General features: G+C 37.5%; 1 protein-coding gene across 1 annotated transcript; it reads right to left on the bottom strand.

Moving 5' to 3' along the window:
* Positions 1–53421: 53421 nt before the first annotated feature.
* Positions 53422–58546, bottom strand: LOC143545397 (putative GTP-binding protein OBGC2). Its single transcript, XM_077037312.1, has 10 exons — positions 58409–58546; positions 57066–57541; positions 56251–56342; positions 55834–55917; positions 54836–54913; positions 54550–54750; positions 54378–54485; positions 53887–53961; positions 53627–53805; positions 53422–53522 (listed from the first exon to the last, which is right to left on the bottom strand). The coding sequence occupies exons 1-10, from the start codon at positions 58522–58524 to the stop codon at positions 53438–53440; spliced, it is 1494 nt and encodes a 497-aa protein (XP_076893427.1). The 5' UTR covers positions 58525–58546; the 3' UTR covers positions 53422–53437.
* Positions 58547–72089: the final 13543 nt, after the last annotated feature.

The following is a 72089-nucleotide window of genomic DNA, read 5'->3' as shown; positions in this document are numbered from 1 at the left end:
TATCATAAATAAGGTGAGGTTGGTAGTTAAAAGATTTAATCAGCAAGAAGGAATTGACTACAACGAGGTGTTTACATCAGTGGCACGCTTACGGTTGTTTCTATCATTTACGGCGTTCGGAGATTTCAAGGTCTTTCAACTGGATGTCAAGAGTGCATTCTTGAATAGTACAGTTGACGAATTGGTGTCTGTAGAGCAACCACCGGGGTATACTGATCCGAATTACCCAGATCATGTTTATCGTTTGAGTAAAGCCTTATATGATCTCCATCAGGTACCTCGGACAAGGTACGAAACACTATCAGAATATCTTCAGGAGAATGGGTTTGTCAGAGGGAAGATAGACAGCACACTATTCGTCAAATGGCACAAAAGAGAGTTTCTGTTGGTTTAGGTGAGATAACATCTTCGGGGCATCACGTGTAGAAATGTGTAAAGATTTCGAGTTGGTCATAAGGAAGAAATTTTAAATGAGCGCAATGGGGAAGCTTACTTTCTTTTTGGGTCTACAGGTTGATCAAAAGGAAAATGGAATGTTCATCCGTTAGACAAAGTATGTCCATGACATGCTAGAAAAATTCAACATGTAGGACAGTGCACCATATGACACTCCTATTTGCGTAAATCACAAACTAGGACCTGACACAGAAAGCACTTAAGATGTTGATCCAACTCTATGCCGCTTCATGATAGGTTCTTTAATGTATCTAACTGCTTCGAGACCTGGCATTATGTTTGCATTTTGTTTGTGTGCATGTTTTTAGGATAATCCAAAGGAGTCACACTTGAAAGCACTAAAGAGGATTTTGCAGTATTTGAAAGGGAAACCAAAGCTGGGACTTTGGTATCTAATGTGCTAAAAGTAGTTTAATAATTATTAACTAAATTAACAAAAAATAAACACTAAGTAAAACTCTAGACTCTCTAAAACTCGACTAAACTACTAACCGAGAAATGAACCGATCGACTCTAGTAAAGCTAAGTAAGTCTGGATATTGAACCCACAAGCCTCTCTAAATTACGTTTATTAGCAAATTAGACTCGACTACAAACACGACTTATTAATTTATATTTGTTTGGGGGGTTTTTATTTAAAATACTAATTTAATGCTATAATTAAAAACTAATTAAGAAAACAAGTAATTTAAACGAAAGCAAAAGTTTGTTTATTAAATAATATGATGATGAGAAAACTACCTAGGCTAGAATCCCCTAAATTTCTTGTTATGAATTAACCGGGAAAATATTTAGTTATGGACTGGGATCGTAAAATAGACATTTAAAAGAAAACCCGAGCAGGACCTCTGACCCTTCTCAAGACACACCTATGGGTTTCTAACAAGTTTTAACGCACACCAGTATTAAAAATCAAGTTCCCTTACGGTCACATAATTAATTATATGATCTAGTTCATTTATACAAAATCCTACCTTACAGCATAGAAATCAAAGGTAATTCAAAATATTTAATTGATTTAATAGACAATAATAAATAATCAACCCTAGACGGACTCCTTATGAAGAACTAAATCTAACAATATTAAATAATAAAGATCTATCAATAACCTAGCACTTTACAGATTTTAGGTTAGCAGCACAGTTAGGTTTATTTTACAATATTATTCCTATGATCTTATCATGACATTAATCATAAAATAATCAAAAACACAAAGTAATTGACCTAATAGCAATCCTATCATAAGATAAAAACTATGGAATAAAACTTATCAAACAATCCTAAGTATCCATATGCATCAATTAATTATAAATAAATCTTTTATTAAACCATAAAAACCATAACAATAAATAATCCCAAGTCCAATCAACACATCAAAGTAGGTTCATCATAAGCCTAGGCAGTCTAAGGGTTTAGCCAACAACCATACTCAAGAACAAAAGATAATAAATATGTTCAAATAATAAATTCATAATGAAAACAATAAATTCAAACCAAATAATAAGGATGCTTAGATGAGTAGGTGTTGAATCCGGATGCTATTTTGTTGAACCAAAGACTTTCCCTCTCTTTTTCTTGCCTTGCGCGACCCATGGTGTCGAACTCTCTTCACGGAAGTAGGGTTAATAATCCTCCTCCTTTACAAAGATGTGCTGCCTTTTATAACAATTCCCAACCGCCCACACATGCCTTCATTCGCACGGTTTATATTTCTAATTGGTTTTCATCGTATCTTTGTGGGCCTGTCATAGAAAACAAATTAAGTGGTCAAATAAAAAGCATGATTCAGCCCACATGATTAAATACAATTATATTAATGTGAAGTCAAGATTTAGCCTCAACAGTCAAAACAAATAATGATGTATGCCACAAATTTACGTTCTTCCATTCTCGTTTAATATGCACAACTAATTCTTTTAAATTGATTATTATTTATTGCAAAAATAATGTTGAATTATTCTCACTCTTGTATTTTTATTTCTTAGCACATTTTATTTAAAACTAGTTTCAATAACAGCATTTAATTTATAAAAACCCATATAGGCATTTAAAAATCATTTTGAACTGATAATTTTTTGACCAACAAAAATCCCAACGTGACTCATATTGACATAATATTCGATAAAATCTAATCCCAAAAACTATTTAAAATGTAGGATATATTTATGTATAACTTTGCCCGTATCAGTATCTTAAAGAAAGAGAATTGGATCCGGTAGCATAAACAGATTCTGATTATGGAGGATGTAATAAGAACAGAAAATCCACAATAGGCGTTTGTTAATTTTTAGGAGGAACATTGGTTTCGTGGCAATGCAAGAAACGTACTTCAGTTGCTATTTCCACATACGAGGCAGAGTACATTTCAGCCTCAAATTGCTGCTCATAGGTTTTATGGATACAACAATAGATGCGCGATTATGGTCTGAATTTCACTCATACTCCTATGTTAATTAATAATACTTCTGCAATCTCAATAACTAACAATCCCGTTCAACACAGTAAAACAACACATAATGAAATTCGTTATCATTTTACACGGGATTGTGATGAGAAAAAGTTAATAGTGTAGGAAAAAGTCGACACATTGGATAATTTAACTGATCTTTATACTAAAGCTTTCAATCGAACTCGTTTTTCAAAATTAATATAGCTAAATGGTATGGTAAAACTTGAGTAATTGGTTTTAATAATAATAAAAAAAAGAAAATTTTTTTTATTACTTTTCTTTTAAATTCTCAAAGGAGAATGACATGAATATTTGTGTGAATAGTAGGATCAACCCACGTAAGGTACTAAAGCAGAACGTATAGGCTCTTTAATTTATGTGTCGGTAGGCTTAGCCCTTGAGAATGAACGGTCGGTCTAATCATTCACTTGTTGGAAATTAATGAACTTGTTCTATGTGGGACACATCTTAGCGTCTTGTAAATTTAACTAAGTCTTGCGTAAGGACCGGAATGAAAAGTCGAGTCATGCTCAAGCCTCGTGCCATGTGATCACCACTTAAAACCCTACTTTTTGTATACGTACTATATATATATATATATATATATATATATATATATATATATATAGGGGTGAGATCTAGTGAAAACTTCTCTTAAAGAGAAAACTTAAAAACTCCTAAAAAACTATTTTTAAATTTTCTTTTGAAGTTTCTTTTTTTTTCCATTATTCTTATATGTTGTTATTGGTTCAAAAAAAAAATCTTGTCGGTAACCTCGTCAGTATATTGTGCATGTTTAATAGTGTGCATTGCATATATGCAAAAGTGTTTGTATTGCATAGAATACAACACTATTGCACATGTTTGATACACACTATTGTATATATATATATGCAATACACACATTTGTACGTATGTGTAACACAACATTAACGCACATGTGCACCACATCGACTTTTATTTTATTATTATTATTTTTCTATATAATATAACACTACTACACATATATAATACACAAATATTGAATATATGTAATAAAACACTATTAAACTCAAAAATACATAGTAATACACATGTGTAATACAACGGTATGGCACAGTAATACGTATGTTCATTACAACGGTTTTTTTATCTTTTTTTATTTTTTTTAGAGTGAAATATAAGAAAATATAAGAATAATGGCTAAAACAGAATTTTAAAAATATTTTTTTATTTTTAATTAAAAATAATTCTTTATGAGTTTTTAAGTTTTCTCTCTAAATGTGAGTTTTCTCTTGATCCTCTCCCTATATATATATATATATAGGTGATGGTTTAGGAGAGAAATGAGATTACTGCGAGAAATGAATATGAGTCACTAGTTTATTTTAGGTTTTAAATGCTTAAAGATAAATAAGTAAAGTATTAATGCATGCTCTACCTTCAATTATTATAACTAATAAATATAATAGTTATCTCTTCACTTAATATAACAAATCAAATTATTATAATTGGAAAATATTAAAAATTCATTTATTTTATAACTTATTTTTTCTCTCTTGAATTTTTATCCTACACAAGTACAATTTATTCATACATTAAAATTTCTTTCTATCCAAAATCAATTTATTCCAACTCAATACATTAATATCCATCAACACGTAGTTACATTGTGATGAATAGTACAACAAACTATCTTACACGTGTTTGCATTAAATATCAACAAAAAAGTACACAACTTACACAAAAACATATAACCTACACTTATTCTAAGAATAAGAAAACATATAACCTATACACGAAAAACATATGACCAACACACAAAAGTCAGCATCGATAAACTACACACGCACACGAAAATGTATAACGTACAAACGAAAAACATATAAGCTACACTCAAAAATTTTATCCTACACAAATTCAATTTATTCATACATTAAATTTTTTTTCTATCCAAAACCAATTTCTTCCAACTCAATATATCAATATCCATCAACACGTAGGTACATTGTGATGAATAATACAAAAATTATCTTACATATGTTAGCATTAAATGTCAATAAAAAATATACAACCTACACAAAAACATACAACATACACTTGTTCTAAGAATAAGAAAACATATTACATACACACGAAAAACATATAACCTACACACGTATAGATATGTGTATCTTTGTCTAGTATATAATTGTTGATGTCAAATTACATATGTAAGTTGTATACTTTTTTGTATGTTGTACGTTTTTATTGCTGAAAACAAGTGTAAGTTGTATAATTTTGTGTATGTTGTATATTTATTGTTTATATTTAATGGACACATTTGTATGATATTTTTTTATTATTATCACAATAATTTTTCTAAGTATATCAATTGAAAAAAATATTATGTTTTGATATTTATTAATTAGAGAGGGATTTATTATGGTTATATTAGTTGTATTAATTGAAGAGAGAGAATGCATTTATGGTTGCATTTACATTTTTTTCATTTATTTTTAAACATTTAAAACCTAAAATAAAACTGGTGGCTCATATTTATTTCTCGCATTTCCTGCAGTAATCTCATTTCTCTCCTGAACTTAAACATATATATATTATGTATATGTATTGTTACCCGCGAAGCTCCGTACCATGTTACGCGGTGCCTCAGACTAGAGTTTTGAAATAGTATGTATATTGTGTAACGTGGTGTATTTTTTTTTAAGACTCAAAGTATCAAAAGAAAAAAAGGGGCAAAAACCTCAAGTGTTAAATGCAAAATGCTCGATGAAATAAAAGCCAAAAGGCAAAAAGCAAATAGCACAAGCAAAAGTTAAGTAAAGTGTTTAGTTAAACCATAAAGGAAACTACTGTCAGTCAATCTTGCTTGCAAGGGCCACACTAGAATTAGTAGGGTGTATATTGAGTCAAAACTGATTTTGATCATGCGGCAAAAGGTTTAAGTCAAGGTCGGGTGACTTGGTCCGGTAAAACCGTAATGAAACTTGATGAAGTAGTTTCTAGTCTTTTGAGTGTCCTTCCCACTAGCTCATACGAACCTAAATTGTGTCTGGTCTTATCCCTCTAAGTAAGTATTATGGGCATGGGTTTAAGTGGACAGCAATACCGATAATGGACCAGATCTTACAAAGTATGTGTGTGCTAATAAGTCTTCCTTGGTTGAACCTAGAACTTTTGATCCCGATATGAGATATTAAGAATATTGCTTTTATCTATTCTTTTTCTTTGTTCTTATGTAACCTTGGGATTTAACAGTCCATAACTTGTTTTGTGAAAAAGTTGATTAATTTTAAAATTTGGTTTGGCTTGTTTTAACTTTGCCAAACAAGTGTGCGAAATTACTAGTAACTTCACCTCCAGGTCGATTAGCCATATAAATGAGTTCAAGGTCAAAATTTTCATTTCATATTCCATATTTTCCATGTGCGGCTTGATAGGAATGTCATCTGGGTCGATGCATTCACGTTAGATCATATGCATGTTTGCATGCACGTGACGACACCGGACCAAGCTTCATTCCAACCAAACCCTAACGTGAGCCGGTAGTTCTTTTAACATTTTTCGGTAAGTTATGGGTCAGTGTGGTCAGATAGGGTGATAGTAATGTGTAACTGACAATCCCATAAGCTTGTTGATGTTGGTTCGTGACTAGTTTTTGAGGTTTACTCTGGTATGCGTGTAATCCATTTTATTTAAAATGAAAGGTTTGATTTTATCTGGATAAGACAGCGATGGTTGTGTTGTCGAGTCTTAGGTTAATCTCCTTCAGAATTAAGCTATTCATAGACTCATTGTAGAGAATCAACTTCAAACAACTCTTCTCATTAAACAAAGTAAGATTATTGATGCTCTTAAGAAGTTCTTAGCATCTTAGAGGGAGAGAAGTTGTAGAGAGGATGTTTTTAGAAATATAAGACATTATGGCTGTGACGATGATCCCATTGCATCGAAAGGTGCAGGTGGTAAGATATTAAGCACTTCACAATTTCTTGGAACTCAAGCGACCACTCAAGGGGAGTCAAGTCAACAGGGAGTTGGTACTGGTGGTGTTGAGACTGTGGTTATTGATGAAGATGTTGATGCACTTAAAAGCTTAGATGATTATGGCGTGATGTTAGATGAAGGTGGAGAATTAGAAGATGTTGAGAGGGGAGTTAGGTCTAACGGGAGACCATGGATGATGGTAAAATGCAAACCCGTTAGATGCTTGAAAAAGGTGCAGATGAAGCCTATGCCTCAAGATGTGTTGAATAATATGAAGTTATGGGGTGTTGATAGTGAGACGGAAGAGGCGGTGACAGAAGATGAGGACGATCAAGAATTGTTGAGAGTGCATGATTCGATGCACTTGGTTAATCTTTCAAGGTCGGATTTGCAAGTACTCTATAATATCAAGATCTTTTATACTGATGCATGGAAGTCAGAGGGTGGTCTCGGTTTGTATGAGACATGGAGCGCATGCTGGATCTTTTGCTTGAATGAAGATGGTGTGATTTTTTAGTGCAGATTGAAGAAAAACAAGAAAAGAAATGAGCTATTATCAAGGGGGAGTCTGTTGGTGCATTTTGGTGTGTCAGTAGTCCATAGGTTTAATGCTTGTCTTGTTTCTAATAAACAATAGTTTATGTTTGTGTTTGTGTTTTACAGGTTAGGAATGAGCGAAGTTGTGGGATAAGCGAAGTTATCACACCTTCACCTATTATGTAACAGGCGAAGATTTGTAGTATATAAACATATCTTCGGCCTAGGGTTTTAGGTTGTTCATGTCAGCCATAGAACTTGTGAAGTTCCATTGTCGTGTATTGAAATATATAGTGTTATTATTCAATACAAGCAATCGTTTGGTTTAATCGTTTTCTCTTGTTCTAGTTTGCATTAAGACTCATAATCAATCACTAAGGGGATTCCACACCCTTAGAGTTTGTGATATCCCCTTTAGCGATCCATTCCAGAGAATTACATAGTCATTAAGCCTTAAAAAGATAATGAATGAAAAATATGGCAACTTCACCCTCTGCCTTTATAACTATTATGCATTAGCTCTTTCTCCTAAATCATCATTTTCGCATCGTTCTTTCTCCTAAACCATCCAAAGAAAAAATAAAACAGCTTCAATTTCGCCAACCACCACCACTGCCTGACAACCATAACCACAACTATCTAACTACCACCACATTACAAATTTTTTTTATCTTGGTAAGATTTCTTTCTTTTGAGGCGGGGATATTTTTGTCATTTGTATTTCGTTATTTTGTCTTTCTATGCCTCCCATACAACATAAAGTATTCATTTTTCACTCATAGATTAACCAAAAAATACAACGAAATAGTAATGATCCATGTCATTTTCTTATTCATTATATTCCCTCTTTCATTCTAATACCTTATAACAAACAGACCCTAGGTGTAATACGTTTTGATATGGCATGGAGATATAAAACATAAATCAAGAAAAATAAAAACTAATTTATTAATATTTAATATAAATTTTATGGTAATTAAATGGCATTTAATAATAATGATGTCAGTATATGAAAGAGGTCATAAATATAAATGTTTGTTAACAAACTAAAGAAAATATTATCATTTAACGACGAATGAATCTTGACTACACATTTTTGGGGGTGTTTGGTGGCCTCTTAAAGTTTTCATTAAGAGGGTTACCTCTGAATTACTCAAAGTTAAGGGTGTTTGGTTCATTGTAATGACACATCTTAATAACTTAATATGCCTCTTAATCATTAAGCTTTGAAAGATAATGAATGAAAATTAGGACACATTTACCCTCAGCCTTAATAAACTATTATGCATTCAATCTTTCTCCTAAATCATCATTGTTGCATCGTTCTTTCTCCTAAATCATTCGATGAGTCACAGCCTTTCACACCGCCGCGTCTCACCACTAGACACATCGCATCTCGCTGTCACTTCTGGATTCGTTTCCTAGAGTGGTTGTTGCAAGTATTTTTTTTATTGATCGTCCTTTACTAATTGTTCTCATCAAAGGATTATTATAGGAGACCGATGACAATATAAGTTATTATATGTTTTTGTTTGGATGTAATAAAGTAATTGTTGTAAGCCTGGAAAACCGCTTAAAAGAATGATATAGGCTTGTCTTTATGTAAGGCACCGAGCCCGGGTGACCTACATTGGCGTTAGATTTACTCATAAACAGAGTTCTAAATATCAGAGTTAATTAAAACTTTCACGGAAGAATTAAGAATTTAACCATCATTACATAATCTTAACTTAAACAAACATTCCAAACATGTCTTAAATTCAAAACTAAAATAAAACAAGATATAGCTCTTCCTTCTTTCGATGCCAGTCTTCATTCTTCGGTGCCAAGTGTGCTCCTCAAGTTAGCTACCTCATTCTATTTGCCTGCGAGCATACTCAAAGGCAGCTACGCTAAGTGAGTTCTAGTTTAAGAAGTCACAGGTTAGTCTTACACATTTAACATACATTTTCGTATCCGAAGTTACTATTCTTACGTTAAATCTGCACTTACTTTCTCACTTCTCTTGCATGTTCATACATCTATTCTTACATTATCATAAATTTACTTTTACTTCTTACATATTCATAAATTTATTCTTACATATTCATTCATTTATGTGACATCCCACATCGGTTGGGAGGAAAACGAAGTCTTCTATATAAGGAGATGGATACATTTCCCATCATAACGCGTTTTAGGCGCTTAATGGTAGTGGATGAGAGGAGAATTCCACAGTTAAGTGTGCTCAGGTGGGAGTAGTATCAGGATGGGTGACATCCTGGGAAGTTTTCAACTTGTCAACCAAAAGCAAATCCGTGAGTTGATGGTGGTACGTCCCGGCCAAAGCAGACAATATTATGACACAGGGATAGCTGGGCTGTTACAGATAGTATCAGATTCAGGGCCAGACCAGTGATGCCTGGTCCTGCGAGGATGCTGGACCCCTAAGGGGGTGGATTGTGACATCCCACTTCGGTTACGGAGGAGAACGAAGTCTTCTGTATAAGGAGATGGATACTTTTCTCATCATAATTCGTTTTGGGCGCTTAATGGTGGTGGATGAGAGGAAAACTCCATAGTTAAGCATGCTCAGGTGGGAGTAGTATCAGGATGGGTAACCTCCTGGGAAGTCTCCACCTGGGCAACCAAAAGCAAATCGGTGAAGCGATTGTGGTACGTCCCGGCCAAAGGGGACAATATTATGGTGCGGCGGTAACGGGGCTTTTACAATTTACTCTTACATTCTTTCACATAAATTATTAGGATCTGCCACCGTAACTCTTGCACCGACTTACTATGTAACAATCATAACTATTAATCAACTACGTCTAACCAGGTCATACATTCTAAACTAGTTAACTACTTTTAACTTAGTTAATGGGTTACCGTTCAGAATTGAATCGCATGAAATCTGAGTCGCATTTGTATGATAACCGGATCGCATTGCATTAAAAACGAATCGCAACACGTTTTAAGCAAACAAATCTCACCCGATAACTCTTTTATAGCCAAGCTTATGGTTTTCCTACACGTTAGGGTCCGATTTACTATCCTACGAAGTTTTATGCAAAACCGACTTCGTTTGCTCGTCCTTTTCACAAACCGAACACTACTCATTTTACCCGAACCGAACCAACTAACCCATACTCACAAGTTCATTACTTTATCAACAATTGTGACACGATCTTTCATCCTACTAAGTTTCATGCAATTTCGTACACGAAAAGTAAACCTTTTTAACAAAATCGTACCCTTGAGGTTTGTTTATGTTCGAAAACACCCGAATAGCCCAAAACTATATCAAATGAACTTTGATTTAGGCTATTTAAGCGGCCACGGAACCGTCTCTCCAATATATACGAGCCCCTATGCTCGCCGTTTTCGGAGAGCACGCTATAGTCACCGGAAAGCCTGAGAAGAATCTAGAAAACTTCATTTTTCACTGTTATGGTTCTCTTGATAAATACTAAACTTTCGGACATCTGATCGAAGATCCGATTAATGGAAATATTCTTTTATATTCTAAAAACACTATGTTAAAATTTGAGATTAATCCGATGGTTAGATCTCCAGTAATCGACAGATCCTTTTTGGTTGCTCACTCAAAAACGGTATTTGGGTGAAAAATATGAAGAAATGGAGGATCGTGTGTGTTTTCTTTAGTTGTAGGTGAAAGATGGATGAAACAAGATCTAGGGTTTATGAAGGGGTTTATATTCTCCCTAGCTTATGGGCTAAGCCCATTTTAATCTATGTCCATATTTATTACAAGTCCATAATTTATTAAAGCTCACTCTCAACTTTAGCAAACTCATACCAAGCCCATGTCTTTTACTCTTATTCAACTAAATAAGAATTCCGTAATATTTAATAATAAATCTTTTATTTTTTACTTATCAAACTATAGGATGTTATACTTTAAAATAAATACGTGGTATTAAAGTATCTGTATATGTGTTTGTCTTCATCATAAAAGTTGAAGAACTCTTGAATTTTACTATCAGCTTTTGATTTATTGATGTCAAAGGAGTAAAGGAGTCATTCTTCATAGTTATTCAAAGGTCCAACCAAACAACACTTACTGGCTCAGAGTCTCTTACCGAGTTAGACCTCTTACTATTTCAGCACTTACTGGCATAGAGGAGGCCAAATAGCGCCTTAAACTTAGATGTCTGGAAACTTAAAAGACTTATATATGTGGTTGAACTAAGCTTATAGCATCCACAACTCGGTACACCTATAAAATCACCAAACTACTAAAAAATTGGCCTAAAGCAACCTTTATTTTACAAAAAAAAAAAAGTTGCATTAGGTAAAGTTGCATTAAACCTAATGCAACCTTTTGGTTAGATAACGCAACTATTATTTCAAATGAAACACCCTCAACCCACACAAAGTCTTGAAAGTTGAACTTACGCATGCGTTATATCTCTTAAACTTTGAATTAACACAACATAAGACAATGGAAAACCATTACAAATTGTCTTAACCAAAACATACTCAACATGTCAAATATCATAACATAACAAAACTAAACTCATCACTAATGGATGCCAATCTTCAAGCTTAGATAACCCGTCCAAGCACCAACTGTTCCTTTCTCATGCCTACTAACCTGATGGGCATATAAACGTCATCCTCACGTTGAGTAAGTTCAAGCTTAGTATTACATAATATTTATTACCAGAATACAATAAGATCATACATACCGAATCATAAAACATAACATAACATAACATTTCCTTTAACATGTCCAAATAAAATCAATCTAATCTCGTCAATTCTACAAACCTTCTAGCCATGACATCACTGATGTTATCTGCATAAATAACTACAATTACCAACACACGCCACAAAAGTGTATCCTAACATACGCCCATACAAGGGCCTGACATACCATATATAAGGGCTTGACTCATAGACTAATTGGTTTGACATATAAACATACATACTTTACCTTTATGCATAACACTTAAACGTATGCATAAAAGCCCCAAAACAATTAAAGAGAAGGGGTCTAGAACTCAGTAGATCTGCTTATCGCTTCCTAATCCAAAATCCACCTCACATATCGAACACTATGGTATAAAGTTGTATTTAGCAATTAATTGGTCAACTTGTTTTACATTTTCAAAATCTAACTTACCTACTTTTACCTTTCATGAACCTAAGACATTTCTGTTTGCATAATTCCCAAAAGAAACAGCTCAAGATCCAAGATTTTTGAATTCTAAGAGAAGTGATTTGTTCCCTGTCAGGTACCTGAAGCCTCCACTATCAACATACCATAAACTCTCAAGGCATGTGAAATCTCTCTTTAAAAAAATTGAATTAGTTAAAAGGATTAATGTGACATTTGAGCCAAAACAAGGTACACCTCAGTACGTATTTACCGATTAAGCAAATAAACGCCTTTTGCGTAACAAACGAACGATTAACCGAACGGGTCGGGTTATGACCCAGATATCTCGGGGGGCCATTCATAAGTGATATACGATCTATACAAGCTAAAATATTAGAAATATGGTCTTAGTTTGATAGCAAACAAGTTAAACGAAAACATGCTCGTTTAACCACCCGCTATAGATTTAAACACGAAAGATAGTTACAAACCAAGCATTGTATCATCCGTTAAGCCGAAAAAGACTTACCAAACACTTATTTGAAATGTTGTAAGCGATCCGTGAAAATATTTTTGATTTTTACAAACATATAGTATGCTTTTATAATTTTACACAAAACTAGCCGAAAAACACTCATTTTCGCGTTGTTTAACGCACCCGATAAGTTTTTCGCGCCAAAAACCGAACCCGAACTAAATTTGGACTGGGCTTTTCGTATTTGGGCTTGAAAAACCTGACCATTGGGCCAAAACAGCCCATCATGGGCCATAAGGGGGTTCCGATCGGTAGCCCACCCCCACCCCCATTTTTTTTATATAACTTGTTAAGTAAGCTTGTTATTCATTTCATTTGATAAAAATTGAAGTCCAAGCAGCTGCAAGTCAGTTTTTCCAGAAAACTTCCAAAACCCTAAGGTAACAACTAAAATAAGTAGCTTTTATGCTTGTTTAAGCTTGTTTAATACCATAAAAACATGTCTTGATTACTAAAAATCATTCATAACCGTGTAAAAATCCTAAAAATGGTCCATAAAAATTTTTTGATCATACACATGGTAAGGAACCTGTTTTGATAGTTTTTTTGGCCATAAACACGGATTAAAGGGTTGAAACGACGTTTTTACGGTTCAAAAGTTCGTTTTTGTGCACTAGCCGAAACCCTAACTTAAGGGCTGTTATGTTGATGAAATATTTCTTGGTTTGTGATATAGGACTTGTACCTAGCTTTATTAGAAGCACAAGAACCTGAAAACTTGATTAAAAGGTCGGAAACGAGCCAAACCCGCTAAGGTAATGCCGAAACACTCGCTTACGGGCTATTTAGGTTAAGGTTATGATGTGCATATTTTTAGGACTTGAAATTTTTCAGGGACATCAGGGACCATGTCAAAGAGCCCCTGTTTAAATTTGGTAATTTTTCGACAATCCGAGAATATTTGGCGAATTTATTACCGAATTAGGACGTTTATTTGGGAAAAATATCTAAAATACTTTAAAAATTATGAAATTTTTCTGAGAACCCAGATTTGATGTATTTTGATCACATATGAATTTTGGGATCATTTGGAGGAGTTTAAAGGTGTTTTGTTTATTTGCGTTCGTGTGAATTTTTACAGCAGAATTTGGGCCGAAAAGAATATCGCACAAGCTTTTTACATTCTGTAATTGATACAGGTTGTTTTGGGACATGATTTGAGTATTCAGGAATTTTTGTGGAATTTTTGGAAAATGTTTGGGGTAAACGGACGATTTTCAGGCGAAATATAGCTGATAAAATGAATTTTTATAAATTAATAAATCAGTAAATAAATTCCAGAAATATTTTTATAAACATCTACATATTTTAATTGATAAGTGGTTAAATTTTCATAAGTTAATGATTAACGGTTAATTAATTATGCTAATCTGAATATTAAACAAATTCAGTTTTTATAACAACCGGCAAGTTCGCGTCTAGTGAACCTGCGGGAAAATCAAAACACCAAGAGTGATCAAAAATCATATTTTTGGACTAATTAAGTAAAAACGAACTTTTCTATGAAAAACCTGGACCGGATGGATTGTGCGCGTTTCTTCTTAAATCAAACTGTATAAACGGAAACGGGCCCCGTGGCTAATCCGGGACCCCAGTATGTGATCCTTCTTTATAATTTAATCATTTTATTAACCAATACATTTACTCAAGCTTATTTTCCCATAAGTGTTTTCTGAACGCGTAAACGAGCAACTTGGCCCAGCTGGGAAATCGGGAGTCTGAGCCAAGTTCGGTTTTAAGTATTAGACATTGAACAACATCCCAACCTAAGCCTATTGCCACTTTCTGGGCGTTCCAGCTACACCCAGATTAGTTATACAGCCCAGTTTAGTATTGAGATTATAATAATATTAAAATACTAATATTATTATAATATTGATTATAAGAACTACTGATAGCGGACCGAACAAACCACGAGCTGATACAGTACTGAATATCTACTAAACCGTGAGTTTCATGACCCCACTTTTAAACTGTTTTACGAACTTTTGGGGTGAAAAACATGTTTGATTACATATACATACCTGAAACATGTACTGATGTGAATTATCTAAGTGCTAACACACGAAAGTCCCCACGATCACAGTGATTAACTTCGAGCCGGTGGCTTGTGAATAGTACTATTGGTTTGACAAACCCAAACGGAATCGGCCTGGTTTCCGTGTCACATAGCGCCGTTTGCAAAAGACCATATTTATACAAACAGGCTATCTAGTGTTAGACATAGCTACCGAGGCATGTTGTGGGCGGAAAGGGGCCACAGTGGTTGATGGAGCGTGGGAAATGGAAGCACGCAGCACATACAGTCAAGGCTTCACTGTAGCTTAGCATAATTACATCACATACATCATTTACATACATACATACTTATTTCATGATTACAAGTGTTAACTTGTGAATACTCATTACTGTTTTCTTGAGACTCGTGAAACTCACCAACTCTAGTAGTTGACCCGTTTTAAACTGCTTTTCAGGTGTACCTAAATCGGAGTAATTTGGTGACCTGTTACTTACCTGAAGTGTGTGGTTGATGCTACGTGAATAGAAGCAAGGGAGATAGTAGTAAGAATGTATAGTTAACGAACTAGTTTTGTTTGTATCGCCTAGACTGTAAAACAATGATAGAACGAAGAAATGTAATATATTGTAAATTAGTTTGTAATGTTTCTTTATAAACAAGGTATTGATATCAGAGGTGTCTGTTACATTCCCGTTTTACGCTTCCGCATTGTGTTAGTCGGGGTGTGACAATTAACCAAGCATTATTGGTCTTGGGTTGTTCTTTTGAAAGAAAAATGTCATTTTTTTAGGTTAAATATTTTGAACAAGATGCATAAATTGTTTTTGACTTTCTATCAGTATTTTGATCACAACATTTTGTGAAAATAGTTGTTTGTGTTTCAGGGACAGTTTTTTGCTTAAACCACAAATTTGGTGGAGCATAAGTTTCTTGGACAATTCTTGAGTGTGGACTACTATTTAAAAGCCATAGTAACTAGTCTTTTAATACTTTAAAATTGAACTTTCTTTTTAGATGTTAATTTTTGTGGTTGATATCTTGTAAACACTACTTGTGTACCAAAACCTTTTTATGCTCAATTGCTAACTTGCAATTTTCTGTCAGATGATAGTTTCTATGACGAACATCGCATGGTATTGAAGCAATTGTTATTTTTTATGGAACAGTTGTTTTGTTTTAGACTTTTTGAATAAATTTTGTTTTTTCTAGGCTATTTGTAAGAAATGTTTCATTTTCTACATCATTAGTTACACCTTCTTCTTTGTAACCACTGATCTTAGAACAAACGCTGACGAAGGAATCATAACAGTTGTTTCTAGTTTTGAAGCATAGGTTGTTTTGAGAACTGCTAGTGTTTTTATCACATCATTTTTTTTTAACTTTTCACTGAATTCTGTGACAGCTTATTAGTTTTTGAAACAACTGATATCATTAGTTGGTTTTGTTCCAGCAAGTTGAGTGAATGAAATTGGTTTGAATCCAGCAAAAACATTTGTGGTTTGTGTCCGATTAGCATTTTTATCTTGCTTAGTAAAACCATCTGAAGTTGAACATTGTAAATAAGCATTTTGAGCTTGTTTTAAGAAAACACTTTCTTTTCAAGTTCATCAAGACAATTGTATGGAGTGATTGGAGTATAATCCTGAGGTAGCTTAGTTTGATTATATCTGACTCCAAACTTTACATTGTTGTTTGCTTGTTTGTTTAGAAGCATTTGAAAACTTTACTTGATTAAATCCCTTTTTTTGTAGTTTACCTGATTGTTTACCAAAGTTTTTTTTTTACATTCATTGTATTTGTTTGTAAGGCCCCGTTCCTGGTAACCCTACTTTGGTGTTGGATTTACTCATAAACACAATTCTAACATCAGAGTTAATTTAAACTTTCGCGGAAATAATTTAAAACTTCAACATCACATTACAAACATGCATTTTTGTCATAATATACAAATTGTCTTTTCATAACATAACATAAAATAGTCTTGACACTTCATCATAGATGTCAGTCTCTTTATCTCGTGCCATGAATCCTTCCTCAAGCCTTTAACAAAAATGCATCAGAAAATGAATTTTATAAAATTTCGTATGGAAGAATTTCGCTTCACATGGAAGCGTTTCGCTTCGCATGAAACTGTTTCGCTTCGCATGGAAGCGTTTCGCTTCGCATGGCTAAGCGAAGCGAAATGCCTGTTTCGCTTCTCATGGCTGAGCGAAGCGAAATTCTTACCTTTCTTCGCTTTTATCATTTTTAAGCCAGTTTACTTCGTGGCTCTTCCTCACGACCTGATTTTTACTCTTTCCTAACTTTTGACACATTCTAACCCCATGCACCTGATCCTGAACCTATATCTCTCATAGTCCAAGACCACCTTTTCATCTTAAGTGTACCCAAGAGGTTATAACTTAACAAGTTTATATTTTTCTTACATTTTACATCCCGATCTATCATTATATCTGTTTGCATGACGATTCTAATCATAAAACTTAACCATTTAAACCGAAACCTACCTTTGCTTCGGGTTCGAGTTCAGATCCGAACAATACGTAGATCTGGACGATGATTCTTGTTATTTGATGATGTCTACACACGAGATTCTTCCTCTTTTTACACGGATTTGGATCCGGAACGTAGAAAGAAAGTGTGTGTGTGTGTTCTTGAGTGTGTGTGTGGAGTGGAAGGTAACAAAGTGGTGAAAAGGTGGAGTGGTTAGGCTTATATAGGGAGCCATGGGCCCCACAACCGACTCACAATTCCAAATCCAAATATTATCCAAACACTTAACACACGACTAACTTAACGACACACAGTTAAATAACAAAATTTTCCGTCATTCATTATCTAACAAAAAGTTGGACATTACATTGTTTAACAAAGGTGTAGCATAAGCATCTTTATTCGATGCTTCATTTTTTTTTAGTTTCAAAATATCCTTATCCATTTCTTTGATTTTATGATCAAATTCAGACGTTAATTTTGAAAAACTTATTCAACTTCAGACACTTGTTATGCTATATAATTCAAGTTGGCTTGTTTGTTGTTAGCAAATGCAATGATAAATTTTTTAGAACATGGCTTTTTAAGAGTTTGTTTTGATACCAGAGATGTTGAGTAGCAAGAGCTTTTTCATCAACTTGACTATTTGGTGAGATGTTGCAGTAGCAAGAGCTTTTTCATCACTTCCATGATGTCATTCTTGAACGTTGATTCCACATTTCATTCCTCCTGTTATCAAATGAATCATTAGTTATTTCACTCAAATATGCCATATTTATAGCCATTAATTCAAGATCCTTAGGATTCATCTTTTCTAGCAAGCCACTCCAATCTACAAACCCTGGTGAAAAGAAGCTTTCTTACTTAGTAGGAGTTAGGTTAGCAAATGATTGTTCTTGTGTATGAGCATTAACTTGTTAATTTTGGGGTAAATTTATCTGATTGATAGGTGTTTGAACATATTTCATGTGTTGCATATGTTGTGGAACTTGAACTTACTATATCTAAGGAACAATATTTTGCATCATGGGTGCTTAAACAAAGTGAGCAGTTGATTGGTTATTGAAGTTTTCGTAGTGAGAGCTTGAATGTGATGAAGAATTTGGGTAGGTGATGATAGGTTGTTTATTTTCAACTAGAGTTAGCTGAGTGCGGCTTCTACACTCTCTAGCAAAGTGTTCTAACCTATTGCACTTATGACAAGTCACTTTTGATTTCTCAAACCCAATTTTTGCTATATTGTTATTTCCTGAACATCCTCTTCTAGAACTTGCTAGTTTTCACATTTAACAAGGCTAACTAATTTAAAATCTTCATTTCCTCAAGATCTACTTGATCAATGAACTATAAATCATCCATTTTGAATGATAGATTATGGACATTGTAAGAACAAAATAATGACTTACAATATCAAAGGCGAAATCCATAATATTATGGTCAAGCTAATAATTAAAGCTAGCGAGATATCCAAATCTGAGACAAGAGCTTCGATGCACAGGTTTAACTTCAACGGGGAGAAAGCTTCTAGAATGTTAGGTTATTGTGTTTAGCTATATATAGGCCTTTATTGTTTTCATTTAGTGTATGTTTTCATTGTGTAAATCAACCACCCTAGGGGGAGCTCACAACACCCGTATCGATTGATTATCAAGAGAAACCCCGTTCGATGTTTATATTTGGTATTGGGAGACCTACAGGCATGCCTTGAGTTTGATCATTAACAACTAGAGCTTAATTTTTATATTCTCAACCAACACCACTAGTTACGTCTATATGATAATCATAAGTTTGGTTAGAAATTTGAATATCGTGAGCTTCATGACTTAGAAAGGTTGAGTTACCAGTGGTATAATCATCTATTGATTTCCCTGAATTAACTAGCTTTCTTTTCTAATTTAGTTATCTTTCAAATGCGATTAACTTTCTATGAATTAAATTCAAGCTTAGGTTCAAATTTTGGTTGTATTCTTAAAATAATAACATAGGTATCCTAATATTCGAGAAGTAACCTCAAAAACCTATTGTTAAGAGCAGCATTTGGATGCGATATCAATCAATTTTAATTCACTAATTAAAGTAAGAGAACCTCTCAAATTGTTAAATCATAATTTCTCCTTTCAAATGACAAAATAATTCATACTACCAAGTCTGGATTTCTTGGGTATTTCCTGCTACCTCAGGTCTACCATCAATTGCTCTTTTAGTGCATCCCATAAATCTTTCGCAGTTTGCAATGAAATAAACCAACAAAAACTTCACTTGGAATTATCATAGCAAGCATCGCATTAACTTTGGCACCAAATTCAAATTAAGCATAATTCTGTTTGAAGAAATTTGCAGGAACATCTTTAATTTCTTTTGCACCATTTTGAAGATCAACGGTATTTACAACAAATGGTGAAAAAATCAACGACCTCCAACAGCCAATGTTTTGGTTGGAAATATGATGCAACATTCTTTGTTTCTAAACGTTGTACGAGCCTCGCACAAGTATCGGTGGCTTTGAATGTGATCCTATTGTGAGGATCATGTATTAATGACATGACTTCACTTTCAAATGTAGATCTCAGAATATTACGTGAAACTGAGTATTCAACTAGTTTTTAGGAACCAACTGAATTCTCTACCTTTTAGTTGATGCAACAACAATTCAAGTTTTCAATTTAAGCTAGAATTTTGTTTGTAAATCGATTGTTATTGCGAATTTTGAGATCCTTTCTCTGACACCAATTGTTGGATGAGGTGGTGAACACTTGCACACTTAAACAGTTGCTTTAACCTTTAATGGTTAGATACATATTAATTCACTTCATATTTATTATGAATCAATTCATATTATGAGAAGTAGTTGCAATGGAAATTAAACAGAACAAGCTAAAAATCATATGGAAGAATAACTTTTAATTAAATCAAATGGTTACAATATGATTGCTCCACCTAGACCTTATCTCATCATGGTATCACTGATTTGCTAGTACCAGAGAGTATTGTAATCAGGATGCAAGTAAAGTGTTAACGAATAAGACGCTATCTTTTTAATTATATACATGTGAAAGTGCTGATGAGTCTATGGCTGAAAGGAACACCTAACAAAACAGTTACCAAGAACTGACAAAACAGAATATATAAACAACTGATAAAATACAAATAACCAATTGTTTTCCTTGAGTGCTTTGGTCTTCAGTACTTTTTCTTCAATAAGTCTTTAGTAATCTTCAGTTCTATGTAAATCCGTAGTTTATCATTAGTGGTTTGGAGAAATCTTCCTTATTATTTTATAGCGGAGATCAGCTGATATTGATCAGTTGTTTGATTACTGGCCATTAGATATTTCCAAGTTCAACAAATTTGTAGTAAAACATATTAGAGAAAATTGCTAGACAGAAAATTGCTTCCAACAGTTTCGTGCAAGCTAGAAAGAAAAAAAAGTGTTCCAAAATAAGTAAACATCTTTGTATGGCGGCCCTTTCTTAACATATTATAAATTAGGCTAGAAACGGAGCGAATTCTCTATGGTACTGATATAAGGCTAAATATATATAAATCCCTTGTATATTTAATGTAATATTTTATTAGTTTTCGTTCGGTTTTTATTAGAATTTGTATATTACTAATTTATTTGAATATTTTAGGTTCCGGGTTTCAACCATGTCAAAAAGAGGGCGAAAACAAGTAAAATGGGAGAAGGCCCGTCGAGCGGCACTTTGGGCTCAGTTTTCTAGAATCTTCTACAAATATTAAGACTTTGGGCTTAGTTTTCTAGAATATTCTACAAATATTAAGTTTATGGGCTTAGATTTACAGAATCTTCTACTAATTTTAAGTTTATGGGCCTTAAAAGTCTATATAAACACCCATAAACTTAACCCTAATCATAACCTGAAAGCCATAAACAAAATTTGGAGCTCAAGAGGTGATCTTTTGGAGGTTTTGAAGGCTTGGAATCATACGGTGGCGTGCTTATCATCCAAGAACGAAGACCACGGGTTTTATCGCCTTTAATCTTTCGTTTCTTTTGTTTTCCACCATGAATTCCTTTATTATTGTTTTGTTTTATTTTATAATGTTAGGCTAAAAATTATAGACGACCTAGGCTTATTATGAACCTATTTTGACGTTGTGTTTTGATTTGGGATTTATTTATCGTTATGATTTTTATGATTTAGTAAAAGGTTTAATCATATTAAATTGATGCATATGGATATTTAGGATTGTTTGATTAATTGTTATTATTCCATAGTTGCCTAGATTATTGATTGTCATTATGATAGGTTGCTATTAGGTCATCTACTTTGTGTTTTTGACTATTTTATGATTTATATGCATTAAGATCATAGGAATAATAATTATTAATTAATTAAACCTAAGTGTGCTGCTAACCTAAATCTGTAAGGTGCTAGGATATTGATAGATCTTTATTATTTGATCTTGCTAGATTTAGTTCTTCGTAAGGAGTCCTTCTAGGTTTGATTATTTAATTATTGTCTATTGAATCAATTCGATATATTAAACTGCCTTTGATTTCCGCGCTGTAAGGTAGGATTTCGTATAAAGGAACTAAATTGTAAACAATTGGGTGACCGTAAGCGAACTTGATTTTTAATACTGGTGTGCGTTAAAACTTGTTAGAAATCCATAGGCTTTCTCTTGAGAAGGGTCAGGGGTCCTATTTGGTTTTTCTTTTAAGTGTCTATTTTACGATCCCAGTCCATAACTAAATATTTTCCCGAGTCAATTCATTACCAAAATTTAGGGGAGTCTAGCCTAGGTAGTTTTCTCATCATCATCTTATTTTCATAACAAACTTTGTTTTCGTTTAATTTATTTGTTTTCTTAATTAGTTTTAATTATAGTATTAATTTAGTATTTTAAATAAAAACCCCCTTAAACAAATATAAATAATAAGTCGTGTTTTGTAGTCGAGTCTAATTAGCTAGTAAACGTAATTTAAAGAGTCTCGTGGGTTCGATATCCGGACATACTTAGCTGTACCAGAGTCGACTGGTTCACTTGCCGGTTAGTAGTTTAGTTAAGTTTAAGAGTCTAGAATTTATTACTTAGTGTCTAGATTAGCGTGTTTTTATATAACTACTTTTAGCACATCACGTTTTTGGTGCCATTGCCGGGGACTCTTGGCGATTGCGTTATTAGCTTTGATTAGACTTACTTGTTATATACGTGCTATTTGTATTTTGTTTTGTTTTTGAGTCGTAGGAGTCAGGTTAATATAGTTAAGTTAATTGTTAGGTTTGTTTAGGAGTCTTTTAGTAGTATCAACGTACGTGTTATTTTACTTCGTTTTATTTTATTTTGAGTCGTAGGAGTCTAATTGTCCGTGTCTTTTATTTCTTTTGAGTCTCGTAAAGATGTGTGAGATTTGTGATGGGCCCCATTTTACGCTTATATGTCATCAATATATGGGGTATTTATCAAGTCATTATGCTAACTCTCCTGTGCAGCTGCAGCAAAATTTTTGGCAGGAGCCTCCTTCGTATTATTACGATGATCCACATCAACAGCCTCAGCATTATCAGGGTCAATTCGATGATCAATATTCTAGCAGCAACCCTGTTGATAGTAGTATATTCGAGAAGGTGAATAAATTAGAAAATATGATGGCTCAATATCTGGCTTCAGATTCCCAACAGAAGTTAGCCGAGCATGATATCATCTTGAAAAATCAGCAGAGCATTATTACAGATCTCCAACGTACATTAGAGAGCATTACTAGAAAATTAAATGAAGAAAATGAGGAAGCAAAGAGATTGGAGTTATTGAAGTATGCTGACGAGTCTGATGAAGGGATCACTCAAGTAACGGAGACAAAAATGGACGATGAAGTCCCACCTCCGGTTCCACAGGTTACTATTGCTAATTACTGGAGTGACTCTGATGATGAGATCGACGAGGAAGAATGGGTTGCTTATCAGAGGTCGTTAGTGAAGAAGGAAGTGATAGAGGAGGAAGTGGATTTGGGAGATTCACTCAAGTTGATGTTTGGTGTTGAAGAAGAGATAGAGGAGAAAATGGGTTTGAGAGATTCATTTGAGTTATCGTTAGTGACGGAAGAAGGGATAGAGGATAAAGTAAAATTGGGAGATTCAGTTGATTTAATATTTGGTGTGGAGGAAGAGGTTGAGAATAAGTTATGTGAGGAGGATGAGTTTTTAGATTTGGATTTAGAAGGGTTGCCTGAGTACGATGAGATAGGTGAGTTCGATTCGGAGGGTGACTTAGCATTTTTTGAACCCCTGCTAGAAGATATAGAAGTGGTGGTAGTGGAAGACTTCCACAGCTGGCCCGTGGAACTCATAATAACTGTTGCTCATAAATCCAAACCACAGGAGAAGGCGAAGAGAAAAACACCTGCAAATCGGAATAATTTACAAGTTCGAAGATGGTCTACAGGAAAGAAGAAGCCATTGAAGTTCAAGAACGACCAGTCTTCTCGATACATGTCATGCATCCGGTTCTTGCTAGGTAAGTTTGAATTTTGGTGGTCTGACCCGTTAAGAAGTTTTAAAGCAATTTTCAATTCCATCGAGAAAATTTCAATGTTTAACAAGTACCGGGTGGAACTGAATGGGTTAGATAGGGTCCAGGTGAAAGAAAAACCTCCTGATTAAGTTTAAGTGTGGGGAGGTTTCGTGGAGTTTGTATAATTGTCGAGTCACTAACGTAGTCTTTTGTAGTTTTTCTTTGTTTTTGTGTTTTTAAGTTTTGTAGGTTTTGAGATAGAAGAGCATCCCCTTGAAGTATAATACAACATTCAAGTGTGGGGATGGAGCAGCAGGAGCCGTATACTTTTCTGATTATTTATTTGCTACTTTTATTCATGTTTATTAGTTTGGTTGGTTGGTCTGGTTACATACTTTGAATGATTATATCTATCAAATTGATAAGATAAATTTTTAGATATTGTTTGTATTGTTGCCGTTTCCATTCGTGTACGAGAGAAAGGAGATACCGGTTATGGAGCACGTTCGGAGTTGGAGGGCATAGATGGATGAAGACTTTAGCATCATATTTCACTTGCATATTACCAGCTAAGTATTTTCCTTTTTACTTCGTTTTTAGTCTTTAAATTTTAGCTTTGTTTTGTTTTTATTTATTTTTGTATTTTTAGGTTTTGTTTTGTTTTTAAATTTTTGAGTCGTGTTTTCGTCTCTGCATTGAGGACAATGCAAATTTTAAGTGTGGGGATAGGAACACTTGTTTTTAACTTGTTTTTATTTATAAAAAAAAGAAAAAAAAAGTTTGAAAAATGTCCCTTGATTTTGTTCTTTTTGCGTATAAATGGGAGATGAGGATACTTATCGGGAATCGGTTTTCAAACTACTAATAATAAGAATTAATAAATTACAGGAGCATACTTAATTTGGGATGTGTCGGTAGACCCAGCTGATAGTGAAAGGCTTTTGAGAATGTAATAAATATACCTATAATTAAATCATTAAGTCTTGTGGGTTCTCAACTTAGGAAAATAGAAAAACTGAAATGTCTAAGGTAATGAATAAGCACCAGTGTAGGTTAAAACCTTGTAAATCTTAAAATTTGATTTCATCTACATAAGTAATGAGCATATAAAAATAAAATTGAAAAGATCAAATAATTTAATGTGTCTCCCTCTGGGATAGTGACTTGGAGATTATGGATGAGGATCGATGAAAATAAATAATATCCAACAACCTATGTGTTTTCTTTCGAGTTGGCAGCTTGACTGATAGGCCTTTGGGTGAGGATTAAAAGAATGTTCATAAGTAATGACCAACAGCTTACATGCTTCTCATTGGGCTAGCAACCGCGGTGAGAACATCCATGGGTGATGTCTAAATTATGTTAAAATATAAAAATTGTTCAAAATAATTCAAGTATTTATTTATGAAGTTAAAATTTTAATAGTTACTAAGTTTTTAGGGTGCACTGGTAGAATAAAATCTTTATGGTTTTCTCTTTGCTTTGACATGCCTGAAACAAATTAGGTGGATTTGTGATTCTAAATGTGAGACCTTTAGACTGAGTGTTAACTTAAACGTAATGCTAAACATGATTAGAGGTCTGAACTGTTGGCGGTTGAGTTTAAGTGGACAACAATATCGGCAATCGCGGTTTTTGTGTTCTTTGTAATTAATTAAGATAATTTATATGTTTGTTAGACTATATTTCTCCGATTCTGATCCCATTGCAATTAGAGTTTTTCAAGGACGAAAAAAGATAAGTGTGGGGATATTTGATATAAGGCTAAATATATATAAATCCCTTGTATATTTAATATAATATTTTATTAGTTTTCGTTCGGTTTTTATTAGAATTTGTATATTACTAATTTATTTGAATATTTTAGGTTCCGGGTTTCAACCATGTCAAAAAGAGGGCGAAAACAAGCAAAATGGGAGAAGGCCCGTCGAGCGGCACTTTGGGCTCAGTTTTCTAGAATCTTCTACAAATATTAAGACTTTGGGCTTAGTTTTCTAGAATATTCTACAAATATTAAGTTTATGGGCTTAGATTTACAGAATCTTCTACTAATTTTAAGTTTATGGGCCTTAAAAGTCTATATAAACACCCATAAACTTAATCCTAATCATAACCTGAAAGCCATAAACAAAATTTAGAGCTCAAGAGGTGATCTTTTGGAGGTTTTGAAGGCTTGGAATCATACGGTGGCGTGCTTATCATCCAAGAATGAAGACCACGGGTTTTATCGCCTTTAATCTTTCGTTTCTTTTGTTTTCCATCATGAATTCCTTTATTGTTGTTTTGTTATATTTTATGATGTTAGGCTAAAAATTATAGACGACCTAGGCTTATGATGAACCTATTTTGACATTGTGTTTTGATTTGGGATTTATTTATCGTTATGATTTTTATGATTTAGTAAAAGGTTTAATCATATTAAATTGATGCATATGGATATTTAGGATTGTTTGATTAATTGTTATTATTCCATAGTTGCCTAGATTATTGTTTGTCATTATGATAGGTTGCTATTTGGTCATCTACTTTGTGTTTTTGACTATTTTATGATTTATATGCATTAAGATCATAGGAATAATAATTATTAATTAATTAAACCTAAGTGTGCTGCTAACCAAAATCTGTAAGGTGCTAGGTTATTGATAGATCTTTATTATTTGATCTTGCTAGATTTAGTTCTTCGTAAGGAGTCCTTCTAGGTTTGATTATTTAATTATTGTCTATTGAATCAATTCGATATATTAAACTGCCTTTGATTTCCGCGCTGTAAGGTAGGATTTCGTATAAAGGAACTAAATTGTAAACAATTGGGTGACCGTAAGCGAACTTGATTTTTAATACTGGTGTGCGTTAAAACTTGTTAGAAATCCATAGGCTTTCTCTTGAGAAGGGTCAGGGGTCCTATTTGGTTTTTCTTTTAAGTGTCTATTTTACGATCCCAGTCCATAACTAAATATTTTCCCGAGTCAACTCATTACCAAAATTTAGGGGAGTCTAGCCTAGGTAGTTTTCTCATCATCATCTTATTTTTATAACAAACTTTGTTTTCGTTTAATTTATTTGTTTTCTTAATTAGTTTTAATTATAGTATTAATTTATTATTTTAAATAAAAACCCCCTTAAACAAATATAAATAATAAGTCGTGTTTTGTAGTCGAGTCTAATTAGCTAGTAAACGTAATTTAAAGAGTCTCGTGGGTTCGATATCCGGACATACTTAGCTGTACCAGAGTCGACTGGTTCACTTGCCGGTTAGTAGTTTAGTTAAGTTTAAGAGTCTAGAATTTATTACTTAGTGTCTAGATTAGCGTGTTTTTATATAACTACTTTTAGCACATCAGGTACTTGATGGGCCATATGGAAGGCTAGAAGTGAACAGATTTTGAAGCCAACGACTTGAAGATGGAGCAAATATTTGATTCTATTTTACATTTCTCATTTCTTTTGATTGTAACTAGAAATGAAAAGGCAAACAAATCTTGGGCCAAGTGGCTTCAAAATGTCACACCCTCAATTTTTTACTAGTAGAGTTTTACCGCGAGGCGTGTGACATACCAGGATCTAGCCATGTGTCTACTAAACAACCATTTAATAGAGTAAAAATATCATTTAACAAACTCATTAATGTGAGTAAATACAATTTCAGTGTAATTTAAGTTTGGGAAAGCGTAAAACAATTACAAGTTGCGAATTACTAGTTCACAGTTAAATTCCCAGACACTATAATTCATGTAACCACAACCAGCCTGGTTGTTTGATAAAAGCCATGCCACCACAATGCAATCCTACTCCTGATGTGCCCCTTAGTGACCTGAGAAAGTCATGCTAAAAAAGGTCGACACAATGATTGGTGAGTTCACAGGTTTGTATCTAAAAACAAGTTTGTTAAATAGGTATATGATGTAAGCATTGTCTTATCAATAGTTATTTACACTAGTATTAATGATACAATAGTGTAGTGTCCATTATGACCAAACCTGACATGTTGTTTTGTGCCTCCCACCAAGTCTTTACCATGACTTGGCAATGATTAGGTCAATGTTACGCCCATCCGACATCCAGTCGAGTTTTAGCGCTGGTGGGGTTTGTTAAACCCAGTAGTACTACTTAATATTACCCTGCCAGTTAACCTTAGTTAACGGTCCAATGTGTGAGGACTTTAAGTTTATAAGTTCATTATGTATGCATGCGATAATAACAATCTACAAGATCCAAAAAGGTTTGAGCATGCTTTCTCCCCCAAAAGGAGTAAGTAAAAGAGAGGGGGCGTGAAACTCACCTGGAAAGCATTCTAAAAGAAAGTCAACTGCTAAAGAGAAAATCCCGTACAAGTACTCTAAAGTACTACAAGTACATGAGTAATGTGTAGTAGTTCCTAGAACCCCTAGTATCCAAGCAATCCCATTGTTTAACAATGTTTGACCAAGTTTGGACTTCTGTTGACTTTTGACCAACTTTGACTTTTGTTGGCCTTTGACCAATATGTCCAACTTTAATGATCATTGACTGAGTTCACCATTGACCAAAGTTTAACCAAGTTAACCTGAAGACCCGTTGGTGACTTATTGCCAAATATAATACTTTATAAGATGTATGTGTCATTTTAATTCATGAGTTTAACGATTATGCACGACATGCATACTAGGTCATCTTATTTGCTCTAGTCATCGAGCAAGCGAGTGTTCACCACTACTAAGTATCCCAAATCAGACTAATCATGAGGACAACTAGTCTCTAGATTCCAAACATGTACAAAACATCTAACAAGTCAAATAATGCACCATTGATTATAACACTCATCATCAATCATGTTTAGTCATTCAAAATTTTGCAAGGAAGATTTTTGACTCCACAAAACCTATTTTTCTGCCACATCAGATAGCCAAGTTAAATTATGAAATGTTTACCACATAATATGCTCCTAATTTTGACACCATAACTGCTTTGCGGTTATAATAGCAGTTATCATGTTTTGAAATTCAAAATCTACAAAATATCGCTCCTAATTTTGACACCATAATTAGCATACGAAATTTAATAAAATTAAATTCACAGTGCGATTTTAATGAAGAAACATATGGCAACCCCAGCCAGGGGTTCTTCCCCTTAGGCCCTGCCATGGGCTGCCTCCCCTTGGAGCCGCTACCAGAGGTGCTGCCCCAGGGCCCTACCAAGGGGGTGTTTCCCCCTTGGAACCCCCATAACTTATGGGCTTCGCCCCTAAGTACCAATAGGATTATAAATTATAATAAGATCAAGTAAGTGTGCACCCCGCACCCGACTTATTTAGATTCATATTACAATTTACTTGATCAACAAGTTAATATCCATTTACACTAACATCACTAAAAATCCTCCCGCGTTTTGATGTAATCCTTGATTAACTTAAACAAACTCACACAAACAACAAACTTATGCATAAATGAAATGTTGTGGCGATTGAATTTCACATTAGTATATTACACATTCCAAATATTCGAATATAGGGGTGTCACTACGATTGAACCCTTTCTATTTATAATGATTACTCGAATATAATATACACACAAGTTAACATACTCACACATTCTTATTTGACATTATTTTTACTAACCTATGTCCTAGTTCCTTTCCTCTAGCACATGCATATGCAATTTTTCAAAAGAACTATTAAGAAGCTAAACTTCAACCTCCTTAACTTACAAGTCTAAACACATACACTGGGATGATGTAACTAATGTGTTCCAATTTCTAGATGTTAAGCTTTCCCATTGAATTCAGCATCTGATATCAAATTATATGAGAATTGGGTGTCTCAACATGAGAAAATTATGGTGGACTTTAAACCCATCCCTACAGTCAACTTGTCACAAGATCTTTACTTTACGCCTTCATTAAATGATCGGCCAAAATATATTGAGTTTTTACATACTCCACTGATGCCACACCATTCACTATGAGCTCACTAATCATGTTGTGTCTAACACCTAAGTGTCTAGACTTTCCATTATCCATCTGATTATAAGCTTTAGCTGAAGTAGCAGTACTATCACACCAGATAGATATAGGTATATAGTTTTAGGCCACAATGGAATCTCATAAATCAAGTTTTTTTAATCTATTCAGCTTCTTTACTAGCTGCTATTAATGCTATAAACTCATATTCCATATTCGAGTTAATGATGCAATTATATTTCTTAGACGCCCAAGATACATCACCTCCCCTAAGAAGAAAAGTCCATACATTTGTGGAAGAATGATCATCCATATTATTAATCCAACTTACATCTGCATGGCCTCCTATAACCGAAGGAAATCCGGTATAACTCAAACCATAATCCATGGTTCCTTTCAAGTACCTAAATACTCGATTTATAGATTGATAATGATTTGAACTTGGATTGTTAGTATACCTACTAAGCTTTTCAACAACATAAGGTATACCTGGGTGTAGTACATATCATTGCATACTTGAGGAATCCTATAGCTCTTGAATATTCAAGTTGGTTGACTACATTACCTTTATTAAGCAAGAGCTTATAAGCAGGTTCCATATGACTAGCAGGAGAACAATTAAGAAAATTAATTTTTTTTTAAATCTTCTCAATATAATGACATTGAGATATTGAAATACCATTGTTCCTAATCCTTATACCAAGGATCACTTCAGCCAACCGCATATCCTTCATATCAAAATAAGATGACAAAAATTTCTTCGTTTTATCAACCTGATCTTGGTTTGTACCAAAGATCAAAATGTCATCTACATATAAGAAAATTATGATTCCTTTACCAGAAGCATAAAATTTTCTATATACATACTTTTTAATTGGTTTAATAGAAAACCATTAGAGAACACCATATCTTCAAATTTTTTATGCTATTGTTTTGGTGCTTGCTTTAATCCATAAAGTGATTTAACAAGCTTACACACCTTATGCTCATTACCGGGCATAACAAAATCCTCCGGTTGTTTCATATATATCTCCCCATCCAATTCACCATTCAAGAATGCAGTTTTCACATCTACTTGATGAATCACAATATTAGGGGCATTTACATATATCCCCTTATTAAAATCATTAAATACATATTTCCTCAACCTAAAAAATTAATTACATATTTCCCCTTTCTAAACCATACATATTACATATTTACCCATTTTGTTAAAATTAACTTTATAAATGGCAATTTTACCCTTATATTTGCTAATGAATTTAATTTGTTTAAAGGGTGTTCTGGTGTCTTCTTATCTTCACTTCATAATCCCTAGTTTCTCAACTAAAAACAATTGTCTGAATCTAAATCTTGATTATGTAATCCATAATTTCTTTATTTGTTTGAATAGCCAATTAAAATTTCATTAGAAATCAAAATAAAAACAGTACAATGGTGAAACAATAGTCCATTAGAAACCAAAACAGAAACTACTAGAAAGGCGTGGCTTGGTTTCTTGTGCACAACTTTCTTCTACATAGATATGCAATCAGCAAAAATATGGAGAAATTTGCAATCAGCAACTTTAACCAAATTTTGTTTCAGCTGTAACTTTTGGCTGAATCGAGTGAGCAAACTACCTTATTCGGCTGCAATCACATTCTCAAAAGCGTGGATCACAGGTTTGGCATCGTCAGAATCCCCATCAATTCGTTAGCCAGTCACGTCGTAGCTCAAGAAATCAGATTCGTCAGTGTCTCCGACCCCGGATCTCTCTGCTGCCCCACCGGACTCTCCAACGCCGCCGTCACCTTCAGAAAGAAGAGTTCTCAATCTGGTCACGCTGGGAAAAATCTTCGTTAAATTTATGTCAAAAACAAAAATATATCAACTCTCAAGTTGGAATAAAGAAGCTGCTCTTTAGTTTGGTTCTCATTGTGGCATTGTATATTGAAGATGGTTAAAATAGTAATTTGATATAAAAAGGGGAAATATGTAATTAATGTTTTAAGGTTGGGGAAATATGTTATTAATGGTCTTAGTAGGGGGTAAATATGTAAAAATCCTACAATATTATGTATTGCTGCAAAAGAAATCAACAATCTTATTGTGAATATTCTTGTTACATGAGCATATGTGTCAAAGTAGTCTATTCCTTCCTTCTGTCTATAGCCTTGGATAACCAATATGGCCTTAACATTATCAATGGAACCATCTACTTTCATCTTCTTCTTGAAGATTCATTTACAACCAAGAGGTTCTATAACATAGAATCTATAAGCCTTGGAATGCTCATCATATCCAATAAAAAAGGCAATATATACCCATTTACCCAATTTTTTTAGGTCAAGTAAGCCTTACTATAGCTCTACAACCCCATACTTTCAAGTAACGAAATTTTGGAGGCTCACCATGCCAAGGTTCTTAAGGGGTAATTTTATTCCTTTTATTAGGAATCCTATTTAGCAAATAGGAAGCTGTCAACATAGCTTCACCCCAAAACCCATCACTTAATCCTGAATATGATAACATGGATATCTAAGAGTCGTGAAACACTTTCAGATCAAAATAATTTGTGGTTCCCAAATATTTTGACTGGATATAACTCAAATTTGATAGCAAGAAATGAATATAGATTTTGTGTGTGTTTTTGTGAACTAGAAGAAGAGATCGTGTGATCAAAACGATTGCTATTAGGGTTATGGTCAATGATAACTGCAGATATCATGTTTTGATATTCAAAATCTTCAAAACACGCTCCTAATTTTGACACCATTATTAACATACGAAATTTAATAAAATTAAATTTCAAATGCGATTTTAATAAAGAAACATATGTCAACCCTATCCAGGGGATCTGCCCTTTGGACCATGCTACCAGAGGCGCTAGCCCCGGACCCCTTGGAACCCTCATAGCTTGGTGCCTTCGCCCCTAAGTACTAATAGGATTATAAATTATAATAAGATCAAATAAGGGGGTGTTTCGGATTCATTTTTGGAGCTTCCGTTTTGTAACATTCGTTACTTTTCAAACCCGAAAACCCGACCCATTTCGAATTTTCGGTTTTATTTATATATATTGTTATATTCTCAGCTTTCGTTTCATTTACTTTATTTAATATTCGTCAATATTTATTTGGATTCGATAAACCAACCCGCTGTATAGTATAGTTTCAATGTATTTTGTTGATTATTCTTCAATAATAAAATGTTTCTGATGATTTACGATTATCATTCGTTGGTTTCCACTTGTTTTGTCCAGTAAATGAATCTATGAGGATTTAATATTTCTTAATTAATCAATTTCCAAACTACACGGGTTTAAATACATAAATATCCAAGTATTATTCATTAAATATAAAATCCAAAGTCCAAGGGTTAATTGTAAATGCAAGTTAATATTCTGTTTTAAAGACATCCATAATCTAGAGGGGCTGAAAGTGTAACTATATATAAAATATATTAATAAAATAATAAAACCATCACCACCCAACGCTCACCCTCCCCATTTTCCCGTCTGAAGTCGTGCCACCGGATTTTCGGCACCGGCGAACTCAATTACTCCTTTAATCCTCGCTCTTTGACCCTACTATTTAGTTTAACGACTTTATCATTCAACATTAATCGATAATCAATATTGAAGAAACACTAACCGGACCCCGGGCAGATTACGGGTAACCTGGGGGTTAGATAGATGTTTCCCACGAGGGGTTAGACCCTGAGAAGATGGTTCTTCTGATAACCTGCAAAACAGACACCGTGAGCTTGTCACTGAGAAGGGGGGGGGGGGGGGTTCCTCCTTGTGACCACCCTCCGGCGTGAGAATCAGACTAGATTGCTCTTTAAATATAAATGTATATTAAGAGATTGCTAGAGCAGATATCAGGTATAATATGATGATATAAGATAAGATATGTTAAGATGAGATGGTCATACCATTTGTGGTATTTATAGCCGAAGGTAGGTTTCCAAGGAGGTGTGGCCGGCTGCAACAGTGTTCCTGTTCCACCAACAGTGGCCTACGCACGTGCCCTGCTGGTAGTTAGTGGGTAGGCAGCGGCTGATAGTGACCAGGCCTGCTGTGTACTATTCCTTTTCCACCAACTGCCGGCTACGCACGTGGTATGGCAGTAGTTGGTGAGTAGGCAGCGGCTAATAGTGACACAGTACAGGAGCATGCTGCTCGCCATACTGTGGTCAATAAGCTGTCGTATCTTTAGTCAGATCTTTTTCCCATACCTCGTCAGGTACAGTACAGAAGATCTTCCCGTATCGTACGGACTGGCTTATTTGGGCGGGAGTATTCCCCCTCCCGCCCTTGTGCGGGATTGTTCCCGGCTTTGCTCATTCCTTCAGGTGACACTGAGTGATTGAGAGCTAAGTGCCTTGTGCGTGTAGCCTTGCTGCGCGGGTGGCCTTCCCTGATGGCTTGTATCCGAGGCTGCGGGGACAGGCGGAGTCCTTCACCATTGGGAGGCATTTCCTGCGGGAACAGCTTGCGTACTGCGCGTAAGGACGTCATGTCTCTGAGCATGGTTGGTCCTGCGGATCCAGTTGGTTTCTGCGCAGACGTTCCTCTTCAAGGTGAGTCTTGCGGGTCCAACTGGGCTCTGCTGGGACCTACCTCTTCAAGTCCCCCCAGTCCAATGTTCTTCTCATGAGTGTTTAATAAAGTGAGGTGAACTTTTGGACTTAAGCAAAGGGTTTTGAAAAGGGTTTTTTAAGGTTTTCCATGGGGATTCCTCCCGCGGAAGTCCTTGTCACTTGCAGAAATTCCCGAGTTTCCTGCTTGGTCTTTGGGTATGATGCGGGCAGGTCTGTAACCTCCTCGCAAGTTAGGAGCGTTGAGTCCCACTTGTGTGGATTCTCCATGAGGTTTTGGTAGTTTTGAACATAGTGATCAATTATGTTAAAACCACCAATTCCATCATGGAGCTTCAAACAACGTAGTTCTCGACGTTCCCGCTATGCGGGGATGTTATTTCCGTTTCCGCAAGCATTGCCCAGAAGATCCTTCTTGGTTTCAATTCCCAGCGGAGCGCTCGGTATGTGAAGGGTTTTGCCTTAACACTGTACCTGCGCTCGTCTTACGGTTACTTTACTTCCAAGGTATTCCTGGCGTCAATTCCCCGCTGGTGCTAGGTATGCGAAGGGTTTTGCCTTTACACTGTACCCGCACCCGTCTTATAGTTGGTTGCCGAGGTATACTTGGCTTCAATTCCCTGCGGGTGCTAGGTATGTGAAGGGTTTTGCCTTAACACTGTACCCGCATCCGTCTTACGGTTACTTGTTCGCCAAGGTTTACTTGGCTTCAATTCCCTGCGGGTGCTAGGTATGTGAAGGGTTTTGCCTTAACACTGTACCCGCATCCGTCTTACGGTTACTTGTTCGCCAAGGTTTTCTTGGCTTCAATTCCCTGCGGGTGCTAGGTATGTGAAGGGTTTTGCCTTAACACTGTACCCGCATCCGTCTTACGGTTACTTGTTCGCCAAGGTTTTCTTTGCTTCAATTCCCTGCGGGTGCTAGGTATGTGAAGGGTTTTGCCTTAACACTGTACCCGCATCCGTCTTACGGTTACTTGTTCGCCAAGGTAAGGGGTATTTTCCCGCTTACTTTTTAATCTTTTTGAATTTCGAATTTTGAAATTCGAAGAGTTGGTGGAAAGAAGAACAGTCCAAAACTCTGAAACGTCGTGCGACGGTTTCTTCTGACTGTGTCAGATCGTGCAGGAAGTTATGGTGACGTGACAGTACATGGTCATTCCAGACGCTTTTTCAGGCGCGTGGGCGCGATTTTTCGGGCGCGTGGCCGCGAAATTAATGGTATGCGTCCTGTCAACAGCTGTTGCCAGCTTGCTTTTTGCCACGTGTCATAGTTTCATTGCACCTTCGTTTTCTCTCTCTTCCGCATTAATTTCATCGCATTAATTGCGATTAGTATATAAAGGGGTAGAGGGCTCTTTGTAATCCACACTTTCACTCTTCTCTTCATCTTCTTTGCGATTTCCGGCGAATACTCACCTTTTCAGGCAAGCATTCTCCCGAAATCGTTTTCTTCTTCTTTTACAAGATGTCTCGTGATCTCGAATCTGCAGTTGATGACAAGAGTACTGCTGGCGAGTGCCAGTGTGCTCTGCCTGGCAATCTGTATCGGTACGTCGTCAGGAAGTTCATGCTCGAGTCTCTCGAGCCTAAGTTTCCTGAACCCCACCAGACGGTGTACGATGCCCCCAGAGGCAAGATCGGGGTTTATGCTGCATTCTTTGTTTATGGGAATCTTAGGTTCCCATTGACAAAGTTTGTTTACCATGTCCTTGAGAGGCACGGTGTTCATTTGACCGAGTTGCACCCCATGGCGATCGCCAAGATTCGCCACTTCGAGTGGGTGTGCCGGATTTTGGGCGTTGAGCCCTATGTTGACCGCCTGATGACCTTCTACACTTGGAGGTGCATCCAGGGGTGGTATACCCTGACAACCCGGATTAAGGGCTTAAAGATCTGCGCGACCGAGCGCAGTCTTCGCTCGTGGAAGCGGGAGTTCTTCTTCATATCCGCTCGCGCCATCCCCATTGCCATGAAATTCAAAAACGGGCAAGCTCTCCCAAGCCTTCACGCCTTCAGCTACCAGGAGGCGGAATGGTTCTCGAAGATATCTCGGGTCCAATCTCCGGTTTACCGGTTTGCGGAGTCCGGGATGGTGATGCTGGGGATGAGCCGGGTGTGGAAGGCTGCCGATGCGCAAAAGATCCCAATCGTCCTCGAATACGGTTCGAACTCTGTTCCTTACGGTATGCTTTGTTTCTTTTTGTTGATTTTGAATTTCTTCTAACTTCTTTCCTGTTTATTTCAGAGGGGAACGACTTGCAGTCGCTCCTGAACCCGCGGGAGGCTGACGGTCCCGCTCGGATGGGTACTCGTGCTCTGGACGAGAACGAGTTGCCCATCCTGGAACAAACGGCGGATCGGTTCGTGGAGGTCTATCCGCTAGGCCATGAGATCCTTAGAGCCCGTCGGCCAGGTAAGGCGCTATTCGACCCTCGACCCCTCAATGTTGAAACTTCTGCTGGAATTCCTTTAATCGTATGTTCTGATGAGGAATCCGCAGATGGTCCTCCGTTGGTGCGGAAGAAGAAGGCTGCCGGCGGGAAGGGGCAGGAGAAGGCCTCCACTGCCGATCCAGCGCCTCGGTCTGATTCGGAGACCGAGAGCGAAGAGGTGGCGGGGAATCCCGGTGGTGATAAGACCACCGCTCCGGAGGTTGCGACTGTCACCTCCGGAGAGCCAAAGAAGACGATGGTGACCGGCGCAAAGAGGCCGGCTCCATTGGGTTCGTCCCCGCCTCTCCGTACCTTTCGGCTCAAGAAAACCCGTAAGTACAAACTTCCTTTACCTTTATCTTCATAGCTTAATATCATTTAACACTTTTCTTCTTTACGCAGGTGTGGATGTTGACGCATTCCAGGGTGGAGTGCATAGTAGTACCTCCCCGCCAATGACGGTAGGCTTGGTCAGCTTACCTGAGGCGTCGACCCAGGCGCCTGCGCCTGCTTCCGCTGGTTCAGTTGCTCACTCCTTTGAGCCGACTGTTCCAGCTGAGATGACGTCACCGCCGGCTGTGAGTGCTATTTTTACAGCATCCTTCACCGAGCCGGCGGTTACTATTGCCGCGGATTCCGCTGCGGCGACCGCGGCGGATGCTACCATGCCCCCGCCATCGGCAACGACGGCCGATCCATCAGGTACGCATGGGGCTTCTCGCCAATCTCTGCTACCTTCCCATCTGCCTGACCTCTTGGATGGATTTCCCTTGGGTTCAGGTGATGGGTTCGGCGGCTATCGGCCTGTAATTGACCCTACAGGTGCGTAGGGTTCTTTTGGCCCATTTTATATTTGTCAATCATCTTTTCCTAACTGCTCTTTGTTTTTTGCAGTGTCGGATTCCAATGAAGTGTATGTTCCACGATGGAACATTCGCCGAGGAACAACCCTTCGTACCCCTGTGGAGTGCGTGGAATGGGCTCGTCACGCTGCTCCCAGTGGTGCGTTGGGGGAAGCCATGGCTAGCTACCAAGAGGGTAGGCTAACCAATGAGCTTCGGGTTCTCCTGGCCCGGATGCAGCCGCGTGTCGAGCTGCTTTGTCGTGAAAACGACAAGTTAAAAGCAGCTCGCCTTAAAGAAGTGGCTCAGGCGCGGGCTGTCCGGGAGGAGAACCAAAGGCATTCTGCCGTAGCTGCGGAAAAGGAGAAGGCCTTCAAGGCCCTCGAGGTTGAAGTTCAGGCACGACTCGAGGTCCTTTCCAAGGCTGCCCAAGCTGTTAATGAACAGCTTCGGCTGGCTAAGGAAACTGCAAGGAACGCAACCGAGAGGGCCACCAAGGCTGAAGCTGTTGCTGAGCCTCTACGCGTGGAGAATGAAGAACTTAAAGCCAAATTAGAGGCTCTCCAGCAGGCTCATGATGCCTTGGCGATGGAAGACGCCAAAAAGCTCCAGGAGATCTTGGACCAGAGGGGGGTGCTTGACCATACTGAGCGGAAGCTAAAGGGCGTCGAAGAGGCTGCGGCTAAAGAAGTGTTGCTTGCCAACCTCAACAAGAATGAAGCCGAACGCGCCCGTAACGAAGCTCAAGCTGCCCTCCAAGAAGCTCTGGTTGCCAAGGAATGGCTTCTTCGAGAAGCGTTGTCTCAGGTAATCTTTTCTTGTCTTTACGCTTTTCTTTGTAAATAGAAAAGGTTGACACTTGTATATTTTCTTTTGTAGGTTGTGCATCGGGTCTTTGCTGAGACCTCTTACGATGATGCTATGAGTGCAGCCCTCAACGCTTCTCACGAGGATGGGGAAAAGGTCGGCTTCCTGCTTGGTCTAGGGTTCGTTGAGAAAGGCATCCCGCCTTCCAACTTCCCTTTATACAATGTTGATACTGAAGCTGTTTACGACCAAGCAGTGAATCAGTACGCCGCCTTCCCGCATCCGGTGGTGGAGAAGGTGAATGAAGTTGCTGCTGCTGATGATGGGCTAGCTATCCTTAAGGCTTTCCTTGAACTGCCACGCTCTACTGACGGTGCTGGTCCAAGTGAAAGTGGCCCTGAAGCCTGATCCTGAAGATCCCTTCCCACTGCTAGGATAGATTTAGCTTGTATAGATTTATTTTCTTGTAGGCGGGTAGTTACCCGGCCATTCTTGTAATGAATCATTGTGAAATATAAATCTTTGTGCGGGTAAGACCGCTACTTTCTTTGGGTTCCTTGCTTTGTAAACGTTGTATGACTTGCATACTTTAGTTTAAATTAGCAATTTTCCAAGTGTTTAGAATAAGTTAACCTTTGAACGTGGTAGATAGGTGTGAAGTTTTGCTTCCTCTTTCGTGATTGTGCGGGTAGGACCGTCACTTGCACTTAGTAGGATGGCTAAACTTTACCATCTGACCTGCGTGTAGGTTTTCCTCATCTTTTTCTGAGGATAAGTTAACCTTTGAACGTGGTAGATAATAGGTGTGAAGTTTTGCTTCCTCTTTCGTGATTGTGCGGGTAGAACCGTCACTTGCACTTAGTAGGATGGCTAAACTTTACCCATATCTGACCTGCGTGTAGGTTTTCCTCATCCTTTTTGAGGATAAGTTAACCTTTGAACGTGGTAGATAATAGGTGTGAAGTTTTGCTTCCTCTTTCGTGATTGTGCGGGTAGAACCGTCACTTGCACTTAGTAGGATGGCTAAACTTTACCCATATCTGACCAGTTGGACCCGCAAGACTCACCTTGAAGAGGTAGGTCCCAGCAGAGCCCAGTTGGACCCGCAAGACTCACCTTGAAGAGGAACGTCTGCGCAGAAACCAACTGGATCCGCAGGACCAACCATGCTCAGAGACGTGACGTCCTTACGCGCAGTACGCAAGCTGTTCCCGCAGGAAATGCCTCCCAATGGTGAAGGACTCCGCCTGTCCCCGCAGCCTCGGATACAAGCCATCAGGGAAGGCCACCCGCGCAGCATGGCTACACGCACAAGGCACTTAGCTCTCAATCACTCAGTGTCACCTGAAGGAATGAGCAAAGCCGGGAACAATCCCGCACAAGGGCGGGAGGGGGAATACTCCCGCCCAAATAAGCCAGTCCGTACGATACGGGAAGATCTTCTGTACTGTACCTGACGAGGTATGGGAAAAAGATCTGACTAAAGATACGACAGCTTATTGACCACAGTATGGCGAGCAGCATGCTCCTGTACTGTGTCACTATTAGCCGCTGCCTACTCACCAACTACTGCCATACCACGTGCGTAGCCGGCAGTTGGTGGAAAAGGAATAGTACACAGCAGGCCTGGTCACTATCAGCCGCTGCCTACCCACCAACTACTAGCAGGGCACGTGCGTAGGCCACTGTTGGTGGAACAGGAACACTGTTGCAGCCGGCCACACCTCCTTGGAAACCTACCTTCGGCTATAAATACCACAAATGGTATGACCATCTCATCTTAACATATCTTATCTTATATCATCATATTATACCTGATATCTGCTCTAGCAATCTCTTAATATACATTTATATTTAAAGAGCAATCTAGTCTGATTCTCACGCCGGAGGGTGGTCACAAGGAGGAACCCCCCCCCCCTTCTCAGTGACAAGCTCACGGTGTCTGTTTTGCAGGTTATCAGAAGAACCATCTTCTCAGGGTAACCTCTCGTGGGAAACATCTATCTAACCCCCAGGTTACCCGTAATCTGCCCGGGGTCCGGTTAGTGTTTCTTCATTGGCGCCATCCGTGCATAAAGCTAGAACATTTTTCTCCAGTTTTTTCAAACTTCTAAGATGGTTAAAGAAACTCCGGTAACCACAACCCCAGCTACTGGGGGGAATACCGGCAACACAGTTTTTACAAACACTACCCCGGCTACCCAAGCCGGGGCAAGTGAAGTAAATTTTACGAACACTACCCCAGTTACCCAAGCTGGGGCAAGTGCAGTAAATAATCGCTCACTGGGAATCACCGATACCCAGTTAGAGAAACGAACAAGACTCCCTCGCCAAACACTCGATGAAGTTAAGGCATGGGCGGAGGCACGTCAGAGGGAATTCCAAGCTGAGTTGGACGAACGCTTGCGTTCCGTCCAACAGGCTGACGAATTCGAAGATTACTTGGATGACTCGGAGGAATCCGATTCCGACGCGAACCCTCGCCATAGGGCAAAAGGGAAGCGTAAGGAAACGGATTCCCAACCGAGAAGGCATTTTGGACAAGCCTTCAAACCAAAAAGCACAGGTGGAAGTCCACGAGACTTCTCCAAAACATTCAGACCAAACGTTGCAAATGCGGGAACGTCCAAATTTGCAAGGGACATTGCGGAAGCAATCGCCCCTAAAAGTGCCAAACAAATGTCCAGCATAGGCACATATGATGGTATATCCGACCCAGATGATCATTTGAACAGATTCATAGCGGGGGCAACCGTCAGTAGTTGGACGGAACCTACATGGTGTTACATTTTCCAAATGACACTGGTCGGGGCTGCTAGAGCGTGGTTCGATCGTCTACCGGTCAACCACATCTACGACTGGGCAGACTTCCAACAGAAGTTTAGCCAACACTTCAGCCAGCAAAGAAAGTATACCGAGGAGCAATGGACAATCCTCAAGTGCATTCGAGAAAAAGATGAATCTTTGCTAGACTTCATCACTCGCTTCAACTCGAAGAAACTAAGTCTGGGTAACATTAGCGAAGATCTTGTTCGCGCTGCCTTTATTCAGGGCGCGAACGACCCAGAGCTCATCCGCACCTTAACGGGTAAAGATGGGATGCCATCCACATGGGATGCCATCATGACAGCAGCAAAACGCTTTGCGGAAACGGAGAAGCAACTGGGTAGAGATCTCCCACAGAGCACAAACCTCTACACCCAGAAAACAAGGGAAGACAACGTCCTTACCGCCCGATTAAACAAAAAGCGAAAGCTAGGCATTTGGCAGTCAAGGGTAAACTTTGACACCTCATCCGGCTTGCAAAATCGGTTAGGCGGAAGGGATAACGTACAGCTAAATAAAAACTCCAGATGGACGCCGCTCACCAAAAGCGTCACCGAGATATTCGCCACCGAGGAGCTCCCATGGCCAAAGCCTCAAATAATCCGACATCGTCACAATGCTGATCGGAGCAAATACTGTGACTTTCACAGGACAAAAGGCCACAACACTGAAGAATGCATAGACGTAAAGGACATGGTCGAAGCATTCGTCAGAGATGGGACGCTCGAGCACCTCGTGGCGCAATGAACGCTGAGCAGGCTGATGCGTGTAGAACCCCAGCTGGGGAAAACACGAATAAAATTCCAGCTTCAATGTGGAGACTACATGCTGCGTAAAGAACGAGATCCCGAACCAGGTGCGTATCGGCTCGATGGCACTCCCATCCCAACTACATGGAAGGGAGCTCATTTACACAGTTTGCATGTAAATCAATTCCAAATTTGGAAAGAAAAGGCCAAGAGCCACTTCTAATGGAAACGATTCTCCTTAAAACATTGACGCTGATGATTTTACATTTTTATGAACTATCAACACGGATATGCCGGTTTTCACCGCATAATTACGTGAAGTCGTTGCGTGGGGAAGGCGGCAAAACCCGCATAAACCCAAAAAACGACAAACCTTCACGCAGGTCAGTTGAAGGGGAAAAGTTCAGTCCTCCCATTAAATGAAAGTGCCGGTCTATCCGCATGAATCATGAAAAAGGGAACTGAACACTAACCTATTGACAACCGCGCGTCGAACGGTTTAATTTATTCAACACGGATATGCCGGTTTTCACCGCATAAATACGTGGAAAGTCGTTGCGTGGGGAAGGCGGCAAAACCCGCATAAACCCAAAAAACGACAAACCTTCACGCAGGTCAGTTGAAGGGGAAAAGTTCAGTCCTCCCATTAAATGAAAGTGCCGGTCTATCCGCATGAATCATGAAAAAGGGAACTGAACACTAACCTATTGACAACCGCGCGTCGAACGGTTCAAAACAGAATTTCTAACAAAAGGATGAGGAAAACCTACACGCAGGTCAGATATGGGTAAAGTTTAGCCATCCTACTAAGTGCAAGTGACGGTTCTACCCGCACAATCACGAAAGAGGAAGCAAAACTTCACACCTATTATCTACCACGTTCAAAGGTTAACTTATCCTCAAAAAGGATGAGGAAAACCTACACGCAGGTCAGATATGGGTAAAGTTTAGCCATCCTACTAAGTGCAAGTGACGGTTCTATCCGCACAATCACGAAAGAGGAAGCAAAACTTCGCACCTATTATCTACCACGTTCAAAGGTTAACTTATCCTCAAAAAGGATGAGGAAAACCTACACGCAGGTCAGATATGGGTAAAGTTTAGCCATCCTACTAAGTGCAAGTGACGGTTCTACCCGCACAATCACGAAAGAGGAAGCAAAACTTCACACCTATTATCTACCACGTTCAAAGGTTAACTTATCCTCAGAAAAAGATGAGGAAAACCTACACGCAGGTCAGATAGTAAAGTTTAGCCATCCTACTAAGTGCAAGTGACGGTCCTACCCGCACAATCACGAAAGAGGAAGCAAAACTTCACACCTATCTACCACGTTCAAAGGTTAACTTATTCTAAACACTTGGAAAATTGCTAATTTAAACTAAAGTATGCAAGTCATACAACGTTTACAAAGCAAGGAACCCAAAGAAAGTAGCGGTCTTACCCGCACAAAGATTTATATTTCACAATGATTCATTACAAGAATGGCCGGGTAACTACCCGCCTACAAGAAAATAAATCTATACAAGCTAAATCTATCCTAGCAGTGGGAAGGGATCTTCAGGATCAGGCTTCAGGGCCACTTTCACTTGGACCAGCACCGCCAGTAGAGCGTGGCAGTTCAAGGAAAGCCTTAAGGATAGCTAGCCCATCATCAGCAGCAGCAACTTCATTCACCTTCTCCACCACCGGATGCGGGAAGGCGGCGTACTGATTCACTGCTTGGTCGTAAACAGCTTCAGTATCAACATTGTATAAAGGGAAGTTGGAAGGCGGGATGCCTTTCTCAACGAACCCTAGACCAAGCAGGAAGCCGACCTTTTCCCCATCCTCGTGAGAAGCGTTAAGGGCTGCGCTCATAGCATCATCGTAAGAGGTCTCAGCAAAGACCCGATGCACAACCTACAAAAGAAAATATACAAGTGTCAACCTTTTCTATTTACAAAGAAAAGCGTAAAGACAAGAAAAGATTACCTGAGACAACGCTTCTCGAAGAAGCCATTCCTTGGCAACCAGAGCTTCTTGGAGGGCAGCTTGAGCTTCGTTACGGGCGCGTTCGGCTTCACTCTTGTTGAGGTTGGCAAGCAACACTTCTTTAGCCGCAGCCTCTTCGACGCCCTTTAGCTTCCGCTCAGTATGGTCAAGCACCCCCCTCTGGTCCAAGATCTCCTGGAGCTTTTTGGCGTCTTCCATCGCCAAGGCATCATGAGCCTGCTGGAGAGCCTCTAATTTGGCTTTAAGTTCTTCATTCTCCACGCGTAGAGGCTCAGCAACAGCTTCAGCCTTGGTGGCCCTCTCGGTTGCGTTCCTTGCAGTTTCCTTAGCCAGCCGAAACTGTTCATTAACAGCTTGGGCAGCCTTGGAACGGGCCTCGAGTCGTGCCTGAACTTCAACCTCGAGGGCCTTGAAGGCCTTCTCCTTTTCCGCAGCTACGGCGGAAAGCCTTTGGTTCTCCTCCCGGACAGCCCGCGCCTGAGCCACTTCTTTAAGGCGAGCTGCTTTTAACTTGTCGTTTTCACGACAAAGCAGCTCGACACGCGGCTGCATCCGGGCCAGGAGAACCCGAAGCTCATTGGTTAGCCTACCCTCTTGGTAGCTAGCCATGGCTTCCCCCAACGCACCACTGGGAGCAGCGTGACGAGCCCATTTCACGCACTCCACAGGGGTACGAAGGGTTGTTCCTCGGCGAATGTTCCATCGTGGAACATACACTTCATTGGAATCCGACACTGCAAAAAACAAAGAGCAGTTAGGAAAAGATGATTGACAAATATAAAATGGGCCAAAAGAACCCTACGCACCTGTAGGGTCAATTACAGGCCGATAGCCGCCGAACCCATCACCTGAACCCAAGGGAAATCCATCCAAGAGGTCAGGCAGATGGGAAGGTAGCAGAGATTGGCGAGAAGCCCCATGCGTACCTGATGGATCGGCCGTCGTTGCCGATGGCGGGGGCATGGTAGCATCCGCCGCGGTCGCCGCAGCGGAATCCGCGGCAATAGTAACCGCCGGCTCGGTGAAGGATGCTGTAAAAATAGCACTCACAGCCGGCGGTGACGTCATCTCAGCTGGAACAGTCGGCTCAAAGGAGTGAGCAACTGAACCAGCGGAAGCAGGCGCAGGCGCCTGGGTCGACGCCTCAGGTAGGCTGACCAAGCCTACCGTCATTGGCGGGGAGGTACTACTATGCACTCCACCCTGGAATGCGTCAACATCCACACCTGCGTAAAGAAGAAAAGTGTTAAATGATATTAAGCTATGAAGATAAAGGTAAAGGAAGTTTGTACTTACGGGATTTCTTGAGCCGAAAGGTACGGAGAGGCGGGGACGAACCCAATGGAGCCGGCCTCTTTGCGCCGGTCACCGTCGTCTTCTTTGGCTCTCCGGAGGTGACAGTCGCAACCTCCGGAGCGGTGGTCTTATCACCACCGGGATTCCCCGCCACCTCTTCGCTCTCGGTCTCTGAATCAGACCGAGGCGCTGGATCGGCAGTGGAGGCCTTCTCCTTCCCCTTCCCGCCGGCAGCCTTCTTCTTCCGCACCAACGGAGGACCATCTGCGGATTCCTCATCAGAACATACGATTAAAGGAATTCCAGCAGAGGTTTCAACATTGAGGGGTCGAGGGTCGAATAGCGCCTTACCTGGCCGACGGGCGCTAAGGATCTCATGGCCTAGCGGATAGACCTCCACGAACCGATCCGCCGTTTGTTCCAGGATGGGCAACTCGTTCTCATCCATAGCACGAGTACCCATCCGAGCGGGACCGTCAGCCTCCCGCGGGTTCAGGAGCGACTGCAAGTCGTTCCCCTCTGAAATAAACAGGAAAGAAGTTAGAAGAAATTCAAAATCAATAAAAAGAAACAATGCATACCGTAAGGAACAGAGTTCGAACCGTATTCGAGGACGATTGGGATCTTTTGCGCATCGGCAGCCTTCCACCCGGCTCATCCCTAGCATCACCATCCCGGACTCCGCAAACCGGTAAACCGGAGATTGGACCCGAGATATCTTCGAGAACCATTCCGCCTCCTGGTAGCTGGAGGCGTGAAGGCTTGGGAGAGCTTGCCCGTTTTTGAATTTCATGGCAATGGGGATGGCGCGAGCGGATATGAAGAAGAACTCCCGCTTCCACGAGCGAAGACTGCGCTCGGTCGCGCAGATCTTTAAACCCTTAATCCGGGTTGTCAGGGTATACCACCCCTGGATGCACCTCCAAGTGTAGAAGGTCATCAGGCGGTCAACATAGGGCTCAACGCCCAAAATCCGGCACACCCACTCGAAGTGGCGAATCTTGGCGATCGCCATGGGGTGCAACTCGGTCAAATGAACACCGTGCCTCTCAAGGACACGGTAAACAAACTTTGTCAATGGGAACCTAAGATTCCCATAAACAAAGAATGCATCATAAACCCCGATCTTGCCTCTGGGGGCATCGTACACCGTCTGGTGGGGTTCAGGAAACTCAGGCTCGAGAGACTCGAGCATGAACTTCCTGACGACGTACCGATACAGATCGCCAGGCAGAGCACACCGGCACTCGCCAGCAGTACTCTTGTCATCAACTGCAGATTCGAGATCACGAGACATCTTGTAAAAGAAGAAGAAAACGATTTCGGGAGAATGCTTGCCTGAAAAGGTGAGTATTCGCCGGAAATCGCAAAGAAGATGAAGAGAAGAGTGAAAGTGTGGATTACAAAGAGCCCTCTGCCCCTTTATATACTAATCGCAATTAATGCGATGAAATTAATGCGGAAGAGAGAGAAAACGAAGGTGCAATGAAACCATGACACGTGGCAAAAAGCAAGCTGGCAACAGCTGTTGACAGGACGCATACCATTAATTTCGCGGCCACGCGCCCGAAAAATCGCGCCCACGCGCCTGAAAAAGCGTCTGGAATGACCATGTACTGTCACGTCACCATAACTTCCTGCACGATCTGACACAGTCAGAAGAAACCGTCGCACGACGTTTCAAAGTTTTGGACTGTTCTTCTTTCCACCAACTCTTCGAATTTCAAAATTCAAAATTCAAAAAGATTAAAAAGTAAGCGGGAAAATACCCCTTACCTTGGCGAACAAGTAACCGTAAGACGGATGCGGGTACAGTGTTAAGGCAAAACCCTTCACATACCTAGCACCCGCAGGGAATTGAAGCAAAGAAAACCTTGGCAAACAAGTAACCGTAAGACGGATGCGGGTACAGTGTTAAGGCAAAACCCTTCACATACCTAGCACCCGCAGGGAATTGAAGCCAAGAAAACCTTGGCGAACAAGTAACCGTAAGACGGATGCGGGTACAGTGTTAAGGCAAAACCCTTCACATACCTAGCACCCGCAGGGAATTGAAGCCAAGTAAACCTTGGCGAACAAGTAACCGTAAGACGGATGCGGGTACAGTGTTAAGGCAAAACCCTTCACATACCTAGCACCCGCAGGGAATTGAAGCCAAGTATACCTCGGCAACCAACTATAAGACGGGTGCGGGTACAGTGTAAAGGCAAAACCCTTCGCATACCTAGCACCCGCAGGGAATTGACGCCAGGAATACCTTGGAAGTAAAGTAACCGTAAGACGAGCGCAGGTACAGTGTTAAGGCAAAACCCTTCACATACCGAGCGCTCCGCTGGGAATTGAAACCAAGAAGGATCTTCTGGGCAATGCTTGCGGAAACGGAAATAACATCCCCGCATAGCGGGAACGTCGAGAACTACGTTGTTTGAAGCTCCAGGATGGAATTGGTGGTTTTAACATAATTGATCACTATGTTCAAAACAACCAAAACCTCATGGAGAATCCACACAAGTGGGACTCAACGCTCCTGACTTGCGAGGAGGTTACAGACCTGCCCGCATCATACCCAAAGACCAAGCAGGAAACTCGGGAATTTCTGCAAGTGACAAGGACTTCCGCGGGAGGAATCCCCATGGAAAACCTTAAAAAACCCTTTTCAAAACCCTTTGCTTAAGTCCAAAAGTTCACCTCACTTTATTAAACACTCATGAGAAGAACATTGGACTGGGGGGACTTGAAGAGGTAGGTCCCAGCAGAGCCCAGTTGGACCCGCAAGACTCACCTTGAAGAGGAACGTCTGCGCAGAAACCAACTGGATCCGCAGGACCAACCATGCTCAGAGACGTGACGTCCTTACGCGCAGTACGCAAGCTGTTCCCACAGGAAATGCCTCCCAATGGTGAAGGACTCCGCCTGTCCCCGCAGCCTCGGATACAAGCCATCAGGGAAGGCCACCCGCGCAGCAAGGCTACACGCACAAGGCACTTAGCTCTCAATCACTCAGTGTCACCTGAAGGAATGAGCAAAGCCGGGAACAATCCCGCACAAGGGCGGGAGGGGGAATACTCCCGCCCAAATAAGCCAGTCCGTACGATACGGGAAGATCTTCTGTACTGTACCTGACGAGGTATGGGAAAAAGATCTGACTAAAGATACGACAGCTTATTGACCACAGTATGGTGAGCAGCATGCTCCTGTACTGTGTCACTATTAGCCGCTGCCTACTCACCAACTACTGCCATACCACGTGCGTAGCCGGCAGTTGGTGGAAAAGGAATAGTACACAGCAGGCCTGGTCACTATCAGCCGCTGCCTACCCACCAACTACCAGCAGGGCACGTGCGTAGGCCACTGTTGGTGGAACAGGAACACTTTTGCAGCCGGCCACACCTCCTTGGAAACCTACCTTCGGCTATAAATACCACAAATGGTATGACCATCTCATCTTAACATATCTTATCTTATATCATCATATTATACCTGATATCTGCTCTAGCAATCTCTTAATATACATTTATATTTAAAGAGCAATCTAGTCTGATTCTCACGCCGGAGGGTGGTCACAAGGAGGAACCCCCCCCCCCTTCTCAGTGACAAGCTCACGGTGTCTGTTTTGCAGGTTATCAGAAGAACCATCTTCTCAGGGTCTAACCCCTCGTGGGAAACATCTATCTAACCCCCAGGTTACCCGTAATCTGCCCGGGGTCCGGTTAGTGTTTCTTCAAATATAATAATTGTGTTATAACAAGATATAATCGCCGGATATAACCAGTTATTGCCGTGACTATCGCCGGAAAACGGCCTAACACAAATTAATGTAATTTAACGTCTTACGCTCCACTTAGGACTTTAAATAGGACCCAAACATCAGTCTAAACTCGTCCACTCCAATCCATCTGTTTTACTCTATACTTCCCGTAATCATTTATCCGAGATTTGTATTCCAGCCGTTGAGGTTCACCGTCAAATCATATCGATACCAGGTAACTTTTATATTGTTTTGATTCATTAAAAGGCGACAAATAAAACCCCTAAGCTAATTTAATCAATCATGGAAAGGATTAAGAGAATTAGAATCTAGGGTTTTATGGTGAGGAAGATGAACTTAAACATAAAGTTAACTATTTTTGTTTATGTATTTAAACTAAACTTGCAACTTGGTCCAGTGGTTGAATGCCTTTGTTCTAAACCCCAGATCCGGGTTCGTACCCGGGTTGATGCACCCTGCTTGGTATTTTTTTTAAAACCATTTTATTTATTATTTAAAAATCAAATAAATGATTTAAAAATCATAATAAATCAAATAAAAAAAATATTTTCAAACTAAATAAAATGTTTATAAATTATTTGTCGTGTTCAACTAAAACCCAACTTCCATATTTCGTTAAACCATAAAAATTAATATTTCATTTCCGTTACTTTATTTCTTTAACTTTACAACCCGTTAAAATCATTAAAACTAATTTATGTTTCCGTTACTTTAACGATTTTATAATTCGTTACATCGTTAAAATAAGTTAATTCCAATACTTTACATTAACTCACTTAGATTCAATTCGTTAGTGTATAATTCGTAAGCTTAAACCGTTAAACTTATAATTCATAAACATTAACTCGTTAGCCTTGAATTTGTTAACTATAATTCGTTAGCTTTAATCCAATAATAATTATTTAAAATAAAATTCCCATTTAAAATTCGTACCTCAAAATTATCGTAACCTGCATATTAATGTTAAAGTTAAAATATTAAAATAATATAAATCATTGAACCCGTTAAAGCTAAAAAAATTGTTATTATATAAAAATGCCATAAAATATGAAAAATGCTTAATCCTAAAGTTTAATTATATAACTTTATCAATCCCGTTAGCTAGATTTCGTTTTGTTTCAATTATAGTTTGCGAAGTTCGGTTGCCTCGGTCTTGTTATCATGCTTACGGTTTTTATTACAAGTTTATCGTCGATTTCAAGGTGAGTTTCTCACACCCCCTTTTTAACGCTTTTACTTTTGGGGGTATCATATATATCCTATTAAACGCAAATCGATTTTATACTCTGCTATTAAACTGCAATTCATATTGTGGACTTGTGTCTTATATGTGCTTACTTGATTATGTGCTCAGCAAGTGGTTGTCTCAATAAGTATGATCATACGCCCCCCTTTGCACTCAAGACCATTTTGTTAGGAGTGGAAAAGGGACCCCCGATCCGAGTACGTTGGCTGTTGCCAACTGGAAAGGACATTGCATGCGAAGTAGTTTAATTATCACAAGTTTCATGGAATTGCAAGGTTTTTATATATTTATTCAAACTTGTGGGAACTCACCAACTATTAAGTTAGTTGACCGTATTTTATATATATGTTACAGGTACAAACATTAGAGGATGATACTTGGAGAAGACACTAGACTTAGGTTATTGAAACAAATGGACAAAATGTTTAGTTGTATTTTTATTTTCTGGTATTTCTTGTTTACAAACTTGTGTATATGATGGCTAAACCAATTAATGATAATATTGTCATTTTAATAGTGTCACATGTGTCACAAGTGTTTTGAACAATCTGCACGTCACACTTGGGCGTTTCGCTTTAGCCGGGGTGTTACATGTTTACTTTTGACAAAAGTTGGAAAAGTCACAATGTTATGACTTTTGGAACTTTTGCAAATTTCACTACCTAAACTCTTGTTTTTCCCACTCAACTTTTCACTACCAAACACCTTACAACTTTTTCCAAAAGTTAAAAATGCAAAAGTAGGCTTCAAAAGGAATCCCAAACACCCTCCAAGTTGGCACCCCGCACCCAACTTATTTAGATTCATATTATAATTAGCTTGATTAACAAGTTAATCCCCAATTACACTAAATCACAAACACAAATCAGTTTAACTATGAATGTTTGGGTATTTGTAGTTGGTTCTTGGGCCAGCAGTAGCATAGACTCGGGCATGCGAGCCCAAACATGCGAGCTAGTGGAGCCCATGTTGCGAGCAAGGCCAAGCCCGGTTGCGAGTTGCAAGGCTGGGCTGGGAACTGTGAACCATATTCGGTCAGTACACTTGCGAGCAAGGCTAAGCCCGGTTGCGAGTATCGAGCTGGGGTTAGGATTGCGAGTTGCGAGGGTGGCCTAGACTTGCGAGCGTGTGTGAGCTGAATCCAGTCATGTATATGAATGGACTTGCAAGAAAGCTTAATCATTCAAGGCTTTTGAAAGCAATTCCGGTAAAACATAAACCAGGCTTATATCATACGAATACATAGGTAAGAATGGCGAACCTTGTGCGTGTTCACGACCTTGAGGATAGGTATAGACTGCGGACTACAAACATACTTTTAGTTAGTTTTTGAATGTGAAGAATGTGAATGTGCTAAGTATGTTTGAATGTGAATGTTAAATAAGCTTGTATGTATGTATGAGGCACATGTGAAAAATGGTATGTGTATTTTGGATACAGATGTGTATGTATGTGAAAGCATGACATGTTGCCTGTTAAACTAGAAATCAATCAGCGTAGCTGACTTTTATTATACACACAGGATGTTGATTAAAGAAAGTGAAGGAGCTTGGAGTGCAAGCACGCCTGTCTACATGGTGTTTCCCAAGTGCTTGCTCTAAAAGAAAGTTTGATTGGTAGTTTTAATTTCATGGAAGATTTAAATAAACTCTAATAATTAAGTTGTGTTCATGTGTAATTCCAACTACCATAAGATGCCCGGGTTCGGAGTGTTACATTATATATGTGTAAAAAGTAATATTTTAAATAAAATAAAAAAATAATAAAAAAAACATATTTACACGTTCATAACTTAATAAAATTTATTAAAATAATCATAGCATTAATGTAATCAATGTATACACGATCATGAAGTATAAAGCTACTTTTCTAGCATGCTTTATCTTATCTAGAGTATACCTGGTTAATGGCTTAGTGGCATAAGCAAAGTCTCTTAAATAACAAAGATTTTGAATTTGAATAATAGGAAGTAAAAGAAATTTGTCTTAAAAAAGTTAAGAATATACCTTGTTTATTTCCAATTGCCTTTCACCAATTAAAAGGTTTATTACTGTTTAAGTCGATCAGCTAAAGTTCTACCAATCACTTTATACAAGCAACTAGTGAAGTTAATTGGTCTAAAGTTGGAGATATTTCGGGGATCATTGATCTTAGACAAAGACTATTGGTTACATGTTTTATTTTTAATTAAAAATAAAAATAATAATAAGACGATGATTGTGAAGGGCATTATCTACTACACCCCTTATGCACATAGTGCCCCTATGGTGATGTGGCACCATATGGCGCCCAACGCCCCCACAGGGGCATTGCATTATCTGATTATCCCCTGCACACGTTTTTATAAAGTTCTGAAAGTAAACCCATACGGGCCTGGGGCATTATCGCTCTCACAGTATTCCTCCTTAATTTCTTGTTTAGAGTAGGGTTGAATAGGCAAATTTGATTTCATAGTAGTCAATTTTTAAAGTTATTTATAGAAGGGTATTCAACATTTTATCATGCAATCAAACTGTTGAATTCAAAACAATTATCATGTATTTGGATACTAATGAGACAATATATTTTCACAAATTAAGAAGTTAACACTCTTATACAAGTAAACATATAAGCGTTTTACCAAACATTTATAAAGCATTTTGCTTTGCATCACCCGATTAGCTTCACATCAGTGGCGTATATTCCTGTTGAGCCCGGCCTGAATCAGACCGGTTCACTTATGGTCCAGCTCCTGCTTTGATCTTGATAGTCAAATAGTTGGAGCCTGGATCATGAACCTATAACTCAAAAAACAATATTTATTTCACATAGTTATGATTTATTCTAAAAATAATTGAATTTGTACAAGTCTAAAGAACAAAAATTATAATCCTGAAACATTCTAGAGCGGATACTAACATGATCAATTGTTCTTTACGCTATTGGTAAAGTGCTTCAGATTCCCGGCATTTTCGTAGGGCCGACCTAATTTCCCTTAGCAATTCACTAATATTTATGCATTTCCTGTGAAAAGAAATGAAAAAAGAACAATTATTATATAAAATTAAGTGAATTTTTATAAATTAGAGGAAGAAATGTAAGAGAATGAGATAAGGAAAGATTATTACAGAACACTAACGCCTACAACAGCAGCAGGTCGTGGATATTCATTGATTTCTTTTATCTTTTTATCATCGGGTGAGGTTAAATTTGCAAGTTCCATGTGATCAGATGAAGATTGAACTTCGGATTCTTCGCTTCCAATTTTCTGTATTTCTTCGACCAAAAAAGGGAGCTTATCCATAGCCTGTAAACAACAATCCATTGTTTATGCTAAACCAGTATACTTTAATAATAAGGTTATAGAATTAATATTATTATCTCGTACCTCAGGTATATCAATTTTATTCAAAACCACCACATATGGCCTTTCAAGATATTCAGGATTGTACATCCTCAATTCCTGTAAATTTAACATCATATTTAATATCCATATGTAAAAGAGAAAACTGAGAAAGAATATATATGTGCATATATCTATGTAGAAGAAAGTTTTTTGCAAGACCAGAAAAACAAAATAAATCATTCATTTTTTTCAGTTTTTTTTGTAAATACTAAGAATTATACTAAGAAATACAGTACTTATTTAATCTCTACTAACATTTATAAAAGGATATAAACAAAACTCGTTTAGTTATAAAACCTACACACGTGTAAATCATGTGCAGATATTTTCCTACACATGTGTAGATAAGCGTTTAAAATGAGTTCTCTCTTGATCCTCTCCGATATATATATATATATATATATATATATATATATATATATATATATATATATATATTAACAGCACACACACACATGTATATATAAGCATACTTCTTTAACGGTTTTGTAATCATAAACGGGATCCTCAGCAGCAGCGTCAACAACATGAACCAACATTCGAGTTCTCCTCAAGTGCCTCAAGAAATTACGGCCCAGTCCCTGAAATTTAAAAGATGATACAAGTTTAGCTAACACTTTAAAAAAAATGTAAATAACATGGTACCTTTCCTAAATGCGCCCCTTCAATAAGACCAGGCAGATCTGCTAATGTGGCTTCTGATGAGAATTGACCCGCCCCTAAACTAGGATCACCTTCAAGCCGTCCTAGGTTTGGCATTAATGTTGTGAACGGGTAATCAGCAATATCAGGTTTTGCAAGTGTTATGGCTGACAGTAGAGTTGACTTTCCAGCATTAGGAAGACCCTGAAATTGGACCGTGTTACTTACATTGTTACAAAAATATAAGAAACGACAAAATGTGCGCACATATATAAAATATTATACTTACAACAAGACCAACGTCTGCAACGACTCTTAGTATTAACTGCAAACTGACCTCCTCCCCAGGTTGACCAAGAACCAACACCTGCATTACTGGTATAACTGTTAAACTTCTTTACAAGCAAGGAGTTTAAGGTAACTAATAGAAAAAATGAGAAATATGTAAAATTTAATCGATTGAATTTAAAAGGAAGTTGGGATCAACACTTGTAGGGAAACTAGAAGATATCACATAATGTAAAAATTTCTTGCTCTTTTATCAGGTAGTGAAGGGAACAAATATGGCTCTACTTATTGTATATAGTTTTTTCAATAATTATTGCATAAATAAACTTCATTACCAAAAAGATTGCAAAACCTTTTTTTTTTTTTTTGCGGACGCTATGTTATTTTTTAATTTTTAAACTTATATGCTTCAGCTTTAATGGAGAGTAAGATTGTTTATAACCCAATATATGACCCAAACGGGCCATATCATTTTTTTAGTTTAGATCTTGTATCCCTCCTCTACATATATCCTTAAGCATTCTTGTGTACAGATATTAAAGAAAATACATTTGTCGAGATCTGTCTACAACGTTCATGTCTAAAAGACTATCAAACCACAAATAAATATTATAACTGAATTATAAAAGGAGATTACATGAAGTCAGAACTTATATTTGTGAGTTAATATAAACTTGGTGAACAAGCAGCCTAAGCCTATTAAGAAACTAAATCAAATTAATAAAAATATATATTATTAACAGATAATGACTAACAATCCGTCAAGCTATTATCATCAAGTAAGGACAAAATAAGAATGACGTGATAATCCCATTCCTGAATTGGAAAACTAAGAAATAAGAGCTGAGGATAAACATTGTGCATTCTGAAAAGGCATATCGTTTAGCATTGTAGACCAAGCAACATTTAAAGTAAGAATATTATCACCAGTGAGAATATACAAGACCTAGAACTAAATGTACAGAAAGAACAGAGTAAAACAAAAAGAATATAGTTTACCTTATCATTTTCATCTGTCATAACATTTGATGTCATATTCACCATCTTCTTCTTTTTATGCTCAGGCATTTCCAACAAACTAATCTGCCACAAGTACAGGACACAAGTCCATTTACAAACAAAGATAAGAGTTCAAAGCTCAAATTTCATAATGAACGCGTATCACTTTTAAATCCCTTTTTCCAAGATCAATTGAGCATGTTCACTTTTGGTTTCATCACAAACTTAGCAAGCATTTTTGGTTTTCAACCATTAAAAAATATGCACATGTTTTTTTATTTGATAATCAAAGGATCATTCCTCTTGCAGGTTATGTATGAATAAGCTCTAGATTGGCATGACTATATGACTGAAAAGAAACTTTGAGGATGAATAATTTGGTCAATATTTTACTCAAATTCAAGATGGAACACTCACCCCTCCTTGACCTCCCCTAGCAACAACAATTTCATCACCATGTTGAGCTAGATCAGCTAGAAACTTGCCTCTTTTATGTTTTACAACAGTACCTATTAACAAATTAAATTATGATAAGATAATGAATAAAGGTCAACATGGTCGAATTTACCAACACGCTAGCTTTACGCCATCAATTTAACCTGGTAACAATCAGATTACCTAAGATCAAAGTTTTCTAAAAGCTAGTTACCTTTTTATGAGTGACAATACAAATGAAACAAAAAAGACGGTTAATTCTAGGTGTGTGCACAAGACAGAAAAATCTGATCTGTAACCAAAGTAACCAAACCCAAAATAAATCGGACGGTTTGGCTTTATGTTTTCGTAAAAGCCAAACTTTCGGTTTGGCTGTGGTTTTGCATGTAATTAAAACCAATAAAACCAAACCGAAATTATGGAATTACAATTTCAATTTTTAACTATATATTTTAAGTAACTTACAAGAATTTATTAATTAGTGTTACCCAAATGTATACTAATTAATTAATTATTTATTAACATAAAGATTTAGGCCCACATTCATTATTTTGAGAAAAGAATTTGGCCCAAAAATTTCAACCCCAAATGGTAAAACCAAAACAAAACGAACCCAAACCTAAAACTGAAAAAACTAAAACCATACGGATTTCAAAAACTCAAAAACCGAACTTACGGTTTTTTGGTTCAGTTTGAGCCCAAAACCGGCCTAAACCTACCCCTAGACTTAACCCAAACAGGAATCAACATAAAGCTGGTTAATTTTTCTGCAAATTCCAAAATATAAAAGATCAAACCTAAAGGTACAGGAATACGCAACGTTGGTGCAGCTAAACCGTTTCTAAGTTGAGAATGCAAAACACCCATCGTATCAACATTCCCACCACGTTTCGCATTAAATCGAGTCTTTTTATGAAACTCCAACAATGAATCTTTCCCCTCATCTGCATAAATTACAACATCACCACCATGTCCACCCATTGGTAGAATAAGCGATCCATCAAAGTCTCTCTTATAGGAACTTCTTATCCTTTGTTTTTCTTTATCCTGTTTGGTCTGTGACTTCAAATTGGATTTTGAGTTATTCATACTAAGTGTAGCACCGTGGCCCCCATCTCCTGCACGAACGGTTATGATTGCTTGATCAAAATACTTGTGTGGTTCTCTGGTTAGACTTTCTAGGTTTGGAGAAGGGGCACCTTTGGTCTTTGCAAGTCTGCACTTCAATTTGTGGTGTTGAATGTTATTGGGAATGCTTTTCTGTTGATTACAACTGCAAATAATCATAATCAGTTATCAAGCCCAAGCCTCAAATAAAGACGTATATAAATTAAAGGAAAATGACCAAAATGTCCATTTGAACAGTCAAAGTCAAGAAAATGTCTATTTGACCATCTTATACCAAAAATGTCCACCCATAAATCTCGTCAAATCAACGCCTTTAATTGTTTCTCGACATGATTTTTAACCAACCAGATTCTGCCACTTGTCCAAAATATCTCTTCGAAAGCCAAAAAAAGCTCATATGAAGCAACAAAATCCTCGTCGGAAGCAAAAAAAAAACAATCTCATCGGACGCCTAAAAAATCCCGTCAGCTCCGACGATTTTGAAAAGAAAAACTATTGACCCGATAGTTTTATCAGCGTGGTAGAATTTTGTTGGTTGAAAATCTCGTCGACTAATGATTAAAAAGTGTGCGGTAGACAAGATTGAGGGCGACAGTTTGATCATTTCCCCATAAATTAATTAAAAAATAATAAACGATCCAATCTCGAGCCTAAAAAACGACTCACCAGCCGAGCTCGAGCTTTAGAAAAAGAGCTCAAAACGAGAGCTCTCTTAAGTCACTGACGAGCTCGGGGTCGGCTTGCCCATTCCCCTATGAGATCATGAAATTAAGTTCGGTAATTCTCAGTAGCTCGATAAAAGTCAAAATGACATTGAATTTCATTAACCAGATCAATTTAATCCCAGTAACAAAACCCTAGAAGCTTCAAACATTCCAATGTAAATCGTAATTACACATACACAAAGTCTAACTAACGTACAATTAGATTCCATTAACCAAAACACTTAGCGAATTTTAAAGAATATTGATTGTTTAGTGAAGCATAAGTCAGAGAGAAAGCGAGTACATACCTGTGGTTGGGAGGAAGAAGACACTGAGAGAATGAGGTGTTTGATTTATGGGTAAATAATGAGGTGCCGAGAAACGGTGACGGTGGAGAACGGACGGAGACGGAAGAGGATATCATATTATGTCACCGGTAACTACAGCTTACACAGCTTACAATTTGTGGATAATATGGCGCAAACGTTTTCAAATGTTATAATTGTTCTGAATAATAATTATTATGCTAACTCTTAAAATAGATTTTGCTTATTCTTTAAATTTTATTATCCTATATATGTATATATATATATATATATATCTTATTATACCTCATTGTAATACACATCTGATAAAATCTTTATCTTTCTCCCTGCATCTCCTTTTGGCTATTAGGCTGGTTTCACAATACGTTATTAGTACGAATTACTTATGAAGTTGGATCGCACATCATAAGGTAAGTCGGTATTTTTTAATTCATCATCTCTATTATTCAAATACAATTACGAATTATAATTATTTACATTAACTGTTTGAATATTAATAAATAAATAATCGCATGACCGACAATCGATTTTGTGGGTAGCTACTAAAGAAACTATTCTTTACTATTTACTTATATATCATGAATAATATAATGAAATAAGAAACAAAGAAACTATTTTTTGTTATTTACTTATTCTTATCAAAGAACGAAGACTATTTTTTTTTCAACATCTTTTAATGTGTTTTACCTTAATTTGCTAAAGTTGTATTACATTTAGTTATGATAAGTTGTATGACATCTAAATGCTACTATGAAGGTAGATAATTATTTGTATATCATATATTCTATCCATAAATAAGTTTTCCTAATTTTGGGAATTAAATCATAAGTTTTTTTTCATTAGTTGTTACTTAATATCGATATATGATCAAACGCTATTAAAATATAATAAGATTTGATAGAGATATACTCTTATATCTTAGTTTTAATTATTTGTATATTAACTATAATTGATTAGTTATAGTTGATATGTTAATAGTACATGTACATTACATGCATATATATATTTGCTTGAATTATTTGTATATTAACAATATTTGTTTGCATGCATTTGATGACATATTACACCCTTGTTTGTGGCATATACTGATTTTATGGTCTTTATTAAGTATGCTATCATTTTAGATAGACTATGATATTGAAAAGAACAATTGAATGACCAACGTTTCTAGTTTGTTATCGCTCTAATGAAAGAGTATAGATATTACTAGATATGACACTCGAAGTGCCATAATCCTGTATCAAATTATGCAATGTCATATGATGTTAGACAAATAAATCGTGTATGACTTGGGCATGAATATATTTTTCATTTTATATTATTTGAAAAGAAAGTTGGTTATTAAGACAACCTTGATTAAACAAGATGCATTTGCAAAATCTCAAAGTATGCACCTGAAGTAGCAATATGAAGTGTTTGAGATGATTTCATATTCTTGAGAAAGTAATAAAACCATGAAACTTGTTTTGGTTTTATTCCATTCCCTGAAATGAATGTGATATACATTGATCGTTGTGATCATTGATAAAATTATACTGATGGTCATGTTAATTGTAAGATCGACCATTGGATATTTAATTATATTCATGTTAATAATGAGATCGATCGCCATAAGTGGCAAAGGCATTGATCATATATGAGAAAAAAATATGGAGATATAAAGTGATAGAACGTAATCGTTCAAAATAAAATGATATCAACTTGTTCTCTCGTATTTTCTATCTTGTGTTAAATAAGCATAATACATATACAATCATAAACCTGAAGTTTATGGATCATGATTATCTAATGGCATGACCGGTTAGACCACACCGAGTCAATGATGTGAAATTTATTGAAGAACTAAAAGATTCTTCCCAATAATTATATATGTAATATTGCTCTCAAGAGAAATTATTTATTTACCAACTGAATGAGGGTTTGAATCCCTAAATGTATGAAATTAAGAAAGGGGTACACATATCCTAACATGATACCATTTAGTGTCTTAAAATCGATGCATCGTCTAAATGGTTATCAATTTCACAACATGAAGTTTGTGTGATTTGTGGCTTAGCTAATGAGATAGCAAGCATAATATTCTAGATTTTCATATTTATTTTGGTAAATCACTATTAATATTAATTTTGTTGAGATGATCATCAAACGTCTACAATTGGTTGCAATGAGAGCAAAATTTCATGTTTTATTTGGGTATTTGTCATTTTACATGCATTCATATCGAGCCAACAAGTTATGATACTTACTCCCTATTGCAATTGGTTTTTGGTCAGTAACCATGTATCTCTCATCTAATATTTCGTGTGTGTTATATATTGAAATTAATCCACCACAAGACACAAAGATGAGAACACAAAGGAAATTGGGTATTAAATATTATCTATGATTAAATAATTAGAGCCATTAGTGAGATATTTGTTTAATTTATGGCTCACTGGTTTTCACTTTTGTAAATCAACATTCCCAACATTAGGGGGAGATATAAAAGCAGTTGGAAAAGGAATGAGTATGAATGAATTATTATTGATCCTCAAAGTTAAACATATGAACGGAAAAGTTCAAAAGATAATTCATTTGCAAAGATTATGAGTTAGTAACCAGACATGCTTACTGACCTAAATAGAGTGACTAACTAAGTCACATACACCAACTGCTTATGCTCCAGTTAATATAAACGTCCAGGAAGGACAACCATACATTGGTAATGACTAGTGAGTCTAAGGCACGCCTGAAGCGTAGTTGATTCCAAGAATAATGATTCCTCGAAAATTGGAGCAAGTAATAAAGATGGTCAAGTCGAGGTATAGTAAAAAGGTCTCTTGAGAGACGTTAGACATGATGGTTATTGAAAAAAAACCTCAGGTACCTGAAAACAAAGAGCTCTTAGTAAATTGTATTTTATCATGTCTACAAGATATATGGAATTGAAATAAAGTCGACGTCGTTATAATTTTGTATATAAGATAGCGCTTGAAAATGATGAGGATCATGATTTAAGATCTACCTATGATTGGCCAAATTGGAAAGACGCAAATAGGGGCAGAGTTGAATTCTCTAAATAACGGAAAGTTTTTTGGACCAACAGACCGTACAACTAAAGTTGTAAAATGTGTTAGATACAAACGGATCTTTTATATGAGTAATGAAAATTCAATTAAGTGATATAAGACAAAATTGGTGGCACAAGGATTTTGCAAAGATCCATGATTGATTTTGAGGAGACACATTCTCCAATGGTGGAAGCAATGACTTTCTGATACCTAAATAGTCTGGTAATACGAAGAGAGAATTGATATGCGTCTAATAAATATTGTGATTCAGTTGATACTGAAAGTTTAAATGAAAGTCTATTAAGTATTTGAATTCAAATCATGTCAATTATGTTCTTTAGAACACTATGACTCATGTTGTATAAAGATTCATATTTGAATACATTATGATTATTTTATATGTTAAATACAGCTGGAACTCCTGAAGAGTTCCTAGCATGTGAATGCTTAAAAGGTTAATAAGGATGTAATCTTTGAGCACCAATTAGCATACATAGAAGAAATTGTACCTAATGATTATCATATTTTAATAAACAAAGAATGGTACAACATTGGTTTTGATATATGATATATAAATTGATGTGTCAAATGAGCAAGTTCATATAGCGAAACTCATGAAGAGTGAATGCACATCAATAATTAGTTAAGATGGAAAGAATTTTGTGATGGATTGAAAATGCCTAAGCATCGGCATGAAAGCATCAATAAATGTTCTACAAGGTTAAGAAATTGCATATGGACTAAATAGTCGGATTCAGCGTGGTACGTACAATCAGGAAATATTTTGATAAGGAGGGAGATAAACTGGATGTCATTAGCCATGCTTTTATCAAAATTTCACTCTTACAAGTTCATATAATCACAGTTTACAGTGATGATGTACACATCATCGAGAGAAACTGCATAACTTTTTGAAGGAGAATTTTTAAATACCTTGACATGGCATGATTATTACTCGACCTGTAGTTCGAGTATATGTGTAATTATATGTTTATCAATCCATCAAAGTGCATCTAAAAGATGTTGAGACATTTTACCAAAGACAAGATTTATTCTTTGAGTATGTTAAAGGATGTCCAACAATGCACTCTAATATCATTTCCTACCTAAACATGAACTATTATTAGTTTGGAAATACCACAATTAAATGCATAAGTGCATCATATCGTATTGTTAGCTATATATGATTATTATCTCTTTATTTATTTTTATCGGCATGTGTCTAGCTAGGAGACATTGGAATGGGTTAAACATATATTTCAGGTATGAAAGATATGCGTTTATATTTTACTAACCCATCAAAACAAGTTTTGTTAGTCTTGTCATGCAGAGAAACACAACAGGGTATCAATACAATAGTATATGGTTACAAGATGACACAACAGAAGTTTTCATGTGAAGATCATGCAACATTGTTCAACTTAACAATTCGTATGTCAAGGGACGAAGACACAAATGACAGAGTACAAAAGTTTTGAAGTTTTCATAGAAGATCGATATTTGCTATTTTAACGGATATATAAATCAAGGGGAGACAATACGCGTTGCACTCTTTTTCCCTTAGCTATGGTTTTGTCCCACTGGGTCTTCCTAGCAAGGTTTTTAACAAGGCAGCATCCCGAAGCGTATGAAGTTGATAACCAAGGGGGAGTGTTATGAATAATAATTATTATGGTTATCAACACCTAAAATAGATTTGGCTTCTTCCCCAAGTTTTTCTATCCTATATATACATCTCATTATACTTCATTGTAATACACACCTAATAAAATCTCTATCTTTCTCCTTGCATCTCCTTTTCTTATGGTTTGTCTATTAGGCTTGTTTCACAACAATAACTGGTTTCTGTTTATTTTTTGGGTGCGCTGAAAACAGTTTGTTTTTTTTTAAGAAAAAACCTGGAAAGTGTTTTTATGGTCTTAAAAAATAATTATGATCTTAAAAAATAAGCTAATATCCAACTTGTTCACACTCGAAAAAACAACCGATCCATAGCATTTTCTCTCTGTACGTATCTTCAAACCGTAGACACATAACGCCGCCCGATCATCGGACACACCGCCGCACCGTCCACCAGATCTCCGCCGGTCACCTGACACCGCCGCACCGCCCGTTAGCTCCGAGGTAAACCCTAATTCCGTCTCTCTACTATAATCATTCTCCACTAATCTACTTTTAACAGTATAATAGCACACATATCTGTTAATGAATACCTTATCAAACCCATCAAGATCATTGGTGGTTAAGATCTTCCGGTTCTCAATCAGTGTTGTGTTTAGCCAACTACAAAATGATAATATAAAACAATGAAGATGCCAATATTGTAAAGACAGAATTACAGAAATTGTCTTTTATCTTTCACCCAAATTTCACTCGTGGTCCTTGATCTTCAAAATTGATCTTTTTTGTCCTTTACATTTTAAAATCCTTCAGCGTTTGTCCTTTTCGCCTAACCCAGTTAAAAAGCATCGTTAAGTCAGGTCATGTGTCTTGCACATGAGGGCAAATTAGTCATTTTACCTATTAAATTAAAAAAATGTTTTAATGAATAAAGAAAACAATTAAAAACTAAAAATATATATTTAAATATTTCTCTCTCCTTCGTCTTCCTCCTCCTCTTCTTCTTCCTCCATAACCACCAAGCTTTCCGACAGCCACCACCAAGCTCTCCGGCAGCCACCACCGCCGCTGTCTTCTCCGACAAAGAAAACAACCTCCACCTTCACTCCCATCGGAAACCACCACCAATACACCAATAGAAGATTATCAAATCTTTCTTTAAATTCACCAAAATCGAATCCCCTGTTGTAAATCCCCAATTAAAACAGTTGACAATACACTCAAACCAATTGGAGGCAGAACTTAACAAGATGGGGATAAAGCATATTAGTTGTTAAATGGAGATAAAGCAAAATTGGTAGAATTATTATTATTATTATTATTATTATTATTATTATTATTATTAAACACACAGTTTCCAAATGGGTATAGACCCAACCGTGAGAATTGGTCGAAATCTTAAGCCCCAATTGCCGACCACCACTTTCGCTGGAGACCACCATCGCTACCACCATCGCCGGAGACCATCGTCGCTACCACCATCGCCGCCATTTTCTCCGGCGACTCCACCTCCCGTCGCCGTCTTCTCCGGCCACTCCACCTCCTGTCGCCGTCTTCTCCGGCACTTCACCTCCCGTTTCCGTCTTCTCCGAGCGCATCGATGTTACTGACTAACCAAAACAGATTCTGATTGACGATTGATCCATTTTTAAACCTAATTTTGAGATCAACGTGAAGCTAAAATCTCGATTGATCGACAACATCATCTAGGCGACGTTGATAGATGAAATCCGTAAATGTGGTGGGAAGCCTAACATATCGATTGTTTGACAACAACATCATCATACTGTAACGACAATCGGAAAAGTGAAAATTTGAACCAAAACATCCAGCAAGTGGAAAAGGTAAAAGCAGAAAAGGGTTGCAAGAGAGTGAATAAACAAAGAAAACAAAATATGAGACAAAAACGGAGGGATGATTGAGTTCACCTTCATTTTGGGTGACCACCTGCTTCGGAGAAGACAGCGACGGGAGGTGGAGTGGCCGGAGAAGACGGCGACGGGAGGTGGAGTGACCGGAGAAGATGGCGGCGGTCGGCGATGGTGGTCGCCGGAAAGCTTGATGGCGGCTATGGAGGAAGAAGAAGGGGGAGTGAGAGAAAGAATATAAATATATATTAATTTTTTTTAATTTAATAGGTAAAATGACCAATTTGCTCTCATGTGCAAGGCACATAACCTGACTTAACGAAAAAATCTAACTGGGTTAGGCGAAAAAGACAAAAGCTGAAGGATTTTAAAACGTAAAGGACAAAAAAGATTAATTTTGAAGATCAAGGATAACGAGTGAAATTTGGATGAAAGATAAAGGACAGTTTCTGTAATTCTGCCTATTGTAAATACAAAATAATTTCCATTTCTTGTAAAAGTTTACTTGACAATTGGCATAGCAGTACCCCTTGACGGTCATGAAAATGAATCTTCAAATCACCAGATAATTCTGTTAAACCGGGCTCCCCGGGTAACGCAAAGACCATCATACCCTTTCTAGGTGCAGCAAACCAATAGTCTTCAGTAGGGGTGGCCATAAGGTGTGGCGGGGTGGTCAACGGCCACAAGCCCGACACCCCGCTAGGCCTGAATTTTTATATATTTTTTTAAATTATATGTATTTTTATTAAAACAATATGTATATTTAGTGTTTAAACTCAATTACATAAGCACTAGCTTGGTTTAGTGGTAACTGGGTATTACTTCCAACCAAAAGGTTATGAGTTCTAGTTTCATTTTTTAGACATGTTTAATCCTATTTTTATACAAAAGTATTTTACATAAAATTAAATTGCTTAAACCCAACAAAATACTCCTTTTATTTAAGGCACAAATAATTTTCGCCTTCGGCCCAAAATTTTTTTGTTTTCTCGTTGTCGGCCCTGGTCTTCGGGGGTCATAGTTAACCAAATCATAAATCGTTGCTGTACTTGTATAGTTGATAATTTAGTTCATAACATTCAAACTTTTACCTAGTTCACAAAATCAAGAATTAACATTATGAATTTTCATATAAACAATAACTATTGAAGCATTAAAGATACATACTGATAAATCCTTGGTTCTAAGATGTTTTTTGGTAGAAAAATAAAACACCTGCATGACAAGAAGGATCACTAGTATAAATGCCATGCATCTTGTTGAAGGATAGCACACATAATTATAGTTCAAAGGTTAAAAATGAATTCTATGGACTTCTTGTTGAAGAATAACACATAATTATAACATACCATTATGATCTAATACAATAATATATAGATGGTCTGATCCAACAAGGGCACCTATGAAGACGAATTCCTCTAAGCATACACCTACAACCAGTGAGAGAATAATAACCCATAAACAATCAAGATCATCATTAACTAACTTTTCATCGAAAGATAAGCTAATATCTACAAAATCATACCAATAGCAGGTGATAATGTTTGCATGGCTTGAATACGTGCTATTCATTGGTGGTGGTGGTTTTTTTTCTTGACAGTTTATTGTACTTAGAAAACATTCACGAGCACTAGTTCTGGAAACTAGGTCCATATTTTTGGCATTAAAGAATCATTGTTTGTGATTCGATTCTAGATGAAAAATAATGATGGTCGACAATAATGGACGGATGAGGCTATCAAATGCATGCTAGATACATGTCTTGAAGAAATAGGGAGAGTAGGTAGAAATGGACAAAGCTTGTGTGGAGAGTCTTAGGGTAGGCTAGGAAAGAAACTTAAGGAACAGTTTGGTATGGAGTTGGCTCAAAGGCAGCTTAGAAATGCTTATACTATGAAATCAAAATATGTAGGATGGTGCTATTTGAGTTACAAGAATAGAAATCTCTACAACCCATAAACAAATATGTTCACTTTAATGCCTCAAGAATGAGAAGAATTTAAGGTGTGCTTTTTTTTAGAACTTCAATATCTTGCCATATATTAATAGGAATAATGAGAATAGAAAAGCATTTATTATAGTCCCCATTAATTTGGCTCAGGGTCAATCATGGGCGATGTCATTGAAAACATGACCATTGCCTCATCCTGACCTTTTCATTGTTGTGTTTGAAGGCCTTAGTGCAAATGGTGGTAATCAATGGACATCTACTTAAACATCTGGGGTTTCATTATCCCCACAAGTCCAAACACTTCATATAGAAGCTGCTAGTGTTCATCTAGAAGATGATGATGGAGACTCTCATGAACAAAGTTATCAAAATGGTGATGAAGATCCGACCAACAATGAGGGACCAAGTGTTCAACCCAATAATAAGGCTAAACCCTCTAATGATTTAGAAGCTAGGTGTAAAAAAAAGGGCTAAAACCTCCATTACCCTGGATTATTTGGCTAGTGGTATGCATTATGCACTTAAGCATACGGTGAAAAGCATAGAAGGACCACCGATTGATGAACGTTATGAGAAGTTAAACTTAGTTAGATTAAATCCTATAGAAACCTTGTTCATGGTAGCAGGTAACATTTTTGGTCAGCCAACACACATGAGACAAGCATAGATGACATTGCCATCGGGCCTTGGGGTGTTGAAAGGGTGGATTAAGATGACAGGGACAACATTGGGGACATTTAAGTAGGGAGGGATATGAGTATCTGTTTTGTGTGTTTGGTGTAATTTAAACCATTATGTGTTTTGTTTTTGGCTGTATTGGATGACATTGCCATCACACCATTTTGTGCTTTGTATTCTAAACAATTATGTACTTCGAACCATTATGTGTTTTATATTTGGCTATTTTCGACTACAATTTTTTTTGGCCAAAAATAGGGTAGGTTTTGAGATTTTTTTTGCTTGTTTTGAAAGGTTTCTCATGGAATATAATCAAAGGTTGTTGTTCCTCATTGTGATGTTCTTGTACCTTCGATACTTTTGGCCGAGACGTCTTAATGGAGAAGGAGATAACACTTGTTATGTCCGAACAACTTTTTACTTTAGAGTTTTTGCAAGGGAATGATACACAATGCATGAACTCTTACGCATGTCATGTGATTTTTTTGTTTTACTTTGCACACATTTTAGATTAAAAGGTTGGTTAAAATATAATAAACATGTATCCCTTGAAGAAAAACTGGCAATATTTTTTATGATGCTTGGTCACAATGAACGTTTTTAGTTGTTTATCGTAGATTTCAACACTCGAAACAAACAATTCACAAGTATTTTCATGAAGTATTGTCAAGAATGATGGAGTTTGCTAAAGAGGTTATAGTACCAACATCTTTTAATCCTAATCCAAATATTTCGGGGCATCATAAGAAATTACGACGATTTTGTCAGGACCATTAGTTTTGTGATGCAAACAATATCTGACAAGAACAAACACACACGAAACAGGAATTATGAAGACCTCTAACTATAGCCGGCGGAATCAATTATAACTAGTAAGATACTAAAACAGTAAATAACAGAAGATCAATAAACTCAAAAGATTTCAATTGCATTAAATGATTAATCAATAAGGTACAAGGAAATATTAGGGTTTGAAGAAATGACAGCTCTGAATGCAATGTGCTCAGGTAAATATTAGGTTAAGCAAAGTATCTTCACAAGTTCGCTCGATAGCAAAACTTGCTTGATCAAGAAAAATCCGTGCTCGACGAAATGGAGTATGCTCGAACTCAACACTTAGAAGACTCTTGAAGTCTATCCTACTCGAGTAAGGATATCTTGCTCGAGGAAGTGTTTTCCATGCTCTAAGTGCATAAGCCTGCTTGGAATTCATGCTTAGCCAATTCTGGAGAGGTTGAGAAGATTTTAGTCATTCCTTTAGACCCAACAGAATTTTTAAGGTACATTATACAAATACTTTGGTGATTTCTTTCCACGTATATTATTAACTATTAAATTCTACGTAGGGATCGATTGGTGCACTTGATGGAACTTTGATACATGTTATTGTCTCTGTTGAGAAACAACATTTATATAGAGTAAGAGGAAAAGATGATTGTTTCATAATGTTTTGGCCATATGTGACTTCAACATGATATTTACGTTTCTCATGGCCGGATGGGAAGGACTAGTAACAGGTGGATTGTAGAACCACCCTTGAGTGTAGTAATTCTCGTTAAAACGTGTGCGTGTATGTTTAATTTCACGAATTTGGATTACTACACTATGTCGTGTGTTTGTAGGTACAAGTGCTAAAAATGGCGATTCAAGTGAACTATGATGGAGAGGAGCAAAGGACTTGAGAGTTGGTGATGGCAATCAACAAGTCAAAGAAAAACGAAGGATTTGGAGCTGAGGCTACCGTAGCTTATAGTAGCCACCGTAAGCTACAGTAGGGTTCCAGCGTAGCAGGCTGCCGTAAACAGATAGAGGCTGGCGTAAAACTTCTGAAGCCACCGTAGCTTACGGTGGACTCTGACGCAGAATCTGTAACTGCCATTTAAGTCCGTTTTGGGAAGACTTTTGGGTATTTTTTCATAGTTTTTCGATTGGAGACACTTTGGGAGGCGATTTTAAGGAACTATAATTCAATTTTGAGTTGTTTAAGCATTAGAGACTTGTTTTTGATTTGTATACACATTATAATCGAAGGGATGATGAATCGAATCATGCTTGGCTAATCTCCTTTGTGTTTTCCCTCGGATTGTAAGGTTTCATATTGTTTGTTGATTGAATGTTTATGCAATTGCGGAGATGGTAATTTAATATTATTGATTTCATAAATATAATGTCTATGTATTGGTTGATAAGTTGTAGTTGTTTAATTCGTGTTCTAAACCGTCAGTTCTCGGTGCTATAAGCAATTGGGATTAATCGGGTGGAATTCGGGGTTGGATAATCTAATTGTTTTTTGAGTGATTGCCTTGCGTTTGTTAATCCAAGTACTTAGTCCTCAATTACCCCAATTGTTTGCATATTCATAAATTATGTTTTTATAGTTCGTCTCAGATTAAACGTTTACATTAACATTCATTGAAACCTGAAACCGAGGGAGAGCATATCCTCTCATCTTTGATTGAAAAACCGTGTTAAGTGTTTTAGTTAATCAAACAAAACAACCTAAACTTTGAGATTTTATTTTCTTCATTTAGTTTAAATTTAGTTAATCTATAAAACTACTTGGTAACACATATTCCACAAACTCTTCATGTTCGACACCCATTTACCACTATCTAATTAGTTGTATTTGGTTTATTTTTGCGTGAGTCTTCGACCTCGTGTCAAATTTTGGTGCCGTTGCCGGGGAGTAGTGAACAACGTGTGTTATTTTTGTAGTTTTTGTTTAATTGTTTATTGTCAGTTTTACGCAGGTTGTGCTAGTGTGCAGGTACTTACAGGTATATGCATACAAGACGCTCTCGGTCTTCATCACCGTTAGCGTTTGATCCTGAAATCGAGAGAACCTTTCGTCAGAACCGGATTCTGCAAAGGGAAAACAAGGTTATTGGGTAGCCAAGTACAAAAAGTCGAACAACTGACACCACAATCATGGCTTCGGAACAAACTGTCCCACCAATGCCACTACCCATAAACTCTGAAAACCCATCATCCACTTAACCCATTACTACCACAACCTCTACAAATGTACCAACTTCAACCGTGTTTAGTTTTCAATCACCACTTAACCTTCCCACCCTTGACCACTTTCATGCCTATGCAAGGACAATCATCAAACTCACAACAATAATCACCTTTCCAATCTCAACAAAATCCATGTTATCAACAACCATACACATTTACCCAAGACCCACCCATAACTCGTATTCCATCGGGTCAAAGATTGGGCCCGCAATTGTTTGGTGGGCCACAGTATGGTGATGGTAATAAAGGGTATGAAGAGTTCGAAGAAGGATATTCAAGCAGGGTTTATGGGAATCAGTTGAGGATTCAAGGGCAGTTTAGGTATGGATCCGACTTTCAACCGCAACAACAAGTGCAACAATGGGGTGGACCACTTGTCAATCAAATACAACAACCACAACCATTGCAACAAGTTCCACAACAACCTCAGTTTTAACAACCAAATCCCCAACCGCAAGTTCAACAAAATATGCAACAAAGGCCCGTTTACCGACAAATGGGTCAACCAAGAGTACCATTGGGGGTACCAAGAAGACATGCAAGGGAAATGGTTAGGGGAATAAAGGCTCATTTTCGACCAATCATCACTAATAACCCATCTCCAGTGGTTATTCCTTAAAACCACCAAGGAAGAACATTTGAGGTGAGAACCAATGAGCTCCAAAGTTTACCAAAGTACAAGGGTTTTGCAACGGAAGAACCCTATTTTCATTTGGAGGCATATGACTCCATTTGCAACACGATTGGGGGTCAAGGTTTTACACCGGTTGAGGTGAAATTGGTTTTATTTCAATTTTCATTGGAGGATAAGGCGAAGAGATGGTTTTACACATTGCCATCCGCATCGATTTATACTTGGGCCAAGATGCAACAAAGGTTCTTAGAAGAGTTTTACACGGCCCAAAAGACTAATGATGCGAGATGAAGTTTGAGGTCTTTCCAACAACAGTCGGGTGAAATGTTTCATGAAGCATTCAAGAGGTTCAACATGATGATCAAGAATTGTTCTTATCATGGTATAGCTCTTTGGGAGTTGTTGAATGCTTTTCATGAAGGGTTGAATGCGGAGGATGAAAGGGATTTGATGTCAATCACAAATGGTACTTTCGGTACCAATTATGAACAAGATTATTGGGCATTCTTGGAACAAATGTCGGTCATATCAAAGAGAAAAGCTCAAACTGCAAGTAGAACAAGACCGGCAATTGGAAGACCGCAAGTTCATGCAGTGGAAGATGTGGGGGTACAAACTACTAATCAAAGAATTGATGTTTATACCAATTGTAATGAGTTGGGTCATGGGGCTGATGTGTGTACGATAGGTCAAGCACAAGTTGAAGAGGTAAATGCACTACAAGGTCAAGGGGGTGGTAATCGGAATTTCAACGTGAACTAAAACACTTACCACCCCGGTTTGAGAAATCATCCAAATTTTCGTTATGCAAATCAACCAACTCAACTCAATCCGAATT

The sequence above is a fragment of the Bidens hawaiensis genome, unplaced genomic scaffold, assembly GCF_021521415.1.
Source record: "Bidens hawaiensis isolate Kalapana, Puna unplaced genomic scaffold, B.hawaiensis_p1.1 tig00000904_1, whole genome shotgun sequence".
In the NCBI taxonomy this organism is placed as follows: domain Eukaryota; kingdom Viridiplantae; phylum Streptophyta; class Magnoliopsida; order Asterales; family Asteraceae; genus Bidens; species Bidens hawaiensis.
The sequence above is the reverse complement of the archived record's forward strand: the minus strand, read 5'-3'. Positions and strand labels throughout refer to the sequence as shown.

Coding starts and splice junctions, on each gene's coding strand:
- LOC143545397 (XM_077037312.1), bottom strand. CDS start 58,524: ATGATATCCTCTTCCGTCTCCGTCCGTTCTCCACCGTCACCGTTTCTC. Junction 54,914..55,833: donor TGACAGATGAAAATGATAAG/GTAAACTATATT, acceptor CCAGTAATGCAG/GTGTTGGTTCTTGGTCAACC. Junction 53,806..53,886: donor ATAAAATTGATATACCTGAG/GTACGAGATAAT, acceptor TGTTGTTTACAG/GCTATGGATAAGCTCCCTTT.